The sequence below is a fragment of the Cantharellus anzutake genome, assembly GCF_015039405.1.
Source record: "Cantharellus anzutake strain C23 chromosome Unknown EI90scaffold_34, whole genome shotgun sequence".
Taxonomy (NCBI): domain Eukaryota; kingdom Fungi; phylum Basidiomycota; class Agaricomycetes; order Cantharellales; family Hydnaceae; genus Cantharellus; species Cantharellus anzutake.
This window is the reverse complement of record NW_024066984.1, coordinates 219424-289724: the sequence shown is the minus strand read 5'-3', so window position 1 is coordinate 289724 and position 70301 is coordinate 219424. Positions and strand designations below refer to the sequence as shown.

At 49.0% G+C, this 70301-nt stretch overlaps 8 protein-coding genes across 8 annotated transcripts; 4 read left to right on the top strand and 4 right to left on the bottom strand.

Moving 5' to 3' along the window:
• Window positions 1–17938: 17938 nt before the first annotated feature.
• Window positions 17939–18613, top strand: EI90DRAFT_3125779 (uncharacterized protein; the record flags this gene model as incomplete). The annotated part of the gene is made up of 1 exon (XM_039063867.1): window positions 17939–18613. The coding sequence occupies one exon, from the start codon at window positions 17939–17941 to the stop codon at window positions 18611–18613; it is 675 nt and encodes a 224-aa protein (XP_038914402.1).
• Window positions 18614–31206: 12593 nt separating this feature from the next.
• On the bottom strand, window positions 31207–31545 carry EI90DRAFT_3017535 (uncharacterized protein; the record flags this gene model as incomplete). The annotated part of the gene is made up of 1 exon (XM_039057115.1): window positions 31207–31545. One exon carries the CDS (start codon window positions 31543–31545, stop codon window positions 31207–31209), a length of 339 nt encoding a protein of 112 aa, XP_038914401.1.
• A 3274-nt stretch (window positions 31546–34819) lies between these two features.
• On the bottom strand, window positions 34820–36438 carry EI90DRAFT_3064189 (peptidase S8/S53 domain-containing protein). The gene is made up of 4 exons (XM_039060781.1): window positions 36191–36438; window positions 36037–36140; window positions 35708–35988; window positions 34820–35642 (listed from the first exon to the last, which is right to left on the bottom strand). The coding sequence occupies exons 1-4, from the start codon at window positions 36298–36300 to the stop codon at window positions 34953–34955; spliced, it is 1185 nt and encodes a 394-aa protein (XP_038914400.1). The 5' UTR covers window positions 36301–36438; the 3' UTR covers window positions 34820–34952.
• A 2160-nt stretch (window positions 36439–38598) lies between these two features.
• EI90DRAFT_3125774 (uncharacterized protein) lies at window positions 38599–39424 on the top strand (the record flags this gene model as incomplete). Its single annotated transcript, XM_039063866.1, has 3 exons — window positions 38599–38747; window positions 38789–39257; window positions 39329–39424. 3 exons carry the CDS (start codon window positions 38599–38601, stop codon window positions 39422–39424), a joined length of 714 nt encoding a protein of 237 aa, XP_038914399.1.
• Window positions 39425–40767: 1343 nt separating this feature from the next.
• On the top strand, window positions 40768–41431 carry EI90DRAFT_1511356 (uncharacterized protein). The gene is made up of 2 exons (XM_039051857.1): window positions 40768–41122; window positions 41180–41431. Exons 1-2 carry the CDS (start codon window positions 40866–40868, stop codon window positions 41247–41249), a joined length of 327 nt encoding a protein of 108 aa, XP_038914398.1. The 5' UTR covers window positions 40768–40865; the 3' UTR covers window positions 41250–41431.
• A 144-nt stretch (window positions 41432–41575) lies between these two features.
• EI90DRAFT_3017532 (uncharacterized protein) lies at window positions 41576–43511 on the bottom strand (the record flags this gene model as incomplete). The annotated part of the gene is made up of 2 exons (XM_039057114.1): window positions 41576–43081; window positions 43164–43511. 2 exons carry the CDS (start codon window positions 43509–43511, stop codon window positions 41576–41578), a joined length of 1854 nt encoding a protein of 617 aa, XP_038914397.1.
• A 1919-nt stretch (window positions 43512–45430) lies between these two features.
• Window positions 45431–47864, bottom strand: EI90DRAFT_2925155 (mannosyltransferase putative-domain-containing protein; the record flags this gene model as incomplete). Its single annotated transcript, XM_039054886.1, has 8 exons — window positions 45431–45793; window positions 46061–46177; window positions 46429–46553; window positions 46814–46879; window positions 46997–47153; window positions 47212–47253; window positions 47321–47470; window positions 47553–47864. 8 exons carry the CDS (start codon window positions 47862–47864, stop codon window positions 45431–45433), a joined length of 1332 nt encoding a protein of 443 aa, XP_038914396.1.
• Window positions 47865–48492: 628 nt separating this feature from the next.
• On the top strand, window positions 48493–49815 carry EI90DRAFT_2925472 (uncharacterized protein; the record flags this gene model as incomplete). Its single annotated transcript, XM_039054890.1, has 3 exons — window positions 48493–49419; window positions 49493–49594; window positions 49657–49815. 3 exons carry the CDS (start codon window positions 48493–48495, stop codon window positions 49813–49815), a joined length of 1188 nt encoding a protein of 395 aa, XP_038914395.1.
• Window positions 49816–70301: the final 20486 nt, after the last annotated feature.

Below are 70301 nucleotides of genomic sequence, written 5' to 3'. Positions count from 1 at the left end.
AGATCCATCGGCTGGGGGCCCGTCCCTGGTGTAGGACGGGCTGCTGGGGTGGGGGGTGGAGGTGCGGGAGCAGGTCGTGGGGGGGTCTGCGTGGGTTGGGTCTGGGATGGGGTTGCGGTCAGCGGAGGTCGAGCTGGCGGGAATGGGGGTCTAGGTGGGGGTGCACGTGGTTGGGTGGCTTGGAAACGTCGCCACTGGTTGTCCAGAAGCGTGGCTTCGCGCTTCCACTCAGTCCAAGTGGTGGGCATGGGGCGGAGGCGGTATATACTCTCTCTGAGCCGCGAGTTAATCGCTTGCTCAAACCGGTCGACCAGCCCGACATCGCCTAGCCTCGAGGTGGGCCCCAATATCTCGAACTCCTGGATGACCTTATCCACGGAGTCAGTCCCTTGGCGGATGACTGCCAACTTCTGCCGAGCTGTGGCCTCCCGGTTCGGGTCTTGAAACATGGTGTCGAGTTCCGTGTTGAACTCGTCCATGGTTATGGTGGGGGAGGTGGCTGTCAGCAGGGTGATCGTCCGTTGTGTCGCCCATGCCCCTGCGGGTCCTCCCTTCATGTAGGAGAGGACGAAGAGGATCTGGGATAGTTCGGTAGGGAACTCGGCTGCATGGACGTGGAAGTAGATCCCGCACTCGGCTTTGAAACGATCGAGGTCTTCACTGGCTCCCGAGAAGGGAGTGGGGGCAGCGACCTTCGGTGGTTTGGGTCTGGGCGCGAGTGTGGGTACGGGCGCGGGTGCAGGGGCGGGTGCGGGTGCAGGTGCGGGTGGGGGGTGGTTGCGGGTTTGGCTCTCCACAATGGCTTGGAGCTCCTGGAAGCGGGCCAGCAGGTCGTCATACTGTTCTTCTGACACCATGGCTGGGGAGGTGGGGGAGGCGGGGGAGATAAGGTTAAAACCTTCTTCTGCTGTCAGGGACGCGTCCGGGGTCGAGAGGGCCCCAGGGTAATATCCGGCACTGAGGCCGTCGCGGGGTGTGGAGCGGGCGTGCGTACTGGCGGGCCCGATCCGGGACAGTGGTCCCTGGCCACTCAGACTGAAGTGGAGAATGTGAGAAGGTTACTTCTTCGGTTCCCACTTCAGGTACATTTATGTACATGCGGCTTGAGTCACATGACAGGTGCCACGTCATCCTCGGAGGCAGCCGCAGGCATCTGGGTGTCCCCATGGGGGATCCCGAGAGCGTCCGCTACATGCGCGCGTGCTGGGCACAGCGGGAAGCCATCCGGGGTGTGTGGGCCGGACGGGTCAATAGTACATTGATACAAAGGAAGGTGGTCCATGTAGATAGAAAGAAATAAACAAGAAGAGGAAGATGAGAAGAATGAAATAAAGAAAGGGGAAAGAAGAGGGAAAGGAAAGGGGAGGAGAGGGAGGAAGGAGGGGGGAGGGGATAGACAGCAGGGGGCGGGTGTGGTGTGGCCGGGTGGGCCCGGGTGGGCCCGGGTCAGGCGGGTGTGCCCTGACACTGACATTGGGCCCATCCTTATGGTCCCAACATTGACTTCCTCACCCTCTGAGTCAGGTGAGTATTGAGGTCCTTCGTATGGGTCCTCTACTTCGAAGCTTGATGCTCCAGAGTTACCAGAGTTGTTCTCTGGTTTTTTGTTTGATGAGTCTTCCGACTCTTCTTCTGTTGTGTTCGCAATCTCCATGGCGGCTATGCACCTTGGTTTTTCATCGCTCATTGCGTTGTGTTTTGGGCAATCTTTCGTTTTCCCTATTTTGATGCATTTGCTGCAAATTGGAACTGACTTTTGGTCAGTTTTCCTCGAGTTTTTTGAGGATGTATTCTCTTTCCATCTGGATTTCAGCTCTTCAGCCTTCTTTCCTGATGGGAGAGCTCTACTGCAGCTCGTGGTTGCCATGGTGGTTGTTCAGGTATAATATCCCGATTTGTAGGCTGAAGACATCTTCACCCCATCGATTATCTTGTCTACGTGAGATATTGCTTTCAACATCTCTGTTAGAATTGGGCAGATTCGGACGACTCCGGAGCGGAATCGGAGACTTAGCGTGGAAGGACCTTGGCCTCAGCGACTCAGGTGGAGCGCTGTGCCATTGCTGGTTGTCCTGGGGGTCCCTAATTTCGGATCTAGCAGAGGGAAAGTCTCTTGGGGGAATTCAAGTCGATTTCGGACTGAGGTTACAAGTTACTAGGTACATTGTATATAAGGAGGGGTCCGGAATCAAAAGGGACAAGGGTAGGACAAAAGGAGACAAAGGGAGATGGAAAGAGGAACAACACCGAGGGTCAAGTGTTTGACTCAATGGTGTTTCCCAAAGGAGGAATGAAGGGCCAAGGCCCAAGGAGGAAGGAAGGAGGATGGGAGTCGGGAATGGCTAGCTGACTGAATAGAAGGAAGCAGCAGCCCAAATAGGAATGAGGGAGAATAGCGGAATTGAAATGGACAATGCAATAGTTGCAAGGTCCAGAGTAAGTCCGGAAAGTCCGAACTCGGAGGTTAAACTCCGGAATATTGGCAAACATAATTAAATGGAATGAGCTAACCAATACAATGGGTATAAGCGGAGGTGGGGTCAAAGTCCGAGGTCGGAGCTAAGACCGGAGGTTCCGGAGACAGAGACGCAAACGGGATTCCGGAGTGGAGGTCCGGAGTCGGGAGCATAGGTGTTGCATACTCGTCTGGAAGGTGTCGAGGTTGGGGTCAGACCCGGAATGTTCCGGAGTCGGACCAAAGGTGGTGTCCGAGCCGGAGGTGGGGTAACCTCTTGGGAGTCAGCAAGGAGAAGGTGACGGAAGGGAAGTAGGGCTCCGGAAGTCGGAGTTCGGAGTTCCGGGAGCCCGGAGTGGAGGTCGGGATTGTATGGATATGACAATCTCCTCATTTGAGGAGAAGTCTGCTCTGATTCTGTCATGAGCGATCATTTCCCTCTTCCATTCGAGGGGAATGTAGTTTAGGAACCTGGTGTTGAAGGATGCCTGGTCTGGCGGCGTCACCATCTGGGATGCTGCTTTAGACAGTTCTAAGTAGAACTGTTTTAGGCCTTTTTCCGCTTCGTATTTAACGTTGCAGTACTTCTTTGTCACATTCAACGTGGCAGAGGCTTTAATGAATGTTCTCATCAATATGTTGAGAACTTTGAGGAACATGCCCTCATCTCCTCTGAGGAGAGTTTCGTCTTGGAGTCTTATTCCGAGGTCGAACATGGGTCCCCCTAATCTGTGAATCAAGCAGTCCAGATGGACTTCATCAAATTGGGGGCCTTTGCATCCTCATGAGGCAAGGAATCCCAGTAGTTCTGTGATCCACTGCCAGAACGATTCCATGTTGTTCTCCCCTGACCATTTCTTGTCAGGAAAAGCCAGCCCATTTTTTAGAGCTTCTGGCTTCACTCCCTCTGGGTAGGGAGTGAGTATTCTCACTTCGGCCATTCTTATGGCCTTTTCGTACCATTTCTCCAGGTACTCCTCTTGCTCCCCTGCCTTCGCAGGGTCGCTATCCAATGGAGTAACATCTGAAAGTGTAATATCTCCCATGGGCTCCATGGATATCCATGGGTTTTCATGGGTTTCCATGGGCTTCCATGGATTTTCATGGGGGGCCATGAACACCCATGAACACCCATGGAAGCCCATGAAAGCCCATGTACAACATTATCTTCCAATTTCCATGAAATTCCATGGGTACCATGAATGCCCATGGATACCCATGAATACCCATGGGAGCATTATTAGAAGGGTCCATGAATGTCCATGAATGTTCATGGACGTTTATGGAGGTCCACAGAAGTCCATGACAGTGCATGAACAACAACATACTTGTCAGGACTCAGCCCTCATTCAGGGGCAGCCTGACCTTGGAGTTGGGTGTGTGCAGTGTTCTGGGCAGTGGGGCACTAGATCCTGCCTGTAGTTCCTCAAACTCACTGAGGGGGCTAAGTGGGGAGTGAGTTGAGAAGAAGGGTGAGTTTCCTTATCCCTGCTAAGCTACTATAAAAGGAAGTGGACTGTGCCAGTTTATAGTGTGACTGCAGGCAGAAGCCAGGTGCATTCCCACAGCTTGGAAAGGGTGTCACATGGGTCTGTATGTGGGCTCCTGGTTGTAAATACACTTGGAAAAATAGGGAAAAATGGGGGGGACTGGGGGAGGGGTTTCAGGGTTGTATGTTCAGGTGAGGTGCCCTGACAATACTATAGCAAGTGAATGAAATCAGAGACCCATGGGGACCCAACCAAAAGCCTTTATACATATGTCTTCACAGGTGTCATATTCATCCTCCACCACCACCTTCTGTCACCTCCAGCCATCCCTGATTACCTCTGCTCCACTCATACCAACCTCAGAGCCCCCCAATGGTCACCACCCCCCCATTTCCATATATTACTTACACCTCCCTAAGTATGGAACCCCAAAGGCCTTCAGACAGCTCCAATGTCCACAAGCACACCCCTGACTCTGTTGGGCCATTTAGTCGCCTGCCCTGCAAGTCTGCCTTTGGACCACCCTCTCCATTCTCCTTTTGGGTTGTTGTCTGTTAAACCTGTAACCCAAGTTGCCAGTAATATTCAGTTGACTAACCCTTGACCCTGTTATGTCAGCTCCACCTGGTTCCTGCCATTTATGGGCCCTCCACCTAGACTTCCCATGTATCTGCAAATTAGGGCCCCAACATGCTACTGGGCACAGTGCTCCTGGCTTGAGTTGCTGAGGCCAAAGCCCTCTGAACACTGAGTCATACCTCCCTTTCGAATCCAGTCTTTGACAACAGGTGTCTGTATAAATGTTAGAACTGTGGGGCTGAATTGGTCCATTTCCATAGGTTTTGGGTGCAGTATAGGGGGTCAGCATAGGGATGATTCTACAGATAATGTGGCAGAGGTTGTGAGAGCTGAGTTTACAATAACATGGTTGGGTCAGGTTTTGTGTGATGATAGTTGTTGGATACTAACTATTTACATGGCATGGGATACTGTACTCCACAGAGCCCGTAAGAGGCTAAAAATGGGAAAATCCCATTTCTATAATAATAAATATGAACTTTGATTTTTGTGCCACAACTGCGAGTGTCCACTGAATATGTTGGTGTGCTTGTTTAAGCACAGGTGCAGCCTCACACTCCCAGTCCATCAGTACATGCCATAATGAGGCTACATATATGGTTAAGGGTGGGAAATACAATCCTTACAACTGATCACAGGTGCATCATACATGTGAGGAGCCCAGGGAAAAACATGCATACATCTCCATCAGTTTTGATCACAGCAAAATTTATATAGTATTGGTGAATATAGACATGTCAGTGCTGCCTATCTTCAGTAACTTTCATCATTAATTATGCTTCACACTTGATTGAACAATGGAAACCCCCCCTCTGCTCTGACCATCTGCACATCACTGTGGCAGCATTGAGTGTCAAATCCTTGTAACAGAGCAAAATAACAGCACATAGAAGCTGTTACATAAATGGCCTTTGGGAGTTCATGAGCATCCATGGGTGTCCATGAGCACTCATGGGCACCCATGACCACTCATGGGAGGCTGTAAAAGTCATGTAATTTGTCAGAAAATCCATGGAACTCCATGAAAATCCATGAAAATCCATGAAATCCCATGGAGCCCGTGGAGCATCTATCACTTTTCATGAGTTACTGCTCATTCCCCCCATTCCCCCCTCCCAATTTCCCCCTTCAAATTTCCCCTCATTCCCCCCCCATTCCCCCTTCAAATTTCCCCTCATTTCCCCCCATTCCCCCTCAAATTTCCCTTCATTCCCCCCCTCATTCCCCCTCCAAATTTCCCCCCATCCCCCCCTTCAAATTTCCCTTCATTCCCCTCCTCATTCCCCCCCTCATTCCCCCCCTCATTCCCCCCTCATTCCCCCCTCATTCCCCCCCCCCCCAATTCCCTCCTCAATTTCCCCTCATTTTCCCCCCATTTCTCCACTCATTTTCCTGCATTTTCCTTAAGTAATTTCAGATTAACTGTATATGTATATCCCTAAATTTGGTCTATATGTTAATTTGGCTATATACCCTTGGTGTGTAGTGCCGCATTGGGGGCTGAAAGTTAAGCTTAGTTTGTTCAGTTTCCTGCATGGTAGGGACTTGGCTGTGACTGATCACATGATGCCAGAGTCAATGCTCTTAACTTTTAATTTTGATATCAGATAAATTAAACACTCAGGGAGCTCATATAGATAATAGTCCCCTGTGTGCAAATATAGCTCTATGAGCTTTGACTACTTTGGGGAGCTCTGAGAGATCAGGCCTCCACATCCAGGTTTGCTGATGTTCAAAGCTTGCTACTGGTTAACATTTAACCTTTGCACATGGCACGCACACATCTCTACTCCACTTACTCTCTTGCCTTCGGGCTCACCTCCGAGAGCTCTCTGGACGATCGTTATCACAATCCTCACCCTTCCACTTCTCCTTGGAAGTATTCCGGAACCCTCCGGTTACTCCATACACCTCTCTTCCACTCCCTATGATGTTCAGCTTCCACTTCTGGATGATCTGACTCTAGCCTGTTGTGTCGATCAGATGCTGGGACGTCTAATCCTAAGAAGGGGATGGACCCCGCTTCTATCTACCTCAGTGCTATACACCGGTCTCCACCAAAAGTATTTTCACATCTTCCCCACAGACAACCCTAGCTGTCAGAGACCAGGTTTGAGACGAAGGAAAGTCTCCGTTGAAGGAGGAGAACAGAAATCCTATAAAAGGCTGTTCTTTCTTCTGATACTTATATGTTAGTATTGGTACTTTAACTCAACCACTGTAGCGTTTTGGTTGCTTTGTGTATTGATATTTGTATGTGTTACTAATTGTTTGTGTGTGTATGAAATTCTCAGGGTTCAATTCACTTGTCTACCTGATTGTTCCACATGAAAATCGCGCTATAGACCTACTATTTTCAGTCGTTTCACCTCTGTCTTGTCACTTTTAACTCGGAGTGACTCCAACCGACTTGACTCAACATCACTATTTCTTAACTTCTTCTTAACTTTTTACTGAGGGTTGATCACTTTTACTCAGATGTGATCTGAACTGCACACTTATACTAATAAAACTTAATTTTTATTAGGATGCCTTATGACCTATGAGCCAGAGCATGTAGGGGAGAGGAGTAAAGAAGGAAGAGGGGTCAGACCAGAAAATGTGGTCTTTTATACCTTTCCTAAGGGCTCTGTTTTCACATGTCACTTTACTATTTACATTGCTGAGTAATCTTATATTGAGCTTAGCAATCCTCTTATGTAAGCGATCAGCATCCCATTCTGCTTCTAGAACTTTCTGGAAGTTTTGGTGTGGGAATTAGCCAATTGCATTGCCTAACACCCATCATGACCTTGTTTACCCTTGTTTACTCACTTTATTCTAAGTCACATGTCATGGGGTTATTTGTTAGCTTAAGGGTGTAGCTTTCCGTCGGTATAAACAACAGTAAACTATGAGGATTATTTATGAAGATATGAATTTTTCAAGATTTAATTTTGAGGTTCTCCAGATTGCTTTGGCATTAGCTCATCCATTTTCTTACAATTAATTCTGGATAAATTATGCCTCGTTCCTGGACTCGAACTCTTTAGTTTCGCATTTCTAGCTCATCCGTTTTAACCACAAACTCAGGATGTTTGAGCCAGTCTTCTCTGCAAGTGTGTTTTAATCTTGTTAAATTCGTTTCTCCCTCAATTCTTCAGATTTTAACATGAAATCTTTTCGTACACAGACCTGTACTTCAACTCTTTAAGACCGACAAAGATTCATATTTTTCCCTATTTTCCTCATATAAATATTTCCAATTCTTTCATCTTTTCCTCGTACCCGACCATTTTTCATTATATGAATGCCTTGATTTCCTTCCGATTTCTCTTTGTCATTCGTTTCGTACGTTCGTAAAACTATTTTCCCACGTTACCACGAATTTCTAATATTTTATTTGATACAGGAAACCTTGTTTTTGTTTTCATGTGAGTTTATTTGCTGTTTTTCTTCATTTTCTGAACCATCTTTTAATCCCTAGACTTGAAAGTTCGCGTAGATACTCAATCCATCGACTCTGTTCTTCATTATTTTTCCGATATTTTATTTCAATTCATTTTGTTGAGTTATGATTTTATTCCTATTTTTATTTCTGGTCCGTGGAGGTTGTATGATTTTTATCCAATTTTTTTGTGATGGTTTCTGGTTGTTTTAGTGTTGTAACTTTTATATTCCTACACCGTGGCGGAGGGCTTCGGCCTCAGCGACTTATGCCAAGAGCACTGTGCCTAGTAACACGTCCATGCCCTAACTTACTAACTGGCAACCAGAACTGAAGGGGGTTAACTCTAGTCGATTTTATTACTGAAGTGTAACCTATGTACAAGTTGGGTATATATAGTTACAGCAAAGATGGGTCTGCAAATGGCAGAGCCAAGCGGATCGGAGCTAACGGGGTTAAACATTAGCCGACTGAATATTACCAATGAGTCGGGTTACGGGGTTAACAGATAGGCAGGCGATAACCCAGAAATGGAAAAGAGGGATAGGCCCGAAGGTGTACTCTGCAGGGCAGGCAAGTGTATTGCCCAACGGAGGCAGGAGTGCGCTAGCGGATGTCGGAGCTGTCCGGAAGTCTTTGGGGCTCCGTACTTAGGGAGGCATAGGTAAATTGAAAGGAGGGGGTGACCATCGAGGGGTACCGAGGGGATTGCGGAATACGGAATCTCCAAGGTTAGTGAAGAAGGAGTGGGGGTAGACCGGAGGGATCGGAGGGACCGGAAGTCGATGGCTGGGGATGGATATGACACTAGCTGCTCAAAGACCCTAGGGTCAGCTCCATCTTCGATGCCGAAAACACACTCAACATCATACCCAACCTCCACCTTCGTCACCCTGTGCCTTGCACACCCTTGGACCTCCATCACCTCCGACAATCGAGATTCCACTGATGCATAAGACCCATTCAGGTGGGCAACCGACCTCTCCTCCCTGACATCGACTACCCCTTGACCCTGTATCTATGATACACTCCCTTCCTTCGACAAACCTTACCTGGACGGTACCCCAAGTGTCTACTCCGGACCTTCAGACCTCTCTTACCAGTCCATGATACTCCTTCTCAAGCCTTTGGCTTGTACCCCAAACAACTCCGACTCCCTTACAACCATGGAACTCCACTCTTGTGTTGTCAAACCTTGAGTTCCTGTTAGAACTGGGCGAGGGTGGACGATTCTGGAGGGGAACCGGAGACTTAGCAAGGAGGGACCTTGGCCTCAGTGACTCAAGTGGAGCGCTGTGCCATTGCTGTTTGTCCATTTGGTCCTTAATTTCATAGGAGGCGAGCAGGAAGTCTCTAGGGGGCATTTCACGTCGATTTTAGACTAAGGACTAAAATGAGTATGTACAAGCGCCAATATATATAATGGAGAAGGTGAAAGCACAGGGAAACAAAGGGGGTCCAAATCGGAACGAAGGTGTCCGAACGGGAACAAAGGGGTGACAGAAGCGGAGCGGTACCAAAGGTCATAGGGCAGAACCTGTGGTATGTCCGAAAGGAGGTAAGGAGGGCAAAGCCCAGAGGGGCAGGAGGATGAGGGGAAGTGGGGATGATGACTAACTGGCTAGAATGGGAAGAAGCAGCAGTCCAAATAGGGATGAGGGGAAAATGCGAGAGATACATTACAAGCGGTGAAAGAGCTGAAGATGATCTGTGGAGCTCGGAGGTTATGGAGGTTACAGAGGTTACGGAGGTGGGGTTGAAAGTCCAAGGAATATTGGCAATGGTGTTTACGTAGTATGAGGTCACCAATGCAATGGACTAAGGCCGAGGTGGAGTCAAAGTCCAAGGTAGGAACTATGACGGAGGCTCGGAGCAAAGGTACGAGCGGTGTCCGAGTATGAAGTACGGGACAGCGGTGGAAGGTCATAACTTGGCAGGAGGTTGGCGGAAGAGGGCCAGAGGGAAGAGAGAGGAAAGAGGAAGGAGGAAAGGTGTCAGGTCCAAAGGTGAGTATTGGAGTGGACGGGAGAAGAGTAGGAGGATGACGGAAGGGTGGAGGTGTTGTGGGGAGGAAGTGGAGGAGTGGTAGGAGGGTGGCAAGAGGGGTGGTGTTCAGTCCGAGGTGGGTATTGGAGCGGACAGAGATAGGACAGGAGAGGGACGGAGGAGTGGAGGTGGCATGGGAGGTGAGAGGAGGTGTGGTGCCAGGACTGAAGGTGAATATTGGAACGGACGGCGGTAGGGCAGGACTCTGGAGGTGGTGAAGGAGGAGGTCCGGGAGTCGGGTTGGGATCGGGTATGCATGGATATGATGGCCCCCTGCCCTAGTAAGTGAGACTTTGCCAACAATCAGACCCTAGACCCTGCTGGCATTCCGACTTCACTTCCAGTTCCCGAGCCTTTGGGCTCCCGGCATCCAGTCCCTCTGGTTCCTCCTAGGCCTATAGCACAACTCAGTCTCACATCCCTGCCTCCGCATCCTCCGCATATTTTGCATCTTCCATATTCCACGCATCTTCCACATCCGGACCTCTGCCCACCTTGGCACCCTCTGCACCCCTGCCACTCCTGGTTGACCTCCACACCCTGTAGTCAGGTCAACACTCCCCTCTGTACCTTTGCTGGCCATCATGCTGTCCTCATTTGTGACAGCACTGATGGACCACCCTCTGTTGCGGACTTATCAGGGCCGTGCTGATTCCCCCATCCCATTTCGCAGACTTGTGTCGGTGCTGTGCGCCGACCCCGCTTTTCCTTTGGCTTTTTGCCACTTGGCAGCATTCATTCATTCCTTGCCAAGTGCCTATTATGTTCACCCATTTCATTCGCTTAACTTGCCAATATTGGCACTTGATCCATGGGCTATTGCACTTTCCCATTCATTCATTTAATCTGTCAATATTGGCACTTGATCCACTTTGACCTTATTCATTCCTTGCCTCCCATTTCCCAGGTTCTCATCCTTGGTTTAGTTTGACAAGTCCCCACTCATTTACGCTTATTTCCGCACCAGACTGACCGGTCCCTCTTTTGATTTCTTACTTACTTATACCTTGTAAATACTTTCAGGGACCTCAGTCTGAAGTCAACTAGAGTACCCCCCCTGTTCTGGTCTGAGTCCCTCCTTCTGCAAAGGGGGCTTCCCCCCCTCTGAGTCCGTGCTCGCAGAGTCCGCACTCCTCCTACAGGTCCACTCTGCCCACAAGTCTTGTTTGAAGTCCACTGTAGGTGGCAATCTGTAAATACGGGATCTCCCCCAAACATCAAGCTCAGAGCACAGCGCTCCACCTGAGTCGCTGAGGCCGCGATCCCACTCTGTTAACCTTGAACAGCGCTTCCAGATGTGCCGCACATTTCTGCCTGCATATCCACACATGCGCTGAAGGAGAGAACAAAGGAAAGTCAGTTGGGAGGTTCAAACGAGACCACCACCAAGCTGTTCCCTGGTTCTTTAGTTAGGATGGGGAAGTGTACTAGTGTTATTTATTGTAAATAAAGTACCAATCCGAGTGTTTTGGCTAATTCTATTTTTATGGGTTAGTTTTAAAGTTCCTGGGAATTGACTTACAGATAAACCGAGCCCTGCGGAGCTGTTTCTTTATTGAAATTTATTAATTTGTCTAGGTGTAATTCTGTGTAGCATTGTTTAATTTGGATTTAAACTTGAATTTAATCTTCTACTTGGTGAAGTTTCAAAGATTCTATTCAGTTAATGAATTTGGATGGTGTCTGGAGTGTCCCTTGAGTTCGTTTTTATTTTTGTCTTATTTTATTGCTTGTTTTAACAGTAGCAAAATAACTGTTTTGTGTTTACACTTTGAAATCTGGAGTGTTAACCAGCTCTCCTGTTGAAATATCTACTTAATATTTCTCTCCTTATTTGCTGCCTTTTACTACAGTGGCAATCTTAACTGTATATCACTTTTTCGCACTGGAGTGACAACCAGAAATGCTTGAGAAAAATAATACTCTATTTTCTTACTTCTCTAAGGGGGGCGAAAAGTCGCAGAAAGGGTCTCCCTTTTATACTCCTTGGGTCGCCTTCCTTTTTCATGCTCTACCTTCTATTTACAGGATTTATTTACAGTGTATTTTTCTTAAACTGAATAAAAATGAAATTTTCATGCTATAGTTCTACTGTGCTTTTGCTGCGCTGAACTGCGGTTCTACTGCGGTCAGACTGCGCCTAGAATTCTTATTGTCCTCCCTCGCCTAAGCTATTTTAATGGTTAATTAGAACTTGGCCGCGCTGCATTTGCCGCAGTTACCTATTTCAAATTCTATTTAAATTTGCTATGACTCGATGACTCTGAATTCAAACTTCGCATTACTATGCGTACGGCTGTGTTGAGACCTCCAGCTGATTTATTCCATTTTTATTTAGTGACATTTGGTTAAAATGAGACTGAAATGGTAAATGAGTGAATTATTCAGGTTTGAAACTGAAAGAAAAAGTTGGTAGTAGTCAAGAATTACTCAAACGAATGTGTTATAGCTCTCCACCTCATTAGAATATCGTTCCCTAAAATTCCCGCCATGGTCCGTCGTAGTTTAGTGGTTTTCGTGAATTTTGTTCATATTCTCTGATTTCCTTTTGTATTATCGCATCCTAATCCTCCATATGTATCGTTGGTTGTTATAGTAGGTTGTCCTTGAAGATATCATATTTTTATCTATTTTATTTAGGACTCTGGACCTCTTGAAGCTGTTTTCCCGCGCATTTTCAGGTTTCTAACTTCATGTCCTTGTATCTCATTCATTTCTGGATGTTTTCTCACGTTCTTAGTATCATAATTTTTCATTTATTCCCACCTTTCCAATGGTACTAATATTGTGTCCTATTTCCTGGTATTCGTTGAGTTAGCAAAGATTCGCACACACATTCGGTAATCACGTGCGTCGTTCGTATGCGGGAGCCGTTTTCGTTTATTTGTTCGGGATTTATGATATGCGTGGGTGTTTATTTCTTTCATATGGGCTTCTGTGATTTATTTCAGATTTTTCCCTCATGATCTAAGGTTGTTTTGCACTTTCCATGCTTTGTTTTGACCGGGCTCTTCCTTATTTGGACGTAAATTGGTCTTCGCGATCTGCCGAAGTGCGGATCTCGGTTCCGACGGCCGGTTCCCTGCGCATCGCCACCCTCACGTGTCATTACACATGATGCGGATTCCTATATTCCCGTCATGGGTATAACTTCACAACGGCTGGACCGTTTGGGCTGAGAATTTGCATAGCTATAGTTTCCTATTTTTCATACTTTCCGTGTAAATTTCGTTGTATGTTTTAATTATGGATCCTACGCAATCATCGTCTTGTCCCTGAGCTCGGACTTTTGATGTCACTATTTCCGTTATTGGATTTCTCATTAACGCATGATCCTTTTATTATGGAAATTTGGGAGGATTAAGAGTAGATCCCTTCCTTTCTAATGGGCTATCAAGCTTGTCTCGGTCGTTACTAGTTAATCTTCGCGCTTGCTTTTTAGACATTGACCTCGTTTTGCAGGAGTTTTAGTCATATCTCCGTCGTTTATGGGTAGTTTCCCCTGTAATTACTCTCATTGGTTCCGTTTGGGAAACATCTACATTTCCTATTATAAACACGACTTTGACTTTTGCATTAGTTCCTGAGGAATCTTTGTTCTGTGGTACTTCCATCCTTGCTACGTGTGCGGACGTGGGAAAGTAGTTTCCGTGGAGGTTCTCTGATTATTTTTATAGTCAAATCTTGGTCGATTGTCCTAATTCTTGGTTTAATATTTGCTATAAATTCCCCCGAGAATTCCGTCTCGTTGATGGTAAGCTTGAAGTATTTTTGTTATTTTTCTTTCTTTCGATTTATCGTGTATAGTCATAATAATTCGTAAAAATTCGTAAAATTCGTTAAAATTCAGGTTCTTCTATGTTCTCATATCTACTTGTCGTATGAGGTTTTGTGATCTATCTGGCATATTTCCATAATGGGTTTCCATAGTGTGGCCGTTATTTCTCCTACAGCGCGCTCCAACAGGCTTCTGCCACAATCTCCAACCCCGACTCAGACAGAAACCATCCATCTTCAGTCCATCTCCTGACAGTAGTTCCGACTCTGACAGTCTTCCTGACTCTGACAATATTCCAGTCTCTGACAGTAAGCTCTGCAACCTCTGAGCTCCACGGATCATACTTGGCACTTTCTGTCATATCCATCCCTGGCCATCGACTTCTGGTCCCTCCGATCCCTCCGGTCTACCCCCGCTCCTTCTTCACTAACCTCGGAGCTCCCGTATTCCACAATCCCCTCGGTACCCCTCGATGGTCACCACCCCCTCCTTTCAATTTATTACCTACGCCTCCCTAAGTACGGAGCCCCGAGGACTTCCGGACAGCTCCGATGTCCGCTAGCGCACTCCTGCCTCCGCTGGGCAATACACTTGCCTGCCCTGCAGAGCCCACCTTCGGGCCTATCCCTCCTTTCCGTTAACCCCGTGACCCGACTTGTCGGTAATATTCAGTCGGCTAATGTTTAACCCCGTTAGCTCCGCTCCATTCAGCTCCGCCATTTGCGGACCCGTCTTCGCTGTAACCATATATATATCCAACTTGTACATAGGTTACACTCCAGTAATAAAATCAACTAGAGTTACCCCCCTTTGGTTCTGATTGCCAGTCAGTAAGTTAGGGCACGGACGTGTCACTAGGCACAGCGCTCTTGGCATAAGTTGCTGAGGCCAAAGCCCTCCGTCACGGAGACTCTCCCTCATCTCGAATCTGGTCTCTGACACCCTAGAGACTTCCTGCTCACTGCCTCTGAAATTAAGGACCAAATGGACAAACAGCAATGGCACAGCGCTCCACATGAGTCACTGAGGCCAAGGTCCCTCCTTGCTAAGTCTCCGGTTCCCCTCTGGAAATGTCCACCCTTGCCCAGTTCTAACACTTGTGGGGGAAACTCTCCACAACAACTCCTTTCTCCACTGACCTCGATCCTATAACTCCAGGAAATTCTCTGGAAATTCTGCAAGGTCCGGGCTCAGTGTCCACTTGTTAGACACAGGTCCGGGGTTGGCACCGAGGGTCACCGTTGTGGGCCGCTATAGGCCGTGATGGCTGTGATGCTGTGAACAAGGCCCAAGGGTAGGGCATTTGGCCTCAGCGACTCTAAAGGAGCACTGTGCCCCCTAGCTGTCTCTTGGCCCTCATTTCAGACTCACTGGGGTTGCCTTGCTGGGGTCAGGACTTGGGGAGTCATGGTCAAATTGATATTAGAGCTAAAGTACTATAATGTATCATACAGGATATATATAGGAAGGGGAAATGAATAGAAGCGGACCCGGGCCGAAGGCCGAAGGGTCCGGAAGCAAAAGGGAACAAAGAGCGGGGTTGGCCACACAGCGGCCAGCAATGGCCGAGGGTCAAAACAAACAATAACAGATAAATAAACGAAGGGGTGTAGGGCTGCAGTAGCGGTGTAGGAGGGACGAGCCAGTAGTACCCAAACAGCACTATATAATGGTCTACAGATGTTACCTGGGACCCGACACACAATCCCCTAGCCCCACAAAGCCCGTTGCACTTCTCCCATTATCTCTGTATTTTTTTGATATTTTTCCAGACCAGGTTACGACCACTTAGTTTCCATATCGGGCCGCTTTGACAGTATTTTCACTATAACTCCCCCAGTTCTTCTTCGATCCAGACACATTTCATATCGTTAGAAAGCTGCCGTCGAGATGAGTCGAACAAGTCCAGTATCGGGAGATTTGGTGCAGCCGTTGTGGAGATCGTCGAAGTCTATCGATTGTGTGGCCACACCCATATATTTTTTATGTTTTCTGTTGTTTTCTTTGTTCTATGTTGTTCTGTCCGTTTCTATCCGTCCCTAACACCGTCGGATTGCTCGGACATTAGCTTCGGTTATATACAAGCATGTATCTAGTATGAAAAGAGATCTTCTCCTCCTTCCCTGCTTAAGTGCCAGTCCAACAGTACTGCATCTGGGAGCGTGTGAACGAGTTCAGTTAGGTTTAGGGCGACGTTGAGAAGGCAGGACGCCTTGCTTGGCCCTAGGGAAGGTCCACCAGTTGGTTTAGTTGGTTTTTCACGGAAGTTAAGTTTTCCGGACCTAGTGTCAGAGACTGGATTGAGACGAAGGATTGTCTCTGTGGCAGAGGGCTTCGGCCTCAGCGACTCAAGCCAGGAGCACTGTGCCAAGTTACACATCTGTGCCCTAATTTACTTACTGGCAACGAGAACTAAGGGGGATCAACTCTAGTCGATTTTATTCCCGCTACTCTGTAGTGGGTCCTATGAATCTTTGCAACACGAAAAGCCTATAGCCGTGCAAGAGGTCCTTTATCATTGCCAATACCTCAGGTTTCCAATTCATTTTCCCTAGGTTACCAGGGTCCTCATTCGCAGCCTCCACTCTCGTGTCCCGCCTCCCAAACCTACAGTACTATCACGTTCAACTTTTCCTTTCTTGGTTCGTATCCCCCTCAATTCCATCGCCTCTGACTTTCGCCCCCAAATCTTCAAATCCCCAAATCCCCAATGACCGCGTCTTCTGTTCGTTGGCCCTTTTCCTTCTTATCTACCTGTCATGGCCATGCATTCCGGCCCGTTAGCCGCCCGTCCCGATGCCGCCCGAGCCCGTTCTCGCTATGCGAGCGTGAGCGCAAGCCCCAACCTCAGCCCTATCCTCCCTGAGGACTCCCTGCTCACTCCCTTGCTTTCCCCTAGGCTCCCCTACACTTGGCCGACTCCCCCACAGCCACACCGACCTCCCTGCCCCAAGTCCGCCTCTGGTACCGACCTAGCGTGACTCCGCAACATCGCCTACTCCGCTATGATACCATCGCCGCTACTGCGGCCCTACACCCCTTCGTTTATTTATCTGTTATTGTTTGTTTTGACCCTCGGTCATTGCCGGCCGCGGTGCGGCCAACCCCGCTCTTTGTTCCTATTTGCTTCCGGACCCTTCGGCCTTCGGCCCGGGTCCGCTTCTATTCATTCCACCTTCATATATATATCCTGTATACTACATTATAGTACCTTAGCTCTAATATCGACTTGACCACGACCCCAAGCCCTGACCCCAACAAGGCAGCCCCAGTAAGTTCGAAATGAGGGCCAAGAGACAACTAGGGGGCACAGCACTCCCTTTAGAGTTGCTGAGGCCAAATGCCCTACCCTCGGGCCTTGTCTGAGGCATCGGCGACCTTCGGTGCCCGACCCCGGACCAGTGTCTAACACTACCGATCCTCCATTTTCTGAGTCCACTGTTGTGATCGATGCTATCGAACATGGAATATATGATGACTCTTTACCGATCAACGACGCTATTTTACAACTTCTACGTCACATTGTCAATGGGGAATGCTACCACAGTCCCGTCTCCGCTTGCATCAATGTGTCATCCCAATGGGCTGACTGCGATGTTTATTTAGGGCGCGTGTTTGATTTTTTGCATTCCAACTCTGTGTCATACAATGTTTTGAAGCTTGTATGTAGCGCTTTGGGCGTTGTACCTGGCAATCAATATCGTGGGGCTCAAGTGGACTGCCTACAAATTATACAACATTTCATTTCCATACAGTCTCGATTCCCTGATCGATTGAGTGTACTGCGCTCATTTGAATGATTGTCCCGTGTTGATCTACTTGCCCTGTGTTGCTTCCATCGTGTAACGTATGATCACAATTTACAATCATTGACTCGAGAACAGTTGCAAACTGGTTTGTTTGCTCATTTAATCTGTGACATTACTTGCGACTTTGGAGTAACTGAATTTCGCTACCTTTGCTATTCAGAACCTGCCAGCGCTGATGTACAACTGGTTAATCGTGCAGCCCTAATTCACTGGATCGCGAGTGTTGATGTCCGGGATTGTATTCTCCGCCGACTCCTGAACCATTGGAAGTTGCCTTTCAATTCATCTGCAAACATGTCCTCCATGCGCAGATTGTTACTCCAACATGCAGCCAACTGTGTGGCCCCTTCAACTATGACAGCCAAGGCTCAGTATGCTGAGTGGAAACATTCATGCGCTACACAATGGCCTGAAAAGCTGTCACCCATTGCAAAGAAGCGCTTGTTGACGGATTTTTATTCTACACTGGGCCCCAACCGCCTTTCCTCCTTGGTGTGTGCCATATGTAGTGCAGCAAAGCTTAAAGTGGCTATGCTTACGGACCCTGTGGATTTGCACTCATATGATATCTCTCCCCTTCGACGTGAATATCCACCCACTGCCCCTCACCCTTTTCCCAACATTCCATTTCTGCGTGACATTATGCTATCCCCAGAAGGTGTAGTCCTCATATCGGACTCTTCAGTAATGATTCACATTTGCAAAGATTGTCATCGAAGTTTACAGCGAAAGCGACTGCCTAACACTGCGATAGCCAATGATTTATTTTTCGGGCCAATTCCATCCCAACTTGCCGATCTCACTTTGATCAAGGAAGCTCTGATAGCCAGGCGTCGTGCAAAAAGCTGGATAATTCACTTGCGTGATGACTCTTCTTCTTCCCATACCACTGGAGCTGCCTTCTCATCTGTGAGCCCAGTCTCTCAACGTGCACTGAAAGGACACATCATTGTATTTCCTGCTACACCTGAAGCACTTGCACCCTTTTTGCCACCACCATTGGAAGATGTGGTGGGGCGCTCCCCCTAGAGCTTCCTCTAGGGTATTTCTCGCATGTATCGCTGCAAGTCTCTTTCTCTCTGAGTTTTTACTCAGGGTACTGCTTAGTAGCAGTTCTTCATATTCCTTGATTCTGTCGGGGATAATATCTTCTGCATTTTTGTCCAGATGGATGTCCGCCGACACATAGTCGTCGAAATGCAGATCCTCATCCGTTGACAAGTCGTAGTACTGTGAGAGTGCATCTGCCACTTTGTTCTTGTGGCCTTCCACATATTTTATTTCGCAATTGAAGCTTGCGAAAAGGCTTGCCATCTCAGGTGTCTACCTGAGTTGTGGTTTTTTGCTTTGAAATATTCCAAAGCTTTGTGGTCCGTGATTACTGTGAATTCATGGCCTCCCATGAGATCGTCTTGCCATCTCATGAGTGCCTCAAGGACACCCAGTGCCTCGAGCTCGTAGGTGAAGTACCTATGTTGTGTGTTGGTGAACTTTTTGGACATGAATGCGGCCGGGTGGCAAGTCTGCCACTTTTCGCCTTGTCCAATTAATGTGCCCATGCCTGCTGGGCATGCGTCTGTTATGACCCAGATGTGGAGTTTGGTCCTCTCTTCTTCTGGGAGGCTTTCCAGTGGATTCCACTGGACGGGCTTCAGGATCGGAGCCCTGCATGCTAGACATTTAATCTCATCAAAGCATTTCTGGTGGAGTGGTGTCCACCTGAATGTCTGCTTGTTTGTCAGGGATCGGCCCCTGGCCCTGCTGTCAGGGCACCCAACCACACCCCAGAACCACCTTCCCAGACTTCCCCCACTTCCCAGACCTCCCCATCACTACATATCTCTCACAACTTCAGCCCGCATGTGAGCCCGCAGGAAAAATCACGTGGGTCAAGGCGAGCAACTCGCCTTAACCCATGTGACACCCTTTCCGAGTTGCTGGAACATGCTCGGCTTCTACCTGGAGTCACGTTATGAACTGTACAGTACACTTCCCTTTTATAGTAGCCAAGCGGGGAATAGGGAAACTTACCCTTCTTCTCAACTCAATCCCCGCTTAGTCCCTTCAGTGAGTTTGAGGAGCTGAGGACAGGGTCTAGCGCCCAACCACCCGGAACACCGCACACACCCAGGCCTGAGGTCGGGCTGTCCCTGATCGAGGACTGAGCCCTGACATTGTTTGAGCAGATTGTTTGCAGTGGTCCTGTGTAGCCACTGACGTTTGGCATGAATATCGATAGATATTCTACCATTCCCAGGAATCTTAGGACTCCTGTGTGGTCTACTGGCTCTCGCCAGTTGCGGATTTTTTCTATTTTATCCGCTTGAGCGTGGATGCCCTGTTCGTCCACACGGCTTCCTAGAACGTCTAGGATTGGGGCAAATGGCTGGAATTTTTTCCGGCTTATGTAGAATTTCGCCCCCTTTAGGCGAGTGAACAACCACAATAATGCTTTATTGTGGTTCTCCACAGAGCTTGTGCTGGTGAATATATCGTCGAACCAGACGTGTAGGCGTCTGCCTACTTCTCCTCATAGTTCCCAGGTCAGTGCACGCTGGAAGGTGCTGTCAAAAACCCGGGATCATAGGGGTAAATGCGTGAGTCCGGATGCAGGCGGGGCTCAACTAGAGGGGGATCCGAGAGCTCCAGTAGTGGGCCAAAGCTTCTCCAGGAAGCCCAGTTCTGCTGGATGGTACAAGAGGCTCTAAGAAGGATGCGGCCTCAGCAACTCGGAGGGAGCGCTGTGCCTCCGTTATGTCTCAGTTAGTCCTTGTATTTCTTATGTCTGAGGTATCTTGTAGAACGGGAATGGGATTCACTCAGAGGGACTTTGGGTAACATTTTAGTCAAGATTAGAACTGAGGGACTACAGGTTCTAATCTACAGGTATTTATAAAGGGGAATGGAAAGGACTTAGTCAAAGTCCGAATGACAATGGGACAACACTGAAAGGTGCCAAATGATACTGAGAGGTACCAAAAGGTCCCGAACGATATCTTTAACGGGGAACTGAGGTGTCGGAACAAGGAAGGCAGAGTAAGTGGCCGGAAAATGAATGGGAACGAGAAATGGGTAAGGGGGGTTAGCCGACTGAATGATAAGAAGAAGATAGTCGTGCTAAGAATGGAAGGTGACTAATAAGTGATGATGTGAGTGAGATCACCGAAGGATGTGGGTAACTCCGAAAGCGGAGTTGCATATCCGAAGGATGTTGGGTGACTCAAATAAATGAAATGGGTGGAGAAATGGTTTAAGGGTATGTCATGGGATGTCGGAGGTCCGTCGGGGTCTCGGAGCAAATCCGGAGTCTCCAAATGTTCTGACTCGGGACCGAGCTTCCGGGATGGGAGTGGCCAAGGTTCGGTGTGCCACAACCAGACCGGAGCTGAGACAGTCAGGAGGGAAGGTGACTTGGGGAGTGGGGAGGCATGGTGTAGGGGATGGTGAAGTTGTTAGGAAGGTGTGGTGTGGTGGGAGTGCACGGGGTCGGGATTCTGGGATATGACAGGTGCAGGGTGTGTTGCAGTCTCCTTGCTGCATCGTGTTCGAGTTGTATGTCCCGTGGGGTGTAGAGAATGTCATCCTATGGACGTCGTCTGGATCCACACATATTTGTTTGTATGCGTCCGACATATCGATCTTGGATCGGTATGTTGCTCTGGCGACTGATTCTTGGATCAGTTGCATGTCTGGCATTGGTGTGACGTCGAGGATCGTGTTTGAGTTATGATTCCTTGCATCTATTACCGTGCACAAAGATCCATCTGCTTTGCAGATACACAGTAGCGGGCATGCTCGCTTGCTGTTCGCGGGATACCACCATCCTGCTTTTACATAGCGATCTATTTTGGTCACTAGTGCTTCCTGCAGTGCTGCAGGACATCTCAGGGTGTTTCCCCGAAATTTCTTGTTCAGATCCTTCAACGGGATTCTGTCATATCCATACAATCCCGACCTCCGCCCCGGGCTCCCGGAACTCCGAATTCCGACTTCCGGAGCCCTACTTCCCTTCCATCACCTTCTCCCTGCCGACTCCCAAGAGGTTATCCCACCTCCGGCTCCAGCACCACCTTCAGTCCGACTCTGGAACATTCCAGGTCTGACCCCAACCTCGACACCTTCCAGACGAGTATGCAAAACCTATGCTCCCGACTCCAGACCTCCGCTCCGGAATCCCATTTGCGTCTCCATCTCCGGAACCTCCGGTCTTAGCTCCGACCTCGGACTTTGACCCCACCTCCGCTTATACCCATTGTATTGGTTAGCTCATTCCATTTAATTATGTTTGCCAATATTCCGGAGTTTAACTTCCGAGTTCGGACTTTCCGGACTTATGTCGGACCTTGCAACTATTGCATTGCTCCATTCAGTTCCGCTATTCTCCCTCATTCCTATTTGGGCTACTGCTTCCTTTCTATTCAGTCAGCTAGCCATTCCCCACTCCCAACCTCCTTCCTTCCTCCTTGGGCCTTGGCCCTTCACTCCTCCTTTGGGAGACACCATTGAGTCAAACCCTTGACCCTCGGTGTTGTTCCTCTTTCCAGCTCCCTTTGTCTCCTTTCGGAGTACCCTCGCTCCTTTTGATTCCGGACCCCTCCTTATATACAATGTACATAGTAACTTGTAACCTCAGTCCGAAATCGACCAGAATTCCCCCCAAGAGACTTTCCCTCTGCTAGATCCGAAATTAGGGACCCCTAGGACAACCAGCAATGGCACAGCACTCCGCCTGAGTCGCTGAGGCCAAGGTCCTTCCGCACTAAGTCTCCGATTCCACTCCGGAGTTGTCTGAATCCGCCCAGTTCTAACAGATTCAATGGTTCACCTCCCTCAAGGGAGGCATTTCTAATGGCGCTGGCACCATTACAGTTTCGAATTTCTCTCTCCACCACTCCCTGAGTATTTCGAACTCGGGGTTGTTCATGGAGAGGCCTTCCAGATGTGGTACGTCTGGAAGTTCTAGTCCTTCCGGACTAGGATTGGGCCAACCTTCAGGGTACTTTCTTTTGATTACCCTGAGGTGTGTTTCAATCCTGCCTCCCTGTCAGGGGGGCTTCTTTTTTGGTTGTTCTCGAGCTCTTGCTTGAGTTTTCCATCCATGTGATCTCATCACACGGTCTTCGCTTATTCCAAGGGTGTCTATGTTGCCCTTGTTCACCGTTCTCACTTTGTGGGACCGGAAGTCTAAGCTTGCCTGGTTTTTGTTTAACCAGGGGGCGCCGAATATGGCGTCATATCTATCGATGTTAATTACATCGAAGTAGTGTTTTTCTATGTGGCCATTAATCTCAACGTCCACGTTTGTTCCGAACAGGATCTGTGATCTTGTTCCTTTCGTCCCATTTGAAGGACGACTGGGTTCTCCAATTGGAGAATTGGGATGTGGACCGCGTGGACAAAGTCCGGCAATAAAGCGTCCGTTTCAGCTCCACTATCGAATAGCGCATAGGCTTTTATGCCTGCTATTTTTATGTGAGCCGTCAGCGTTCTCTTTGTTGAGAGCGGTGAAGGAGCGGAGCTGGATCACCTTATGTAACCAGTTTCCTATGTCCAATAACGATATTAGAGTTTGTGCTGATTTGCGTACTGACCGTGTTTTGGTTGCCAAATATATGATTGTTCACTGTCTAAACAACAATAAACACCCCCCAACGATCTCACCTGACGTATAGATCGTCTATGGATAAAATTCTATATTGACTTTACTATGATTTCTAGTCAATATTACACCTATATTTACCACTTTTCAGTAGGACGTGATTTTCCTGATAATTTACTGAAGGAAAACTGCTAATAAAATAATTCCGCAATAAATGTTACTCAATACAGGAGTGACCAAACTGCTCTTTCTATCGCTTAGAGTGCGTGCTAGTTATCTAGCAGGTTCAGGATCGCTCACTTTTCTCCTGTGGTGTGATAACCAAAAATTGCTGAGAGATTATTCAATTAAGAAGTCCCTCCACCAAATTCTCACTAATTCTCACTATGACACTTTTGTTCAGCTGTGTCTAACTGACCCTAACTCACGCTTAGAGTGACATGTTAGTTTTATATTAGCTAACAACTAATATTTGCTTTTATCTTTTGGAGCAAACGAACCAACCACTGGTGAGGAGAATTAAACTTTTATTTCTACCTGAGGTTTGAGAGGGGGCAGAAGCGGTGGCCTTTTATGCTTTTCAGAGGCCTCTCTACTCCCACGCCTCGCACTAGTTACATGTGCTACATTTGTATTATAGATAGTTCTAGAATGATATAGGGGCTTGGGCTGTGTAAGCTTAATAATGGACTTAGGACATGCCTCAGCAATAAGTAATTCATTTCTTTGTCTTTTGGGCCGATCTCAGCGGGATCTTGTAGCGCTGAAGCTATGCTCTACACCGCCTTAATTACGAACGGTTATCTTTAGAAATGACTCGGCTATAAAGGAACTTTCTAGACTGTTCTCTAATTGACCCCTTTTTGTGAAGCCACATCATTACTAATGTTCTAGAGCCTTCCCAATTAACTAACTGATCCGCGGACTTCTGAATCACTTCATGCTTATGATCCGAGATCCAGATCATCAATCATTCCTTTGTTCCGATTTATTTGAGCTTAAAATCAAAAAGTTTTGATGAATCATGGGAAAATATACAAGATCCGGTTTTTTAGCATTTTCTCCTCTTCTGATGCGATCAAAAACTGTCCGCCCGCGCCGGGGAATACTCTATCATATGGTATTCGGTCCGCCAGACTTCCGGGCGCCAATATATTTCCCTTGAGTCACATTACTTTTTGTAAGAATTAGCAAATAAATATATATGAATTATAAGGTGTTTCGCCGTTTGAGCGATATCTCCGTCAGTTTTGAAGCTTTTAGAATGAAACAAAATTGTGGATAAAGTTAAGAAACAGTCCTTTCAGATGGTAAAAAGATTACAGTCAAAAGTTTACTGGTTCCCGAGATATTCACATTTCTTTCCCAATGTTCCTTCTTATTCTGCTGTCTATGTGCTATTTTCTTGTTGTAGGGTTATATTCTTTGAATATTACACCTATGCCAAGTTCTAGGCATGATTGTAGTAGATTAAATCTCATACTACATGGGTGTAGATAATTTATAATGATCTAATGTTTGTCCAGTCTCATAAAGATCATGAGATCTGTTAAACATCTGAACTTGTCACCTGTTCGTTGACTATTCTGATAGATCATTGTTTTATTCTTTGAATATTATTTCTCCTACAGCGGTCTGTTTGCAGGGTATTTTTCTGCATCTTTTGAGATGCGGAATTTTGCATCAAACAAGGGGGACTGGGTTTTGATGGACTTTTGGTCCTTCTTCCCTTTGTCCTTGTTTTCCTTGGGTACTTTGGTGTATTTCCCCAAGGCATCTTTTCTTGGTGCTTCTACCAAGGCTTCGGCAACTTTTTTGTCTGCCATGTTTTCTAACTGGTGTGCTACAGCCAGTTTGATTTCGTAATTTATGTCATCATGATCGCTGATGAGTCGTCTGACTCTTCTTCTGTTGTGTTTGTGATCTCCATGGTGGCTATGCACCTTGGTTTTTCATCGCTCGTTGCATTGTGTCTTGGGTAATCTTTTGTTTGCCCTATTTTGACGCATTTGCCACAAATTGGAACTGACTTTTGGTCAGTTTTCCTCGAGTTTTTCGAGGATGTATCCTCTTTCCATCTGGGTTTCAGCTCTTCAGCCTTCTTTCCTGATGGGAGGGCTCTACCGTGGCTTGTGGTTGCCATGGTAGTTGTTCGGGTATAGTAACCTGATTTGTAGGCTGAAGACATCTTCAGCCCGTCGATTATCTCGTCTACACGAGATATTGCTTTTAACATCTCCTCGTTTGAGGAGAAGTCTGCTCTGATTCTATCATGAGCAATCATTTCCCTCTTCCATTCGAGGGGAATGTAGTTTAGGAACCTGGCGTTGAAGGACGCCTGGTCTGGCGGCGTCACCATCTGGGACGCTGCTTTGGACAGTTCTAGGTAGAACTGTTTTAGGCCTTTCTCCGCTTCGTATTTGATGTTGTGGTACTTCTTTGTCACGTTCAACGTGGCAGAGGCTTTAATGAAAGTTCTCATCAATATGTTGAGAACTTCGAGGAACATGCCCTCATCTCCTCTGAGGAGAGTTTCATCTCGGAGTCTTATTCCGAGGTCAAACACGGGTCCCCCTAATCCACGAATCAAGCAGTCCAGATGGACTTCATCGAATTGGGGACCTTTGCATCCTCGCGAAGTGAGGAATCCCAGTAGTTCTGTGAACCACTGCCAGAACGATTCCATGTCATTCTCCCCTGACCATTTCTTGTCAGGGAATGCCGGCCCATTTTTTAGGGCTTCAGGCTTCACTCCTTCTGGGTAGGGAGTGAGTATTCTCACTTCGGCCATTCTTATGGCCTTTTCGTACCATTTCTCCAGGTACTCCTCTTGCTCCCCTGCCTTTGCGGGGTCGCTATCCAATGGAGATCTCTCCTTTGGGGGGGTTTTTGCTGGGGGAAATCTTCCTCGCAGCGTTTCTTTGGTTTCAGGCGAATTCGCCTGAAGTTGTATTTGGATTCTCTCATTGTTTTGAGAGAGTGTGTTTGAGTTACCTCTCTATTCGAGAGGTCCGTTGTAAGTGGACATTTGGCCGAACCTTTGGTATGTGCCAATTCTTCTCCTAATCTCTGAACGATGCCTTCTTTCAGCATTGTCTTCTCCTATCCTTGGGAGAAGGATCTCCTTCGCGTCTCTGTCGAGTCGCTGATGGTATTCCAGTGTGCTTTCACTGGTGGTTCTTTTTGTGAATTTTTCACGAGTTCTATTTATGTCCCGGACCATGGTCCAGGGGTGTTTATTTGTTTCCTCACTTTTTTGTGAGAAGTTTATTTCCTTCAGCAAGTCCATCTGTTTGCTGATTTTTTCAGTCAACACGTCAATTGCGTTGGCCATTCTTTCTAGAGTTATCTCTAGACAAGCCGTACTATTATGGTTCGTTTCCTCGATCTTTTTTTGGATCAAGTTTATCGCATTTATTATGTGTGATTCCTGGTTTTCCAGGAGGAAGTTTGGTTGGGCGAGCAGAGACTCTCCCCAGTTGACATTACCGCTTCTGGGGGTTCCAGAATGGGTTCTTGGAGTGAACACTCCACACTCGCTTTGTTTAGGCGAGGCCATTGCGGAGGGTGCTTCCCTTTCATAGAGGGGTCTGTTTGCTAGTTTTTCCTTACTTTTCCGTAAGGCTTCCTCAGCGAACTCCCTCATTTCAGTTCACCTCCTCTTCATTATCTCAGAGACCTCCTCTGAGGTTGGCGACCTTGCCTTGTCTGGCATGGTGTGTGGGAGTGTAAACAGCGGAAGTTCTTTTGGAGCTTCCACACTCTGGGAGATCCTGCTCTCAGGGCTTATCTTCGCACCTTCTCGGGCTTTCAGCCTGAGAAGAAGTTGGTCTTCGCTTTCTGTCCTCCATTCGGACGGAACCTGGAACAAGTCCAGTAGTTTTTCGGATAGCCGACGCGGGGGCTCTTCCCATTGTTTCCCTTTGTCTGCCTTTGGGGCTTGACTTGGGGACATGAGGGGGGACTCCAGGGGATAGTTGGACCCTGGAGTTTCCTGCGACTCTATCTGATCAGCTTTTTGGGCTGATCGTTCAGCGCTTACGCATTTATCGCACAAGTCGATCACCTTGTGAGGAGGTGAGGGATCTTCCCCAGCTTGGGTTAGATCGGTATGTCATGGAGTTCTGGGGGTATTAGGCCCCGCACTTACTCCACGTAAGTTTCTAAAACCTTCAGGGGCCAGCCCTGAGGTGGTTGCTAATGCCGGATCGTGTTGATCCTCGTCATCGTCTGACAACGGCTTTTGGTTTGAATCTCCCATGATGGGAGATTGCGGTTTCTTAATGAACCGCTTGTTTCTTTTTAGCATCGCTGCAGATGCAACCTTGCCCTTGCGGGCATGTTTAGGCGCCATGGGCGCTACCGAGTCAGATGTTAAGATTTGATAGTTGTTGTGGGTTGTGTTGTAAAACACACCTCATACACTTAAAAAAGTGTGAGGTCTTTGGGTAGCTCAGCACACAAGGCTGTAAGTGATACAAGTATGTGTATTTTATGGTGGTGTGTAAGCAGTTACCCGGAGGTTCCCGCTTACCCATGTGACTATATGTATCTAATTACATGTGGCTCAGGGTTTGGGGCTATTGCCCTGACAATCACTGAACACCCATGCACTGTATTTAGGTGTACGACCCTTTGCCTTTGGTACGGAGTCTTTGTGGTCAGCATGTTCGTGAAATGCATAATAGCCTATCATCAGAAAAGTGAGGTTATGAGAGTATAACTTGATAACTTAAGGTAACGTCGCACTGGCCACAATTCAGTAAATCGGTTCAAAAGGATCAACCATGACCCCCAGCGTGTGTTCCCATACATCACAAGTTCCAGTGGTTTAATGGATACCTTGGCACAACATTCTCTCAAATAAAGTTTTTGTCAGGGACTCGTCCGGGGTCGTGGGGGCCTGGGTGTAGCGTCCGGGGCTGAGAGCCTGGCAGGGGGCAGATCGGGTGTGCGTACTGACAGGCCCAATGCAGGACAGTGGTCCCTGGCCACTTAGACTGAAGTGGAAAGTTGAGAAGAAGGCTACTTCGGTTCCCACTTCAGGTCCGTTTATATACATGCGGCTTAGATCACATGACGGGTGCCACGTCACCCTCGCACACAGCCATAACCACCCAGGTATCTCCATGGGAGATCCTGAGGGCATCCAGTGCAGGCACGTGTACTGGGCACAGCGGGAAGTCGCCTGAGGTGCCTGGGCTGGGTACATGGTGGGCACGCTGCAGATGGGTCAATGGTACATTGATACAAAGAAGGTCGTCCATGTAGAATAAAGAGAGAATAAAGAAGAAGTAAGATAGGGAGAAAGTGAGGAGGGAAGAATGAGGAGGGAGGAAGGGAAAGGGGGAGGAGGTAAGGAAGGGTGGACAGCGGGGTACCGGGTCAGGTTGGGCCAGGTGGAGCCGGGTCAGGTGGGTGTGCCCTGACAGTTTTGTGCCACGTGACTTTCGGATCTGTTGCAATTGTATGTCAGATTGGGATATTGTCGCAGTAGAATCATACTCACACAAACAATTAGGGCCCGGATGTGGGACAACAATGGCCCAATCAAAGTGCCCCCATCCATAGGAATCTCAAGTCCACTTGTGGCCAGCTCAATCTCATCATCATCACCAGTATTGCCACCGAGAGTTTCTACAAAATCATCAGTATTGCCAGTGAGAGCACGAATAAATGCTTGTTGTGCTAAGTTGACAATATGGGCCGTGCATCTAGATGATGCACTACTATGTAAGCTGAGAGTTCAGCATGACAAACATGATGAACCTAACACGGTAACGGCTTGCATCCCATCGTGTGTTGTGTTCCTCACTAAGAATCTCACTCATGACATGCATTGCTGCATCATTTGTTGATGCATTGACGGATGTAATGTACCCAATCTATGAGGTAATTATGTTGAATGATTAGTATCAAACTTGGATGAGTAGAGAATTAGTTGAACACTTGCCTTCATCGTTGGTACCATTTTAGTGATCTCTGCCAACAATTTATTTGCAATATTTTCGCCCATGTGAGGTCCATCAAGCTTGTGGAAGGACATTAGCTCAGAGTGGACATTCCATTCACTGTCCAAGAAGTGACATGTTGTACCAAGAAAACCCCTCATAGTTGCAGAGGTCCATGCATCGAAGGTGAAGTGAACAAGGCCAGGTGCTTCCTATAATCATATAGTAAATACATATCTATGAGTGACTCCCATGCGATGATGACATACCTGAAGTTTACTGTTCAAGTTTTTTGTGACAGTTTCTGCATGTGCAAGAACAAGTTGTGTCATTTTTGTTCTGTGAGGAAGGTCCTTGTCCTTGTAGCGAGATGTAGTGCTGAGGCCCCCATGTGCCTGGAACTTCATTAGCCCACGAAATGATGCTGAGTCAACCAAATCAAAGCCCTGTATGTAGTTGATGTCAGTGCCATATAGCCAAAAAGCACACTTGCCAGATCATGCTTGATGTCCTCGACCCAATGCAGCAGGCCTTTCACAGACCATGGTTCCTCATCGTCAGCTGGGCAATAGAAATGTGTGATTCTTTGTTGGCTTTTCCTATGATACATGAGGGATTAGTGCCGAAATGAATTGGAATTCAAACACTCACTCGCTTGCAACGAGAGCTTGCTTTTGCTCCAATCTTACAGCATTGGGAATTGCTCTATCATCAGGTGGGATCCCAAGGGAGTTGCACTGCTTCAGATAGAGCTCCCAGTGCTCTCCCCCACTACGGGAAATGTGCCTGTGAAGTGTGCTGGAGCCAGAACTGGCAGAAAAGTGTGGCATCAACTGTTTTGATCGTCTCCCTTTGTCATAAGCCAATCTTTTGTGTGTATGTTAGAACTGGGCGAGGGTGGACGATTCCAGAGGGGAACCGGAGACTTAGCAAGGAGGGACCTTGGCCTCAGCGACTCAAGCGGAGCGCTGTGCCATTGCTGTTTGTCCATTTGGTCCTCAATTTCAGAGGCAGTGAGCAGGAAGTCTCTAGGGGGCATTTCAGGTCAATTTTAGACTAAGGGCCTAAAACGAGTATGTACAAGCGCTGGTATATAATGGAGAGGGCGAAAGCATGAGGAAACAAGGAGGATCCAAATTGGAACCAAGGCGTCTGAATGGGACAAAGGGAAGACAAAAGCGGAGCGGTACTGAAGGTCATAGGTCAGAACCTGTGGTACATCCGAAAGGAGATAGGGAGGGCAAAGCCCAGAGGGGCAGGAGGATGAGGTGAAGTGGGATGATGACTAACTGGCTAGAATGGGAAGAAGCAGCAGTACAAATAAGGATGAGGGGAAAATGCGAAAGATACATTACAAGCAGCAAAAGTGCTGAGTGTGATCTGTGGAGCTCAGAGGTTATGGAGGCGGGGTTGGAAGTCCGAGGAATATTGGCAATGGTGTTTACGTAGTATGAGGTCACCAATGCAATGGACTTAAGCTGAGGTGGAGTCAAAGTCCGAGGTCGGAACTATGACAGAATCTCAGAGCGAAGGTATGAGTGGTGTTGTTATGGAAATGGGAAATTTCCCAATTTAGACTCTTATGGGCCCTGCACACACCCAAATCACATGATATGTAAATAATTAGAGTTTATCCAATTATTAACCACCTAAACTACCACTTGTGAAAACATCTGTTAAACCACATGTTAAAATATCTGTAAAATCGCATGAGCTCAACCTCTACCCCCTTCCCTCTTCCTGTGCCTTGAATGGATGAAAATGGGTGCCTCCGGCCCCATTTTTGTAACAGGTGTCCAAGTACAGGGTAAGGGACAGCGGTGGAAGGTCGTAACTTGGCGGAGGGTTAGCAGGAGAGGGTCAGAGGAAGGAGAGGAACAGGGAGAGGAGTGGAGGAGAGGAAAGGTGTCAGGTCCGAAGGTGAGTATTGGAGCGGATGGAGATAGGGTAGGACTCTGGAGGTGGTGAAGATGGGGGTCTGGGAGTCGGATCGGGATCGGGTATGTACAGATATGACAGTGTAAGTGATCATTTATTAGTGGATTGATAGATATTGAGACTTACTGGCATACTCAACATACCTGATAGCTCTCTTGCCCATCCTGGATGACCTCAGTAAACACAGTTTCGAGGTCTTGCAGCCCCCATGCTTTCCGAGATAACTTAATGGCTTCGGCAGCACATGCATCTCCATGGGCAAACTCTTCTGGATCTTCATTGGCCCCAGGTGCAATCTCGTCATCACTGTCCCGATCCACCTCATTTTCAAACCCAGACATGGGTGCTGGAATCTTTGCTGCATCATCAGTTTGAGCTCGTTTTTTCCTCCCCTGGCCATGCTTGTTGTGCTTCTTTAAAATGACTTGTTCTTTGGCTACTTCTCCATCTGATACTGAGGATTCCCTGGACATTTCAGTAGGAGGTTGCCCTTTTATTTTTGTTCCTTGCGGTGAGTTTTTGCCGTTCCAATGCCTCAATTGGATTTTTGCGCATGATTTGCTTCACAATCCGCTTGGGCCTAGGAGTGTGATGAATAGTCAGCAAATCATCATTTGGGTTGTAGCCTTCAGAATTGGGGGGGCAATGGGGTCAGATGTTCGAAGGGCTATAAACAAATTGATCCGGTTTATCAGCAGCATCACGCAAATTACCATCCGGACCCAGCATTGGGTTTTCAGTGTCCGTGTGCCACCCACTTTCACCACCAGAGAGTGTCTCCATTAGTAGGATTTAACAAGTTGTGACGGCAAAGTTGTATAGCGATTTCTCAGCCAACCCCGAATGTAAACTCAACACTGTAAAATTGCAAATGAAATATTTTATTAATGCTTCTGCAGCTTATATGTACATGGTATAAGATTGAAATCTTCAGCGGTCCTGCAGTCCGGTTCGGTTTGGGACCGGTTTGGATTTTCCTCTCAACCTAGAGGACCAGAACTGAACCGCCACAGGACCAAGCCTGAACTGAACCGTGGTTCGGTCCTTGGTCCGGGTCCGGTTTGAACCCGTCCTTTATGAACTTCAGCACCCCTACTTACTTATGAGGCACAATACCGCGATCGCAAAAGCGATATTTGGGCATTTGGTTGTACATCTGGACAGGTTCGAGTGCTCAATGTTACTATGCAACGACTCACTACTGACCTTGGGGGGGGTGCCTCTTGTTGCTTTCAGATACTTTTTGATCAAAAACCGTATCATGGATCAGAAACCCACCCTGTGATTCTGCATGCAATAATGAATGGGCGTGCCCATTTGAATGGAACAATCCTGACGACTTTCTCGCCAATATCAATAGTTGCCTCGAACGAAATCGCAGTGAATGTCCAACCGTTGAAGAACTGGTCCTGCGATTAATACGGGTACCTGCCACTGAATGATACCCTATTGGAAACATTGTGGATCACCGTTGGATCTTCATTTTAATATTGCTCATGTAACTTCTGTATATGTGTATGAAACATTGTACTAGGCTGGTATGTGTAGCTTCATTCTGTTCAAACTAACCATGGCACCTAAGGCTCTACTGGGTAGCGCAAAACTCCTGTCAACGTCAGCCCTTGAGTGAACAACTTCGCAGGTACTGTTTCTCTGGGTGCCACTATAAGTATGTCGTATATGTGTTAAAGGACACCCACCCATGAAATGCGACAACGTTTGGATGTTGTAATGTTGTCCAGACTTTCACTTCACGCTTCATCCTCTGGGGGATTAAATAATAAGCTCTCCTTGTGGTAGGAAGAGCGAAAATGAAAGGACCGAACCCAACAGAATTTTGGTATGACTTCCTCGTTCGCAGAAGTGCAGACTTCCTTCAAGACCTTGACACACACAGTTTCCTGGTGATAAAATGCACCGCAATCAGTTTACGAATCCAAGGGAAAATGGAACTGATCCCTAGGCTGCCCCATTGTAAACACCTTGGTAAACCTTCCCAAAGCTGCCTTGGCCTTGTAAAACGTCACGTTGACTTATTTGTCCAGTGAGATTATGGCTGTCAACTCCCAAAAGTTCTGAAAGAAGTTGTGGTAACCAGGGAGGGTGCTGTGGTAATGGGGCAAAAACGTATGTTGCCAAAGTAGGGGTCCGGGTGGATCGGATAGGATTGGATTAGGATCAGAAATCCCAGATTGGGACAACCTCCCAATGGCCAATCCGGATCTGCCGGATGAAAATCCCGGATGATCCTGGATAATCACATCTTAAGATTTCTTTGTATTTTAACATGTATTCCGATCATACAATAAATTTGGAAGCTATTCAAATGGGCTATTCATCAATGTAAAGTGTGTTGACACTGTGGGAAACAGTCCTGACACCCCTTTACATGGTGGTCAGCATGAGTACAGACATTGAGTCACCCCAAAAGACTCGTGTCCAAAAAAGTATTTTGCATTTTTCTCGATAATTTACTGGTCAATTTAGTCTCAAATTGTATATTCTGGAAGCTATTCAAATGGGCTATCCATTGGTGTAAAGTGTGTTGACACCGTGGGAAACAGCCCTGACACCCCTCTGGACAGTGGCCAGCATTGTGCACAGACAGTGAGTTTGGACAGCCACAAGTATTTGCAGACTCGCATCCAAAAAAGTATTTTGCATTTTTTGATTGGTCAATTCACTCTCAAATTGTATATTCTGGAAGCTATTCAATAGGGCTATCCAACTATGTAAAGTGTGTGTGGACCGTGGGAAACAGTCTTGACACCCTTCTGGACAGCAGCCAGCAATGTGCACGGACAATGAGTCAGGAGTTAAAATATCTGCTACAATACAATAATTTCGGAGGCCCCCAAACCAATAAGGGGGCTGTTAGTTGCATGCTAGCAATGGGACTCCATCCCAGATCATCTGGGATCATCCCGGATGCCAATCCCGGATCAAGAATACATCCTGACCCCCAATCCTAATCCGGCATCCGGGATCGAAAATTCCGGATCATCCGGGATAATCCGATCCACCCGGAGCCCTATGCCAAAGTGTTAGGACGAATTTGAGACCGAGATTGGGAAGGATATGACACTGAGTTTTGTTCTTGCGAGATCTTACCCCCGTTGATTGATTGCTGATCAGTGGAGTTCTTGACTCAGACAATAAGGTACTAGAGTCATGGAGCATTTGAAAATCTTCACACATCATACCTTGAAATTTTCAATCTCCAAAGTTTCAGGTCCGGAACCAAGATCCTGGAAAACAACTGGCCCAGAACCCGACGGGGGCTCTACCCGGGGTCCTTGAGGAGCGTTAGTTTGATTGGAATGCGCAACAAGATGTGTGCCAGACTGAAATGCATTGATCAGCGAGGTAGGGGTAAGAAACGGCATCGGCACACTCAATTAGCCTCCCGGCCCTTTCCACTATGCAGGAGATGCCAGTCATACACGCCATCCTGATATGCTTGAGACTCTTCGTGAAAAGTAGGCGCAGGAAATCGTAATCAGGAGTTTCATCAAATTCTAGTTTTTGCACATAGTGCAGGTAAACAGCAAACTTGTTTGCATTTGATGGTTAGACAGGGACACCAATAGACTCCATGCTACCTGGGAACCCCTCGCAAAGTGCATTGATGGGAGTTCATTGCTTCTTCTCTCGCATCTTTGCCTTTCATTTGCTGCTTTCCCAATTTTAGAACTCTTTTACGCATCTGAGATCCTGCGTGCCAACGCCTTTATCTTTAAAAGGAATTCCATTATCCAACATATCTTTCATTTCATCCATGCATTCGGGACATCGACAATTTCTCATATGAGTACTAGAAATGGGCTGAGAAAAAGACTGTGAAGGTAGGACGTGTAGCATGTATGTCTTCCTCAAATCACTACCAATATTTTGCCAACAAGGTTGTGGTCGGTATGCCCGGTGGCTGGCCCTCAACTACCCCTTCGGCATGCCACTGCATTCCCTCCTTTCCCTCGGCAGGAGACATCCAACCATATTGATATAAAGCGCAGGCTAACATGGACGCAGCGGACGCAGCTGCTGGTGCAGTGCCACTCAGTGTCCTCGTTCCCTGCAAGCCAGGGCCTTTCCAAGCACTTATAACGTTCATACCCAGGACGAAAACAGTGATGACCTTTCCATAGTTGGAGTGGGAGATTACGTAATGGTTTGTTGCTGTACAGTAGACAGCCCCAACGGTGATAGCTCCATCCGCAGACGCAGGACCGAACTCTCCCGCGTCCAGGTAGTCATTCCCTGCAGAAGCTACAACGTGCAACCCAGAATTGATGACTTTGTGGACGGCTTCATTAATGGCAAGACGGTCACGAAGTGAGCAGGTTATCAGAATGATGGTAGAACCCCTCTGTTCCGGAGGGGACTCGGTACTATCGGCGTAAACCCACTCAATGCCGGCGATTAGGTTGGAGGCAAGTACAGTAGTGCTCTCAGCGATCTTCACAACTTTAAGGTGGGCGAAAGTCGCCAAGCTAAAACCCTGTCCCACTGCCTTCGCCGCGACATATGTGCCATGGCCTGAAGTGTCCACCTGGTGAGTACCAGTTACGGTCTGCACATACAAGCAGGTATGAGTGAACGTATACGGTGGAGAGTGCGTGAAGAGATACTACGCACATGACCCCACTTATGCAGTTCTTCATCAAAGCATGCGTGCTTTAGCAAAGCTCCAGTTTCCAGTGAATAAATAGTCACTCTACGCCCATCGGCGCGTGCTTCGAGTTCAACCGGATCATCCTCCATTTCAATCCCATCATTGTCACGCTCTGTCGCATCCCTCTCATGGAGGTCATAGTCAATGGAAGTTGTGCCATCAGCTTCGACATAGTTAACTTCGGGGCAAGTGAGGATGCGAACAAGGGATGTTCCAGTTGCGTGTGCGGAGTAGCCATTCAGCACTACGAAAGTCAGCATATTGTGGGGGAAATTCTCTGATATCAACTTACTCTCATACCGGTGAGTAATTGAAAATTCTGACCCAGGGCTCCGGGCGGATATCCGAGTAATACTCTCGATATGGTCCTCCATATTTGTAGCGGATTTCAGCATACTATGTAGTGAGTCAGCCAGTGTTATGCCATGCCTGTGTGTGGGACATACACGATGTACGAGTCGGGCTTTACTGGACCCTTCGGCGTCCTGATACGAACAGAGGCAGCGAGAGCCATTGTCGTAGTGGAAGTGAATATAACCGCAGTTGAGAACTTCATTGCTGTAGCCAACGGGTGGGTTGAGAAGAATAGGGGAATAAGAACCGATGGCAAGCTGGAAGGATCTCCAAAGAGCCATACAAATAGTTTCTCAGCTCAATATACAACCAGATGGCTAACAGGCTGGTTCTGAGAAGACTGGTGCGGGTGTGAGGAATATTGATATTGCGATCAGAAGATAATAAAGACGAAATCGGAACGTGGGACAACCTTTACTTCAGCTTCTTTCTCGCCTATACCATGCAATCATAGCAGATATTATCTCTCACTTGCATGCCGGACGCCGCCATGGGAGTTCTCGCATGCACGGATCGATCATTCATACTTGAAATGGTTACGATCGATCTCACTCCCTCGCGATAGGTTTCTAGTTGAGCCTATAAAGTCTCGAGCATTCGTTCACCGTCCGCAAGCTAGGAACGGGCCCATTCACCATTCAAGGCGGCAGCCACCCCAGATTCAGCCGGCCCAAGGGCCATTCCTATTGCAGGGCCCCTTGTACCATCCCGTCTAAGGCCCTAGTTTTTGGTGGAGCGTGGTCGAGAACTCCGGCACCCTCCACCCTTGGTGCCCAACCCGGATCATGGACAGCAACAGGCCAGATCTGTAGCTGCCTGCAGGAATTTCGACGCGTCCAATTGCCGTAAGTCAATTCTTCTTGGACTGACGAACAATTGCGCTGGCCAGGCCAAAGAACCAAGTCTGGCTGTCAGCGGTCAACAACCAAATCCCTTTAGTGCCATAGGCACCCCTTTCAGACGAGCAGGGTGGCGGCACGTTAGGCTGTCAACCACGATGCAACCGCCTGGCCTTCCTGACTAACGAATGCCCGGGACTGTTTGTGCACCTCTGTTTAATTTATTTCAATGTGATAACTTCGCACTAGTACCTGATCTCGCCAGCCCGTCGCGCTCAGCATAGCGTATCATGAACGCAGTTTTTTTGGTTGTATGGGTTGGAACCTTGTTTGACGATGTATGTTGCTTGCGCTCTTGCTTCTCAGGATCCACGCATTAGTACAGTGTGTGGCGAGGGGTCGCCTATGTATACTTGCGAGGAAGGTTATCTTTACCTGATCCTGCGCTATCTGAGATCGTCGTCGTAGTGTTTCATACAATCCTCGGGTTATACCGGACGCCGCCATGGATTTTTTATTGGATTCCGTGCTACAGGTGTACAGTACTGCTCAGTTCTATCGATTTTTCAATGTTGGCTTCATTAATGTGGATATGCTAATAAATGTTCAATTTCGCATGGTTGCCTGAAGCGTTGCGCTCTGATTGAGGTCCGTCGACGTCAACATATACATAACTGCATCGTGATGCATGTTGCTACATTCCTTGACCAGTGAGGAACCGCCTCTCCTTAGACAACGAATACTGTCCTTCGCCTTCGCAACTTGGCGGTATACATCATCCACCCAGTCGATCGTCCCGATGGTTCGATGAGTCGGTGTGATGACGCACGTGTCCGCCGCGCTAAGCCTTGTAGGCGGAGTTTTCGTGCTTGCATGTGGTTTGAACTCCTGTCCAAATGTGTTTGTTTGCTCACGATCTTCATCGAATGTGTGATGAAGAGTTGAAGAACCCGCTGGACCCTTTGCATATCTGATGCCCAAAGATTCCCAACCGCTGCATCATTGAGGACATTGTGCCGAAACTTAGTTGAGACGAAGCACGTTCATCACAAATTTTTGTGGCCACTTATACTGCAAATTGGTGACCCTAACGGCACGAAATCCGTCCTCCTCCCTCATCAAACTTTGTTTCCACACGCCTGTCCATGACTTTCATAGTACTGAGTCGACCAGACCTTCGCCGCGTGCAAATTCAACTGGTTTCCATGTAACTTTACCCAGAACAGTGACCGATAGGAGCTACAGCTAGCCATAAGCCTTCACCTTATATCCCTTGTGTGACGTCATTTTCTCGAGTTGGCAAGACGGTTTGGCCCTGCGCCAAATGAGATTTCTGTATCCAGGAATGTAGATGGGGATTGACGGATTGACCGTTCTTGCATTATGTTCCCACAGCTGGACTCCCGAAGACCCGAGGCGACATTGAGCCGAGGCACTAGTGGCTGGGCCGAATTTTTCCTGGCTCGTTTCAAATGCATCGCCGCTGCAATCCGTCTCGCCGGGATGGGCAGAACAACCAGTAAAAGATTTAGACCCCTCAAGGTAATATGGCAAAATCTCCCGCGGTATCAACACACGGCAGAACGCGTCTGGTAACGGTACCGACTGCTGTTTCCCACGCCCCTTTCACTCACCCATCATCGGGAATTCACGTTGCAGACATGCCGACACCCTCCATAGATAGCGGGACCTTACTAAAATACCTCGGATTATCATCAGACCATTCGCCGTCACCATCAATTGAGCCCCTTCGTTTCCTCTCAGAGAAATATCTTCACTTCCTCCCGACCTCCAAGCGCAGTTTTCGACTGTGCTGACGCCCCGTCAACGTTCTAATATCTCCCTGATAAGGAACCGACGGACTATCTACGCGCTTACGAATCCACCTGAGCTGGGTTGGGAGGTGGGCAAGGTTCTGGAGCCGTCTCTCTGGGAGTGTCCCAGAGAGGAAAACCCCTCTCCCCCAGGGAAGGGCGCCGCAGAAGAAGAGAAATCATGGGTGGAGGAACACTTTTTGGAGTCCAATCACATTTCAAGTACCCAGGATATTAACTCGAGCTCGAGGTTGACCAATAAAGGCTACGTGGGCAGACTCGCTGGTCTTCTAGCGGAGTATGAAGAAGAACGCGCAGCAGAGCGGGCACGAGAGCTCAGGAAGGAAAGAGCTGCTGAGGCAGCCAGGGAAAGAGAGACAGAAGAAGAATTTGACTCCGAAAGCGATGAGGCTGACTTGCCTCCTGAGGAGCCCTTGAGCCTAGGGCAAGCACAGTGTTCGTTTGAACGCATGCTCCGTGAACGGTTTATTGATGGACTTCTTGATGTGAGTCTTCTTAAGTTCCCATGTAGTCCTTTCATTCAGCCCTCTCGAATCTTGTTACATCTCTTGTTTAGGCATCGCTCTACGAGTCCGTGGACTATAACGAAAAGTGGGATCCTAACACCCAGGATGAAGAAGACCGATGGTTTGATGACGACGGTGGGAACTGATGTGAGCTAGTCACATACCTGGACGCTCCGTACTTTGGTATTGCTCTTCCCACAATCAGGGTGACATTAGGCGTTGTAGCACAGGCGCCCCCTGCCGTCATGCCTATGATCTTTCAGGATCACTTGGAGGTTTGAGAATTTCCAATCACCCAGCTTTTGGGGCTGGGGCGTACGCCAGGGTCACGTAAGCGTTCTGCTGAGTGCAATCAATGAGCGCCGAAATCCATCACCGGTGACATGACCTTGTCATTGGCAGGGTCTACTCCGGTTTCCCAGTTGCAATATAGGGAACGCCAGCCCCCCATTTCGTCCGTGAACCGTCAACGTGAAGGGCCTGCTTTGTGGAGTTACTGTAAATCCAAACGCAACCCAAATCCATGATTCTGCTCCGGAATACCCTCAATTAAATATTCTGCAGCCTTTCCCCCTGCGCACTTATATACGCAATGACTTCCTCTTTCAAGGTATTGGCTGACCTGCCCTGTCTCATGAGCAGTTCTTTATTTGCGAGAGTTCTGTCCTCCGTTACCCAGCGGGCGATCTCGGGAGGGGTGTGCAATATTCTACTTACAGCCTTACGCTTCAAGGTCTTGGACTTAATTTCGGCATCTCTTTTTAGGCGAAACATCATATCCACCTCGTCGGGAGTGTGCAATATTCACCTACGGTCTCTTTCGTTTGGCCTTGGACTCCGTCCGTTCTGCCGGGAAAACCTCCTTTTGGTCCATTATCACCTCACCAGACGCGGGGGTGTCAATCATATTGTATAGTACATACATCGGTTCGCCACCGAATCAAACTCGCATTATCGCTTCAATACAAACGTCACGGCGCAACGGACGCCCTCCCTACGTTCAAGAGTCGAGTGATTGTAATGCATGCCTAGTCGACGTGATGCTGGTCCGTCCCACCATAAGCCCCTCGGACCAGTCCGCACCTTGCCTTGTCGATATTCAATCCGTCATTTTCCCATCTCCCAGTTTCTTCCAGTCACCGAATTCGTTTCTCACTCTCGTAAGGTCCCTCGCCGATTCCGCCGACTTCTACACACACCCATCTCTGTGATAAGGAACAATCAAGAATCTCCTTCCCAATTCTTTCACTCATTTCTACTTGTAATACGTACATCAGGCGAATCGGGTTCATTCGGTTACAAGTACAACTGCACAGGTTTTGCGTGTCTATTCTTCGTATTATCTCTCAGCCCATCACGGTTGCTAGTCTGCCTGGAAGCATTGCCATGAATCTTGATCAACGACTTCTTTCCCTTCACCCTATATGTAAGTCCCCATCATGCACCTGGTACTTCTTCGGCTTGCTAGCCGCTGCGGGGTGGTACTTCCCCCCTCCCCCTTTTCAGTTATGAGCACGCACGAACACTTTCCGTCAGCAGCAAAGTTCTGTTGGGCTGTCGGCCTGAGTTCCGCTTATCAGGAGAAACATGTTGGTGTTTCCTCACGTATCATGTGCGGTGCGTACCTCTTTTTTACAATTGCAAGGCACAGGAAGACCACCAACATCTTATTTTGTCAGACACTATGTATACAATAATAAGTACTGTGGGGATCAAAAAAGGAGGGAGAAGAGCAGAGCCACACGAAAAAAGTATAGGACACTGAGCACACAGCAAAAAGAAACAGCACAATGCACGCATGGCCAGGAAAGAGTAGCACACTTTTTTTTCCCCTACCAAGGTAGGTGAGTGTGCAACATAGAGCAAGTAAGGCTGGTACTGTCTCCCAATGTTCAACATAGCCAATGCCAAAAAAGAAAAAAAGAAAAACAGGCAACTGCCAGGAGGAAACACCGAGAGCCAACAAGATGATTGTCGAAAGGGAAATGAGAGGGGGCGGCTAGGGCCAAAGGTGAGTCGAGTCACTTGTTAAAAGGACAAGGAAGGGGAAAAAGAAAAGTCAAATGAGTGTGAAGTCTCGAAGTGGGTATGAGGTCCAAGAAAATGAGACTTAGGGAACGAGAGTAAGAGGGGGTGTTCGAGAATCGGGTGACGTCGATATGTAGCAGTGTTAGTCGAGAAAGAGGTGAAAGCACGACAGGTAGCTGGAGGGATTAGATGACTCAAGGGGCTATGTAAATTTGTGCTTAAAGGACGATTAGAACGGTGCGATAAACTCCCGTCGAACAGACCACAAATCAGATGAACATGCTCATCACAGCATACGACATCTGTCCTCCACCGCCACCGCCAACAGGAATAGGCGCCATTGACATGGCACCACCGCCACATAAAGCACCAGTCGCAGGTCCATGGGCAGCGGGACCTACAGGAAGCCCGGCTCCCCAAGCAGAGGGAGTGCCCCCGTACGTAGCGGCACCTCCAAACAGATCAGACATCACCGATGTACCACCACCGTCAGCATCATTAGCACTCGCATCTCCAAGGTTCAGCAGATGTGACGAACTCATCATATGACTCGCAGGTGTCCCAACCCCAGCGCTCAGCGACAACGTTAGGTTCGGAACAGAAGTCGAAGTTTTCATCATCGAGTTAGGAGCGGCATTCGGATTGCCATGGCCGCTGTTCGCGCTACCGTTCCCGCCAGAGACGTTAATGGCGCCTGCGTCACTCGCAACAGGACTATTAAACGACGAAGGGGGGCCCGGTTCGGAGCGGAAAGGGTGAACCTGGAAACCGCTCTTTTCCAAGTGCTCATCGCCGTTAAACGATCGATGTAATTGAGGTCGATAAAGGACTTCCTGATTTTGACCAAAAGGGCCTGTAGGTCCCTGAGACGAGTTAGGCGGAGTCTGGAAAGCTGAAGTCCATTGTTGCTGCTGCTGAGGTTGTTGGTGCTGTTGGTGCTGAGGCTGGCCCAAAGCAGAAGCATAAAACTGAGGATTCCATGCAGCGACCTGTTCCGCATCCGTATGGGGGGTAGCAGGGGTAGCAGTAGCAAGACCCAGATTGGGGAACCTCGCAGTATTTGAAATCTGGTCGAAGGTAGGTACAAAGTTAGCAGGGAAACTGGCAGCGGCGGCGGCGGCAGCTACAGCTTGTTGTTGAGCATGCAGGTGCTGTTGCTGCTGTAACGCAAGTTGTTGTTGGAGGTAGATATTGGGAAGGAGTGATACAGGGGAATTGTGCTGCTGTTGTGGTTGAGAATGAACCCCGTTGATATTCGGTGGGCGCGGAGGAACATTCACTCCAGTGGGGCCGTGAAGGCTTGCACTGCGAACGGGTTGCGTGCTACTCGTTTCAGTCGGAACTCCTTGGCTTCCTCGGGGCTCAACATTGAGCTCCTCATCTCCGTAATCGTTATCATCCTCATCCGCAAACCCATTCATCCCACCGTTCTCGCCACCTCTCATCTCAAATGCGATCCTTTCCGCCTCATTCATAGCCATCACTTCTTCGGGGACGTTCTCAAGTTCCAAGAGCGCGATAAACTCTGCACTTCTCGCGGGCTCCTCAACGGGGCCTTCAAGGGCACCTGCAATTGAGGCATGCGGATAGGCTGCACGCCATTCATTAACTTGACGACGAAGTGCATCGGCCTCAGCAACGAGTTGCCGGAGTTCACGGGCAGCGAGGGCACGCTGCCGGCGTTGAGTGTGAATGAGAGCAATGCTCGAGTTGACGATAGCCGACTTGGATGGACGGCGAACTGCGATGAGGTTAGGAAGGAGAGCAGCTAGATCCTGGAATATGTTAAGAAAACCAAATGATATGCCAATGTCAGTTGTCATTGGCATTGGACAAACGAAGGCGGGACGGACGTACGAGGAATCGACTATTCAGCGTTTCGCGGCGCTGTCGCTCAACAGCATTATGAGTCGCGCGACGTTCAGCAGTATTTGCGCGGCGAGCGGGCTTGCGCCTCACAACACCCCCCGTCCCAATGAAGGCAGTGGAAGATGCTGCGCCATTTGGATTGGCGTTACTACTGTTGGTGGGACTCGTTGTCCGAGGTGTGAGTAGAGCTTCACCGGTAAGCGGCGAAGTATTATTCGGTCCTGCCGTTGTCTGGTGTGGGGGGGAAATAGGGTCGGCAATCGGTGAGTCGGCGCCCGATGAAGCGCCTCCCAGGCTGACAGGAGAAGCGGGTAAAGTGTGAATAATGGTGGACATCATACAAGGGTGAGAAAATGTGAGTGAGAAGGGAAGAGCGCTTGGAGCAATGAGTGAGGGTTACTTCGAAGGAAAATGCAGTAGTGCAATGTGGTGTTGAAGAGGTAGGAGAAAGTGAAAATGATAATTTGCGTGGAGCAAATGGGGGAGGGTCTATGCACGGACCAAAGGGGTCGGAATGAGGTTGGGTAACAGTGCGGGATAATCCCAACAGGGTTGTCGAGGAAAGTCAAGTGAAAGCTAAAGTTGTAAGAGTCGGAGGATATAAACGGCCTCAACAGCAGCAGGGGTGGTTGGGGCGGCTAGAAATAAAGTGCTTGGATCTCAGGTTACGCGATTGCTCAGCGGACACCTTTCGATCAAGGATAGGGATTCTTTCTCTCTGGTAATGAGCAGAGCGGCCGAGGGTGGTTCGTATTGGCGGAGTAAGATTCGGGAGTTAATGAATGCTGTAAAGGGTCGCGAGAACTATTGGGAAGTGAACATGGCGGACGTCGTGAGCACGGGTGTTCAAGTCGGCACAGCCGATAAGGAAAGAGTACTCACTCCAGGCGTTATCCTTTAACAACGGGGGAAACGGGATTGGGAGAGGTGGACAGAGGGAAGCTCGAAGCCGCTCGGAGTCCGTCGCTGAAGATGGAGTCTAGCGTTCAGCGAGGAATGCTCATTCCAGGATGGGGGAGGTGAAGGAGGTGAGGGAAAGGAAGATGACCGCAACCAACCAGAAATATTATGAAATGGGCAACAGAGTTGGAGAATTTGCTTCCGGATTGATGGCAAGTAGTAACATTGATTATCTAAGCTTCGCACCTCCATTTCTTATCGCTACGGAAGGAAATGGTAGATCGATTTTTATGGACAAACTACCCATAAAAGAACAAATTTCAATAACGAATGACCAGTACTCTCATCCCCTTCCCACCTCAGCGGCACCCAACCCCCCAACCCCAAGAGCATCAACGGATCCGATCATCATCCGGAGACGGCCCTCCTCGTAATGAGGCGGTGCAAGCCTCAGGCGCGCAAGCTATGAGTGCTAACTTCGAAGAGCCACGGCGCCAATCACAATCGCTGCGACATCTTGAGCCTCCCCTCAAGGCCTTACAAAAAAAACTTGCGCACCCGATTTGAATAAATGACCAGGCCAGTCTCGTGATCATCCGAAAACGGCAGCGAATGAATGATGAGCGCTAAACATTTCCTAAATAGTCAATCGGAGAGCTGCTCATCCAAATAAATTATTTTGTTTTGCTGGGAGCCAACTCAGGACCGGCAAGTCCCACTCAAGGAAAAGTCCGATTCCCATTTATGGTTAGGGTCACACCATCGTGACCCTTCTCCTTTCTTGGCAATTACCCCTCAATTCAATTGAGTGATGTCAAATGATAACATATTGAATCGATTAAATGGATGAATGAATTACGATTCAAATTACTCCGGAAGCACCCGACCATGCGCCAAAGCTTGAGAGGTTCAACTATCCGTACCATCCCCCGTTTGGTTGTGCCCCTCACATCGAGTCCTAGCCTCCATGACTTCGTGATATTATATACAGACCGAGTCTTACTTCCATATTATCTCCCAGCCGTAACCAACTAGGAGCTATCTGCGTCGATTAAATGGCTACCGATATTATCGCTTTTGACTCTCAAGCGACCAACGAAACCGGAGGCACAATAATGACGATATGAACAATTAATTTGTATCTGAGTCCCGCGCACAATCAGCAAAGATCAAGGCTGCATTTCTGGCATACTAAGGATCGCTTGCCACGCTCTCACAAGAATATTACTGATAACCCCCCAGTATCAAGCTCTCCTGCAACCTGTATAATTATAACGAAAAATTCTGAAGACCTGCGATGAGGGGGGTTATAGAACCAATAACCCCATTAACAACACTCACAACCCGCCCACGCCTCATCGCCACCCACCGCCTTTCCCGCCATGCTTATAATAGATCTCCGAGAATCTTTTCAACAGCCCTCCATAAACCTCCTCAAATGCCTCCTCAACAATCTTCAATCCCTTCCCGCCTTTCTCCACCGCAGCCTCACCCAACAATTCCAAATCTATACACATGCCATGAACATTATACACATACATCTTCGCTCCATCTAACTCTCTCGATTTCGCCACATCCGTGGAGAATCGTTTGATGACACTGAACGGGCTACCGCCACCTGACGGCAAAAGGTTCATATGTTTGAGAAGGTTTCCATGGACGAAGAGCGGAGTTGGATGAGAGGTAGCTTGAGCTTCTGGCGGATCGATGAGGTCATACTGTTATTCCAGGAGATGTAGTTTTCAGTGCGTTGTGCCGGACGTCGTTGCACAAAATTTGGATCCGATGAATATGGTGTGTACCCCAATTCAGAACGGCGAATCAACCAGCCCGTGATCAAATTCAGCCGAGCAGGAGCCGTCATCCAGCCAAGTTCATGGACGTGCGCGTTCCCGAAGACGATTCACCAAAAGTAGGGGAAAGAGAATGCGTTAAATTTGATCAGCATGCCCCGCGCACCCTTCACTTCCACTTCTTTAGCGTACCTGCAGCATAGCAATCCCACAGAAGCGACCGTTGTCATACTGGCTTTTAAATCCCAAAGCAGACAGATATCGGGGCGAGACGCCAAACGGTAATCTCAACGCCCAGAATGCGTATCGCTGCGCACAAGTTCAACCAACCAGGCAAAGCAAGTTAATTGTATCCGGGTTCGGGTCAGTGAGAGCCGGTTCGACATCCATTATGCAAGTCGCCAGGTGATAGCATACCCACAAATTGAGTGCGCCCATGATGTGTGCAATGCCCACAGCGGCATAGCCAAGACGAGTGGCATGTAACGCAAAGTCAGTAACCAACCGATCGAGCGGGTGCTGGTGTTGCAAAAGCCAGAGAAAAGGCAAAGATCACGTACGAATGTGTCCTTATCACCTCCACTAAGACGGAAGTAAAACTCATGCTGTTCTTGCATATGCGACGCGAGATGCAACGCAGCAAGGTTCAACCCGTCATTTCCGGATTTACTGATAATGATTTGACCTTCGCGTGTGGGCGGTCAAGTTTCAGGAGTAGCAAAGCAACGTTAACACCGCAACGAGCACATAAAGCAAAAAAGATGTCTGAATCAGTGATCGGCGTTGTAATTGAAATTATTGCTTTAAACGCTAGGCTTGCACAGGGAACAAGGGAACAGGGGTTGGGGTTGGGAAAATGGCGCACAGAGGTAAACGTGCAAAGCGCAAGAATAAGTTGTGGCCCAGTTGGGGTGACGAAACCTGAAGAATCATAGCCACACATACCTGATTCGATCTCCCATTGTGAATAGTCGCATGGTTTTCCCAATAAACGCCAGATCGGATTATCCGCTAATCGCCAAACACATCGTAATGCGTGTATGAAAAGACGAGAGTACAAGTTATCGCGAGTGCAGAATCAAGGGGAAGTTAGCCAAAAAAGAGTCAGCACGCGATGCAATCACTCACGGTGGTCTTTATTTAGGTCTGGCCAGAAAACTGCTTTCCCATTCTTCTTATAGATATCAGCGTTGAAGAGGTATGTGGGGTCGCGGGTAGGGACATTGTCGCTGTCTAAGTATAAGACCTCTTCAAATGAGGATGACACAATCGCGTCCGCTTTGATCTGGACAACCAGGTAAGCTGTAAGTATGGGGCTTCCAATGGGGTAAACGTGAACACACTTGGAAGTTCTTCCATATGTTAAGCTTCGTTCTTCCTGGCAGCTTATTGTGCAAAGAGAGTTTCCGGGTTAGCAGACGGTACTTTTGGCAGCCAGGTGAGCGTCCCTACCTCCTTGACGACAGCATTCAATTCTTCAAGTTCCTTCAGCAGAGCCTCGTCCTGTATCTCACCAGGGAAAGAGAAGATCTCCACAGGCAACGAAGTCTTATATTCCTTTCGCAAAATCCGCAGTGTGACCAACAACCGAGCTGTCGTATCCTGTACAGAAAGGCATGTCGGGGGCATGTCAGTATGCCCCTGTCTTTATCCTTATCAAATATGTAGAGTGTGAACTGCTCACTTGATTGCCACCCGTCATAACAATCCCTCTACCCTTCCCTTTCCCGTCCCAAACCACAGCTTGTCCACTTTCCTCTAATTTTTCAAGATATTTGACCATCCCCACCCTCCTTTTGACAAGCTCAGGATTAACAATCGTCGTCCAAAACTCTTCATTGCCCACGAGCTGATCAGGATTGACTTGTTCATCTGCAACCTCCCGAGGACATGCTTTGGCAAATGCATCCACTGTTTCACGAAATCCCCACAAAGGTGCGCTTAGAAGCGCGTAAAGTCGTTTCTTTAGCTCTTCCGACTTGATTTCGATCTTCATCATTTCCGTATCAATCGAAACGGGTAAAGGTTGAACTTCGTGTTCAACGTCATGAGTAGGATGGCCATCCGATGGTAATATGTGAACTTCATCACTAGGCTTAGTCGGCTTTCCTCCTTTCGTCTTCTCATCTGGTTCATGGGCTGAAGTAGGCCTAATGGGAAGTGGGATGTCGGAGTTTTCCTTCGAATCTAAGCCTGTCCAATCTCGCCATTTAGATGGAATGACTTTGTGAACATATTCTGGGCGTGTCCAGGCGACCAAAGATGAGCCAATGATGAAAGTGAGGGCGGCAATGCTGACGAAAGAGAGTGTAGATCGTCGGATAAGCATTTTGCAGCGGCTGACACTAAGGAGGTCGGAGTCCACAGTTGACGCTCGCAAACCTTAATCAATGAGTGACACGTAAAAGCAAAGCCACCGCCTGATGGGAATGCAACACTAGTCTGTGCCGAGGTCGGGTCCCTCTGTTTTCTAAGATCAAGAATGACCAATAACGTTGAGCGGGAATTGGCTTCGGAAAAGGTGATACGAAGAGGCAAGCTTTGAGACAACGACAAATGCGCGATTGTGAGAAGTACACGATTGAGTTGAGTGGCGGTGCAAAGCCTGTCTCTATGCAAGAACAATGCTCAGTTCTTATCCCCCCCGTTCCGTCCTTCCTACGCATCGAACAACATATTCGGGAAGGTCACGTCTGAGGCTAAGATTCCTTCTCCTCATCGGCATTTCCAGTTTCTTTTTCTTCATTTGGCTCATCCACGCCGCAGCAAAGGATAAATGGTTCCGTGACTTAGGCTACATTACACGTCCCATATGGGACACATCGAACAAAAAGTCGACACCTCAAAGAATCGTCCCTCATTACGACGTGTCAGACTATAATGCAACCGCACCAACAGAACTGTGCTCCATCCACGGTTGGGAATATTCTTCCGGCCCATCGACTGCAAAAGTCTATGACGCTGTCCTCTACAGCATCGAAATTGACCTGCTTGAGATCCGTCTGCACGAACTTTGGGATGTCGTAGATACCTTCGTCATCGCCGAAGCGTCCCGTGCGTTCTCAGGCGAACTTCGAGAAAACTTGATACCTCTGTCGTCCATCCTATCCCCTTCTTCCCGCTTACATTGGGCCTCTTCAAAAATAAAATACGAACTAGTCCAAGACCTCGATCCATCACCCAAAGACCCTTTCGACAATGAAAGACAACTCCGTCACCGAATGGATTCATTGCTATACTCGGCGGGCGTCAAGGCGAATGATATTGTCATCATGTCAGATGTAGACGAGATACCCACTCCACATACAATATCCCTCCTGAAGCAGTGTTCCACCTGGCCATCGCCCATTCACCTTCAAATGAAGAATTACCGGTATAGCTTTGAATATCCCATTCCGGATGATGGGTATTGGCGTCCGAAGGCTGTTCGGTGGGGCGGACCCGGTTCGAATTATAATCATGCGAAAGGGGGAGATGTCATGCTTGCTAATGCGGGATGGCACTGTAGTTGGTGCTTCAGGTATATCGAGGATATTCAATTCAAAATGACGGTAGGCAGCATTCATCATACAACCTCGGTTCATTTGGTTGGACTGATCAAATCTGCGTCCCTTCATAACGTAGGGATACAGTCATAATGATCGTTTAAAAGGGAAACACCAGATTGATCCAAAACGAATCAATAAACACACGTGTGAAGGAAGTGATATTTTTGACATGTATCCTGTTCGTCCTTCGCCCTTCTCCGGTTCCATCCTCCCACTAAGAAGGGACCAATCTCATAATAGGAGGCTTTCTCGTTCTACGACCTGATCGCCCAATCTGGTCCACTGAAGAAGACAAGCTCATTTACAGATATACCCAATTGGCTCGTTCGCCATCCCAAGGACTACGAGTTTCTCCTGCCAGGAGGGTGTGAACGAGAACATCGTCCCACTGCCGAATAGGGAAGAACCATGAGTGTTGGTTTTAAATGCGTTTACTGGGAAAGCCGGCCATCTCAGCCTCTGCAAATGAAAGGATAAGCCAACACCCCACTGTTATTTGCTTGATTGAGATATGTCATCGACAGCGACAACCAATAGCATCGTACCCTGCTTCAACTACCAATGGGGGGTTATCATCTATTGAAGAACCAGATTTCCCGCCTACCGCGGTCTGCACTCCCTAGCTCTTCTCTTTGACTTCGCAGTCATTTATTGTAGGGAATGTAGTAACTCTTACTGCATATGCTATGCACAGCAGAGTGGCGACCATCATGGACAGGCACAACTTGTTTAAATGCGGGGCAGCTGGATGATATTCGAGTACGATATCGCAATGTTGGATCAGATATAAGCACTATGCACATGCAGTAACGATGAATGAGAAACTTGCCTGAGTATGATATCGCAATGTTGGACACCGTACTCCGTCTATCCTTATAGTGACTGTGTTGGCAATGCGAGTCACCGGAGATATCCGGGGGCATGTGGAGGATAATGTGGAGGATTTTACTAAGCGCGCAGCCTGCACAGGAGTTGCCTTACGTAGATTTTCCTCTTTATTCATTCTTTTGTATATATATACGCACGGACATCATCCCCAAATCACTAGTTATATTCCCGCTTCTATCTTACATCTGTGCTACGAGTGAGCCGCTGGGAACCGGGTTGCCTTATCCGGAACGCCGTTTACAACAGACTGCAATGTTGTTAAACTAGTGAGTGAGAGATGACACCTAAATACAACAAATTAACACCATAGGGAGAAACAGAAGAAGCCCTCATCCTGAGCTCATCACAAAAGAACAGCTAAAACCACTACATATTGACCTGTTTTGACCACACTCATCCCTGTTAGATGATGTGTGGTTCAAATGGTTCCGGGAGTGGAACAGGAGACTTAATACGGGAGAACCTTGGCCTCAGTGACTCAGAAAGGAGTGCTGTGCCACTACTGTTTGTGTGAGGTCTCAGGGGTTGCTCAGCACACCAGAACCGTAAGTGATATGAAGATGTGTATAGTACAGTAGTGTCATATCCGTACAATCCTGACCTCCACTCCAGGCTCCCAGAACTCCAAAACTGACTCTGGAGCCCCACTTCCCTTCCATCACCTTCTCCTTGCCGACTCCCAAGAGGTTATCCCACCTCTGGCTCTGACACCACCTTTGGTCCGACTCCGGACCATTCCGGGTCCGACCTCAACCTCGACACCTTCCAGATGAGTATGCAACAACTATGCTCCTGACTCCGGACCTCTGCTCCGGAATCCTGTTCGCATCTCTGTCTTGGACCTCTGGTCTTAGCTCCAACCTTGGACTTTGACCCCACCTCCACTTATACTCATTGTATTGGTTAGCCAATTCCATTTATTTACCTTTGCCAATATTCCAGAGTTTGACTTCCAAGTTCGGACTTTCTGGACTTACTTTGGACCTTGCAACTATTGCATTGTCCCATTCATTTCTGCGATTCTCCCTCATTCCTATTTGGGCTGCTGCTTCCTTCTATTCAGTCAGCTAGCCATTCCTGACTCCCATCCTCCTTCCTCCTTGGGCCTTGGCCCTTCACTCCTCCTTTGGGAAACACCATTGAGTCAAACCCTTGACCCTTGGTGTTGTTCCTCCTTCCAGCTCCCTTTGTCCCCTTTCAGACTACCCTTGCTCCTTTTGATTCCAGACCCCTCCTTATATACAATGTACCTGTTAACTTGTAACCTCAGTCCAAAATCAACTTGATTCCCCCTAAGAGACTTCCCCTTCACTAGATCCAAAATTAGGGACCCCCAGGACAACCAGCAATGGCACAGCACTCTGCCTGAGTTGCTGAGGCCAAGGTCCTTCCACAATAAGTCTCTGATTCCATTCCAGAATTGTCTGAACTTGCCATATCTAACAAATTTAGTGTTTACACACAGGCAGTGATGAAGGTGGGTTGGGTGGAGTAGAAGTTTCTGCAATTGTTACTTGCAGTTCTGTTATAGAGTGCATAATTGTACGGAAGCAGGGAAAGGACTCAGTAAGGAGGGACCTTGGCCTCAGCGACTCAGGTGGAGCGCTGTGCCATTGGTTTGTTGTCTAAGGTGGTCCTTAATTTCAGGTTAGCAGGGGGAGTCTCTTGGGGGGACAATCCAGTTGATTCTGGTTCTCTAGTTGTCGATTTCAGACTAGGGGTACAGGAAACTATGTACAGAGTGTATATAATAATACAGGAGTGGAGTCAGAGGACAAATAGAACCCAAAGGGAACAAAGGGAACTGGAAGGAGACAAAGGGGGACTGGATGAGGGAACAACCCCAAGGGTCAAGGGTTGGAACTCTATGGTGCTTCCCAAAAGGGCAAGGCCAAGAGGGGAAGGAGTGGAGTGGGTTGTGGGGAATGACAGCTGACTATTATGGAAAGGAAGCAGCCATCTAAATAAGGAAGAAGCAACAAGAGGATTAAATGACACCATACAGTAGAGACTGCAGGGTCTGGAGTAAGTTCCAGAGGTCTGGAGTCAGAAGTCAAAGTCTGGAATATTGGCTAGATGTAATAAATGAAATGCAATAAAGAATACAAGGAGATAAGATGGAGGAGGAGGTCAAAGTCCAGGGGCGGAGATGTGACTGGAGTTCCAGAGGTGGAGGTGTGATGGGGTTCTGGTACAGGAGTCTGGAGCCAGAGGTGTGGAGCATCACAAGCTCTGGTCTGGAAGGTACGAGGTTGGGATTGGACCTGGAGTAAACCGGAGTTGGACTGGAGGTAGTGTTGGACATTGTGTTGGAGCCAGAGGTAGAGTGGGCTCTCAACAACCAACAGGGGGAGGAGGAGGTGGAGGATGTGGAGTTCTGGAGGAGGAGATGGAGGTCCAGAAACAGGAGTGGAGGTCTGGAGTTGTATGGATATGACAAGTTCCTTGCATACAATTCTGTGTGAGGCCTCAAGTTGGAGGAATGTGTTTTCACAGGTGCCCTGATGGCATATTACCATGTCACTTTCTGTCAGGGCACGCCGTGCCTGTCATATCCTGGAATCCTGACCCCGTGCACTCCCACCACACCACACCTTCCTAACAACTCCACCATCCCCTACACCATGCCTCCCCACTCCCCAAGTCACCTTCCCTCCTGATTGTCTCAGCTCCGGTCTGGTTGCGGCACACCGAACCTTGGTCACTCCCATCCCAGAAGCTCGGTCCCGAGTCGGAACATTCGGAGACTCCGGATTTGCTCCGATATCCTGACGGACCTCCGACATCCTGTGACATACCCTTAAACCATTCCTCCACCCATTTCATTTATTTGAGTCACCCAACATCCTTCAGATATGCAACTCCGCTTTCGGAGTTACCTGCATCCTTCAGTGATCTCACCCATGTCATCACTTATTAGTCACCTTCCACTCTTAGCATGACTATCTTCTTCTTATCATTCAGTCGGCTAACCCCCCCTTACCCATTTCTCGTTCCCATTCATTTTCCGGCCTCTTACTCCGCCCTCCTTGGTCTGACACCTCGGTTCCCTGTTAAAGATATCGTTTGGTACCTCTCGGTATCATTCGGCACCTTTCGGTGTTGTCCCATTTGTCATTCAGACTTTGACTAAGTCCTTTCCATTTCCCTTTATAAATACCCATAGATTAGAACCTGTAGTTCCTCAGTTCTAATCTCGACTAAAATGCTACCCAAAGTCCCTCTGAGTGAATCCCGTTCCGTTCTACAAGATACCTCAGACATAAGAAATACAAGGACTAACTGAGACGTAACGGAGGCACAGCGCTCCCTCCGAGTCGTTGAGGCTGCATCCTTCTTAGAGCCTCTTGTACGGGCTTCCTGGAGAAGCTTCGGTCCACCACTGGAGCTCTCGGATCCCCCCTCTAGTTGAGCCCTGCCTGCATTCGGACTCACGCATTTACCCCTACAATCCAGGTTTTTGACAGTGCCACAGCGTGCCACACCCCTCTCTGCCCTCTCTTTCTCCTTCCTCCTTTCCTTCTTTCTCTCCTTTCTCTTCTTCCTTTCTATCCTTATATGGATGACTTCTCTCTTTTCCACATTTGTAGCACAGACGCATCCAACGCCGAGCACCCTGCATGGGTACCACAATGTTGTCAGGGCACAGCCCCCGACCCCACACACCCTCAGGTACCCTTCCCCCATTTTCTCCTATTTTTCCCTTCACTGTTCCACATTCCCGCATGCATGCAGACCTGTGGGAACGTTCTGGGTGAGTTACTTGCCCAGAAACCATCACAGCCACAACTGTGGGAACTTTCTGGGCAAGCAGCTCGCCCAGAATCTTCCCACGGGGGGGGGGGGTGCCAAAGTTGGCAAAGAGCTGAAAACTGTATAGTTCCCAACTCCCATTTGTAGCGGCTTCACAGGAGGTTGAGAAGGTTACCCTTCTTCTCAACTCATTTCCTGTGAAGGCTGGGGCTAGCCCCCTCAGTGAGTTTGAGGATCTCGGACTGGGACTAGACACCCCAGCAACTAGGAGGATCTCCCTGGCCCTGTCATGGAATGAGGGCTGGATGTCAGAGTCCGCGCGTCTATTCGCAGCACAAGAGTATCCCCAGGAAACTAGTCGATATCAAAGCTGGGGGGCTAGCCCAGCTGGCATAGTAGCCTTATGTACATGAGTTCTGCTAACTCACGAGAGCGCAGTTACATTGGGAAGATGGTAACTAATAGAAACACGACATCAAATAGGAAGATAGAAGATGCAGGAAATGAGGGAATATCGGGTAAGGGGTGATGTGATAGCGAATATAGCGCAATGAGTTATATCTGCGTTCTAACTATGTAATTATTTCACGCAATCTCGGCTAACAATTACCTCATTGATATCGCTTAGAGTAAAGGGGGGCCGGATAACCGGGCGTCCCCTGACACTGGACCCTGACAAATGTGCACATCCCTACTTGTGTTTCTCTTCTCTTACACCCGGGATCAACCACAGAGTTGCCTGCGACAACCTGGCTTCATCTGAGGTTGATGTGGCACCTCCATGTGATCTGTTTTCACATGTATATAAACTTAGCTGAAGCAGGACTGAAGAAGCAGCCTTCTTCTCATTCCTGCTTCAGGCAAGTGGTTCAACATAGTTTAGCTTTTCATCTTAATAACAATACATTCCTGCTTCAGCCTAAGAAGCCACACAGGGACATCAGCCCAAGTGAGGGCTACCCACCATATGGTCTCACCGCCTGTAAGGGGTTGGTGTAGGTTCCAACCCCAGTTCTCCTCAATCCTCAGGTTGTCAATAAAGTTGAGCTGTATGGAGCTTTAATTATCAACGATGGGGAGAAAAAGGAGTTCTCTTCCTTTTCCCAAATTCCCACGTTATTGTATATACATTGTTTATACATGTTTAAATCGAGACAAATATACAATAAGATAATGAATAAAGGGTGGGGTTACCACTCCTTACACCGCCCCACTGTCATATCCATCCACAGCCATCACCCTCCACTACCTCTGGTCCTTCTGGATTACCTCCGCTCCCTTGTCACTAACCTTGGAGCCTCTGGATTCCACAACCACCTCCAACTCCCCCAATGGTCACCACCCCCTCAATTCAATATATTGCCTACACCTCCCTGAGTATGGAGCCCCGAAGGCCTCTGGACAGCTCCAACGTCTGCTAGCACACCCCCACCTCCACTGGGCAACTTAGTTGCTTGCCCTGCAAGTCTACCTTTGGGCTGATCCCTCCTTTCCATTTCTGGGTTATAGCCCATCACTCCGCTAAACCCGTAACCTGACTCGTAATATTCAGTCAGCTAACATGTAACTCCATTAGCTCCACTCTGCTTGGTCCCGCTGTTAGATCAGGTGGATTCGGATGACTCTGGAGTGGAATTGGAGACTTAGCATGGAAGGACCTTGGCCTCAGTGACTCATGCGGAGTGCTGTGCCATTGCTGGTTGTCCTAGGGGTCCCTAATTTCGGATCTAGCAGAGGGGAAGTCTCTTGGGGGGAAATCAAGTCAATTTCGGACTGAGGTTACAAGTTACTATGTACATTGTATATAAGGAGGGGTCTGGAATCAAAAGGAGCAAGGGTACTCCGAAAGCAGACAAAGGGAGCTGGAAGGAGGAACAACACCGAGGGTCAAGGGTTTGACTCAATGGTGTTTCCCAAAGGAGGAGTGAAGGGCCAAGGCCCAAGGAGGAAGGAAGGAGGATGGGAGTGGGGGATGGCCAGCTGACTGAATAGAACAGAAGCAGCAGCCCAAATAGGAATGAGGGAGTATAGTGGAATTGAATGGAGCAATGCAATAGTTGCAAGGTCCGAAATAAGTCCAGAAAGTCTGAACTCGGAAGTTAAACTCCGGAATATTGGCAAACGTAATTAAATGGAATGAGCTAACCAATACAATGGGTATAAGCAGAGGTGGGGTCAAAGTCCGAGGTTGGAGCTAAGACCAGAGGTTCTGGAGATGGAGACGCAAATGGGATTCCGGTGTGGAGGTCCGGAGTCGGGAGCATAGGTGTTGTGTGCTCATCTGGAAGGTGTCAAGGTTGAGGTCGGACCCGGAATGTTCCGGAGTCGGACTGAAGGTGGTGTCAGAGCTGGAGGTGGGATAACCTCTTGGAAGTCAGCAAGGAGAAGGTGGTGGAAGGGAAGTAGGGCTCTGGAGTCAGTTTTGGAGTTCTGGGAGCCCAGAGTGGAGGTCAGGATTGTATGGATATGACACCCACCATCCATGGGCCTGCCCCCTATGTAACTATATATACATAACTTGTAGATAGGTTACACCCTAGTGATAAAATCAACTAGAGTTTCCCTCTTCTAATTCTCTTTTCCAGTTAGTAAATTAGGGCACAGACATGTAACTAGGCACAGCGCTCCTGGTCTAGTTGCTGAGGCCAAAGCCCTCTGCCATGGTGTAGGAGAAATAACGGTCACCCTATGAAAACTCATTGTGGAAATATGCCAGAAAAATCACAAAACCCCCATATGACAAGTAGAAATGAGAAAATAGAAGAACCTGAATTTTAACGAATTTTCATGAATTATTACGACTACATACGACAAATAGGAAGAAAGAAAATTAATAAAAATACTTCAAGCTCAGCATCAACAAGATGGAATACTTGGGAGAATTTATAGCAAATATCAAACAAAAAACTAGGTCAATTGAGTAAGATTTGACTATAAAATCAACCAGAAAACCTCCACAGAAACTACTTTCCCATGCCCACACACATAGCTGAGGTTGGAAGTACCACAGAACAAGGATTCCATAGGAACCAATGCAAAATTCAAAGTTGTGTTTATAATAGGGAATGTAAATGCCTCCCAAATAGACTCAATGAAAGTAATTTCAGGGAAAACTACTGATAAATGACAGAGAAATGACTGAAATTGACAGGAAATGAGGACAATGTTCAAAAGGAAAGCACGAAGAACAACCAGTAACGACTGAGACGAGTTTGATAGCCCATTAGAAAGGAAGGGATCTATTCTTAATCCACGCAAATTTTTATAATAAAAGGTTCATGCATCAATGAGATATTCATTAATGGGATGAGCGACATTAAAGTCATGGCTCAGGGAAAAGTCAACGTTCACGCGAAATCCATATTTAAAACACATAACGAAATTTACATGGAAAATATGATAAATTAGAAACTACCACTATGCAAAGTTTCAGGCCAAACGGTCCAGTCGTTGTGAAGTTACACCAGTGTGTCAGGGCACACCCACCTGACCCGGTTCCACCCGGGCCCACCTGGGCCCACCTCACCCGCTCACCCGCTCACCCGCTCACCCGCTCACCCGCTCCCCGCTACCCATCCTTCCTTCCTCTCCCCCTTCCTCCCTTTCCTCCCTCTTCCCTCTTTCCTCTTTCTCCTTTATTTCACTCTCCCTTTCTGTTTATTCTTTCTATTTACACGGACCACCTTCCCTTGTATCATTGTACTGTTGACCCATCCGGCTCGGACACCCTGGATGACTTCCCGCTACGCCCAGCATGTGCACCCGCAGCGGATGCCCTCGGGATCCCCCCGGGGATACCCAGATGGCTGCGGCCCTCTCCGTAGATGACGTGGCACCCATCATGTGACCCAAGCCGCATGTACATAAATGTACCTGAAGTGGGAACTGAAGAAGTAACCTTCTTCTCACGTTTTCCACTTCAGGTAAGTAGTGTAGTTCTTCCTTTTAATAACAATTCACGTTTTCCACTTCAGTCTAAGAGGCCAGGGACTACAGTCCCAGATCGGGCCCGTCAGTACGTGGGCCCGCTTCGTCCCCCGAGAGGGTCCCTCCGTCGGGCGCTACAGCCGGGCCCCCTCCACCCTGGACGCATCCCTGACAGCAGAAGAAGGTTTCAACCTCGTCTCCCCTGCCTCCCCAGCCATGGTGTCAGAAGAGCAGTATGAGGAGCTGCTAGCTCGCTTCCAAGAGCTCCAAGCCATTGTGGAGAGCCAGGCCCGCAACCATCCCCCACCCCCACCTGCTCCAACACCCGCTCCCGCGCCAGCCCCTGCACCCGCTCCCGCGCCCAGACCCAAACCACCCAAGGTCGCCCCCCCCACTCCCTTCTCAGGAGCCAGCGAGGACCTGGACCGCTTCAAGGCCGAGTGCGGGATTTACTTCCACGTTCGTGCGGCTGAATTCCCCACCGCCCTCTCCCAAATTCTTTTCGTGCTGTCCTACATGAAAGGAGGACCTGCAGGGGCATGGGCAATGCAACGCACGATCACGTTGCTGACAGCCAGATCCCCCTCCCTCACCATGGACGAGTTCAACACTGAACTTGACGCCATGTTCCAGGACCCGAACTGGGAGGCCACGGCCAGACAGAAGCTGGCAGCCATCCAACAGGGAAGCGACTCTGTGGACAAGGTCATCCAAGAGTTTGAGATACTGGGGCCCGCCTCGAGGCTAGGCGACGTGGGACTGGTTGACCGTTTCGAGCAGGCCATCAACCCCCGCCTCCGGGAGAGCATATACCGGCTCCGCCCCATGCCCACTACTTGGGCAGAGTGGAAACGCGAGGCCACCCTCCTAGACAACCAGTGGCAACGCTTCCAAGCCACCCAACCGTGTGCGTTTCCACCCAAACCCCCGCTCCCGTCAACCCGACCCCTGTCGACTGTGACCCCACCTCACGCACGACCCACACCCACGCCCCCTCGACTCGCACCCGCTCCTCCACCTCCTACCCCAGCAGCCCGCCCCACAATGGGAGCGGGCCCACAGCCAATGGATCTCGACCGCTCGAGAACCGACCAGAGGCGGTGCTACAACTGTAACACCCTGGGGCACATCCAACGAGACTGCCCACACCCCAAGGTCCGCCGGGCACGACGCCTCCACCCTGAAGACCTTCGGGCGCTGATGGAAGGGCTGAAAAGGCAGTTGACTGAAGGACCAGAGGCAGAGGAAGCAGAGCTGGAAACAGAGACTCAGGGGGATTTTCAGGAAGGCGACCGGTGAGGGATGCGTCCCAGCCACCCGTAGAGGATAGCTCGTGTAAATACCGCAGCATGCGTAAGTCAGCGCCAATGCCAAAACTTCACCGAGTTATCGCAAAGAAAAAGAGGAAAACCGCATCCTCAACCTGTGAGAGTAGAAGGACCGCAGAGGGAATGCCTGAAGTGGCAGTATCCCCACCCGCTATCTACGTTCTTTCCAAGCAATCCCCCCAGTCCCTTAGCCTCACGGTCAAACTGACCACCCTAACCTCACTCGCGTCCATGTCTGTATCGGCCCTCCTGGACTCAGGAGCCACCGGGAACTTCGTGAGCCCTGAATTCGTCGGAAGCACAAGCTTGAGACAACCCCACTCCTGCAACCTATCCCCGTCCGTAACGTTGACGGGACCCCAAACGAGAATGGAGCCATAACTGAGGAGCTGGAAGCCCTCCTGACGTTCGGGCGCACACAGAGCGAGCCCGCTTTGCGGTCGCAAACCTCGGGCGGCAATCCCTCATCATTGGTCACTCATGGCTGCTACACCACAACCCAGAGGTGGACTGGGCATGGCAGAAGGTCATCATGTCTCGCTGCCCGTCCTCCTGCAGACAGCCACAAGCACGAGAGGACCAAGACCCTGCCCTAGAGCCTGGGGACGGGATCTACGCTGCAATCATCCCCCCAGGCTGGGGACACGACCTAAGAGCCACCACGACCCCCTCTCAGCGGATGGCCCAGGAGGCCCATGACCCAGGCGCAGAACCCGCGTCGTTTGAGACGCTAGTGCCAGAGCACTACCAAGACTTCCGGGACGTGTTCTCGAAGGAAGCTTTCGACCAGCTTCCCCCCCGGAAGCCCTGGGACCACACCATAGACCTGGTACCAGATGCCAAGCTGCCCAGGGGAAAGACCTTCCCCCTCTCACGGCCGGAACAGAAAGAGCTGGACGAGTTCCTGGGCAAGAACTTGCAGAACGGGCGCATACGACCATCCAAGTCCCCAATGGGGGCACCAGTCTTCTTTGTCAAAAAGAAAGACAGGTCACTACGCCTAGTACAGGACTACCGGAAGCTGAATGAGATTACCGTAAAGAACTCGTACCCACTCCTGCTGATCTCAGATGTCCTCGCCCGCCTCCGGAGCGCTAAGTACTTCTCCGCCCTGGACCTACGCTGGGGGTTCAACAACGTCCGGATCAAGGATGGGGATGAGTGGAAGGCAGCGTTTGCAACCAACCGAGGGTTGTTCGAGCCCATGGTAATGTTCTTCGGGCTGTGTAACTCCCCCGCGACCTTCCAAACGATGATGAACGATATCCTCAGGGACTTCATCGACCGGGAGGTTGTCATTTGCTACATGGACGATATCCTCATCTTCACGGCTACCCTAGAGGAGCACCGGAAGGTCGTCCGGGAGGTCCTGGAAACGCTACGGAAGAGGAGGCTGTTCCTGAAGCCGGAGAAGTGCAAATTCGAGCGGACCCGGATCGAGTACCTTGGCCTCGTCATCTCAGAGGGTAGCGTTGCGATGGACCCCGTAAAGATCTGTGGAGTCCTTGACTGGCCCACCCCAACCAAGGTGAAGGAGGTGCAGTCCTTCCTGGGGTTCGTAAATTTCTACCGCCGGTTCATCAAGGACTTCTCTGAAAAGGCATGCCCGCTCCACAAGCTGACCCGGAAGACCCAGGCTTGGAACTGGGGCACGGACGAAGACAATGCCTTCTGCGCCCTTAAGGAAGCTGTCACCACTGCCCCAGTCCTCTCCTTCCCCACTGACTCGGGCCGCTTCAGGCTCGAGTGTGACGCCTCCAACTTCGCAACCGGTGCAGTCCTCTCCCAGCTCCAACCCGATGGGGAGTTCCACCTGGTGGCGTTCATGTCCAAGAGCTTCACGGACGTGGAGCGTAACTACGAGGTGTACGACAAGGAGATGCTCGCGATTGTCCGGGCTCTCGAAGAGTGGCGACACTTCCTAGAAGGTGCGGAGGAGAAAGTCAAGGTCTATACCGACCACCGTAACCTGGGGTACTTCCGGATGGCCCAGAGGCTGAATCGACGCCAGGCTAGGTGGTCCCTCTTCCTCTCTCGCTTCCACTTTACCCTTGTCCACCATCCCGGGAAGCTCATGGGAAAACCGGACGCACCCTCCCGCCGCGCTGACCACCCGAAAGGGAAGGACGACAACGAAGGGCTAACCCTCCTCCAACCAGCCTGGTTTGAGGCTCGAGCAACAGAGGGAATCTCGGTAGAAGGAGAGGAGGTAGGAATTCTAGAGCGGATACGCAAAGCAAAGGACCACGACGAGAAGGTGGTAAAGGCAATGCGAGAGCTGGGAGAAGGGACGCTAAGGTTGGACGAATGGGAGAGGCAGGGTGAACTAGTTCTGTACCGGGGGAGGGTGTACGTCCCTAAAGACCCCCAACTCCACCATGATCTTGTGCGGCTACACCATGATGCGCGGGCGATGGGACACCCAGGGCGATGGAAAACCCTGGAACTTGTCTCCCGCGACTACTGGTGGCCCCGGATGGCAGAGTATGTCGGGCGGTACGTACGCGGGTGCGACACCTGCAACCACGTCAAATCTTTCCCCTCACGAAAAGTTGGGAAGCTCACCCCAAACAAGGTCCCCACCCGCCGCTGGCAAGTGATCTCAGTAGATATGGTGGGAGAGCTCCCAGAGTCCAAAGGCTATAATGCCATCTTGGTGGTAGTAGACCGCCTGTCCAAGCGTATCCACGCGGTCCCCACTGTGACGACCGTAGACTCGGAGGTATCGCACGGCTCTTTCTAGAGCACGTCTGGAGGCACCACGGGCTCCCAGAGGAGATCCTCAGCGACAGAGGGAGCACCTTTGTCTCCCGCTTCTCGAAAGAGCTCACGGACCTTCTAGGCATCAAACTGACCCCTTCGACGCCCTACCACCCCCAGACGGACAGACAGACTGAGTGGGTCAACCAAGAGATCGAAGCTTATCTCCGGGTGTTCGTCAACCACCGACAAGACAACTGGGCCGACTGGCTTCCGCTGGCGGAATTCTCCTACAACAACCGCATCCACTCATCCACCCACCAAACCCCTTTCGAACTCGACACCGGCCAACACCCTAGGATGGGGACAGAGCCCACATGCACGTCCGAGGTGGAAGCTGCTGACGCGTTCTCATCGAGGATGATGAAAATGCAAGAGGAGGCGAAGGCCGCACTGGAACACGCAGCGGACGAGATGGCCCGTTACTACGACCGAGACCGCGAGACAGCCCCAAAGTACCAAGAAGGCGACCGAGTCTGGCTCAGCACGCAAAACTACACGACTGACCGCCCAACCAAAAAGTTAGACCACAAATGGCTCGGCCCCTTCAAAATCGTCAAAGTCGTCTCCCCTGCTGCCGTCAAACTCCAACTTACCGCACGCCAGAAAGGAATCCACCCGGTTGTATCCGTAACGAACGTCAGACCACACCGCCCGGACGATATCCCAGAACGACCCACTGACCCCCGCCCAGGTCCGGAACTTGTAGACGGAGAAGAAGAGTACGAGGTCGAGAAGGTATTGGACTCTAAGTGGCTACGCCAGAAACTCTGGTATCTGGTAAAGTTCGTTGGTTGGCCAAGCTCAGAGAACCAATGGCTCCAACGGGACCACTTAGCCCATGCCCCCGACCAGATTGAGGAATTCCACAGGACGCACCCCCAAGCCCCAGGGAGAGAAAGAGAGAACCATCTGGCCGCTTCGAGGCGAAGCGGCTTAAGGAGGGGGTGATGTCAGGGCACACCCGCCTGACCTGGTTCCACCTGGGCCCACCTGGGCCCACCTCACCCGCTCACCCGCTCACCCGCTCCCCGCTACCCATCCTTCCTCCCTCTCCCCCTTCCTCCCTTTCCTCCCTCTTCCCTCTTTCCTCTTTCTCCTTTATTTCACTCTCCCTTTCTGTTTATTCTTTCTATTTACACGGACCACCTTCCCTTGTATCATTGTACTGTTGACCCGTCCGGCTCGGACACCCCGGACGACTTCCCGCTACGCCCAGCATGCGCACCCGCAGTGGACGCCCTCGGGATCCCCTGCGGGGATACCCAGATGGCTGCGGCCCTCTCCATAGATGACGTGGCACCCGTCATGTGACCCAAGCCGCATGTACATAAATGTACCTGAAGTGGGAACTGAAGAAGTAACCTTCTTCTCACGTTTTCCACTTCAGGTAAGTAGTGTAGTTCTTCCTTTTAATAACAATTCACGTTTTCCACTTCAGTCTAAGAGGCCAGGGACTACAGTCCCAGATCGGGCCCGTCAGTACGCGGGCCCGCTTCGTCCCCCGAGAGGGTCCCTCCGTTGGGCACTACAGCCGGGCCCCCTCCACCCTGGACGCGTCCCTGACACAGTGACAGGAATAGAGAATTCTGCACTATGCTTAAAGACATGTGAGGGTGGTGATGCGAAGGGAACTGGCCATCGGGACTGAGATCCGCACTTTGGCAGATTGTGAAGACCAATTTCTGTCCAAATAAGGAAGACTCCGGTCAAAACAAAGCATGGAAAACACAAAAACACCTTAGATCATGAGGGAAAAATCTGAAATAAATCATGGAAGCCTGTAATGAGGATACAAACACCCATGCATACAATAAATCCCGACTAATTAAGCAGAAACGGCACCCGCATATGAATGAGTATGGGGACAACACATGTGATTACTGATTGTGCACGTGAACTTTTGCTAACTCAACAAATACCGAGAGTTAGAGTACAACTTTAGTACCATTAGAAAGGTTGGAATAAATGAAAATTTAGATGCTGAGAATGTGAAAAACCATTCAGTAATGAGTGAGATATAAGGACATGGAGTTAGTAACCTGAATACACACGGGAAGACAACTTCTAGAGATCTCAAGCCTCAAATAAAATACATAAAAAATGATATCTTTGAGGATGACCTATTATAATAACAAACAATACATACAAAGGACTAGGATGCAACAATACAAGCAGGAACCAGGGGAAATGGATGAAAAACATGAAAAACCACAAAACTATGACAGACCATGGCAGGAATTTTAGGGAATGATATACTAATAAGGCAGAGAGCTCTATGTCAGGGCACACCCACCTGACCCGGCTCCACCCGGCCCAACCTGACCTGGTACCCCGCCGGTCCACCCTCCCTTACCTCCTCCCCCTTTCCCTTCTTCCCCCCTCATCCTCCCCTCCTCAGTTTCTCCTTATCTTACTTCTTCTTTATTCTCCCTTTATTCTGCATGGACGACTTTCTCTGTATCAATGTACAATTGACCCATCTGCAGCGCGCCCACCATGTACCCGGCCCGGGCACCTCGGGCGACCTCCCACTGTGCCCAGCACGCGCGCCTGCACCGGATACCCTCGGGATCTCCCACAGAGACACCCGGGTGGTTACGGCTGTGTGCGAGGGTGACGTGGCACCCGTCATGTGATCCAAGCCGCATGTATATAAACAAACCTGAAGTGGGAACCGAAGAAGTAGCCTTCTTCTCAACTTTCCACTTCAGTCTAAGTGGCCAGGGACCACCGTCCCACATCAGGCCTGTCAGTACGCACGCCCGATCCGCCCCCCCACCAGGCTCTCGGTCCCGGACGTTATACCCGGACCCCCTCGACCCCGGATGAGTCCCTGACACTCTAACACATTTGTTTGATCAATTCTAAACCACTAGCAACTTTTTCTTTTGGTTCTAAACCTGAACAATTCACTCATTTATCATTTCAAGTCTCACTTTAACTAAATGTCACTGGATAAAAATAGAATAAATCAGCTGAAAGTCTTAGCACAGCCGTATGCATAGCAACGTGAAGTTTGAATTCAGAATCACCGAGTTATAGTGAACTTAATGGTAAATAAGAGGAATTTGAAATAAGGAACTGTGACAAATGCAGCGCAGTCAAGTTCTAATTAAATCATTAAAATAGCTTAGGTGAGGAAGGACAATAAGGATTCCAGGTGCAGTCTGACTGCAGCAGAGCCGCAGTTCAGCGCAGCTGAGTGCAGTAGAACTATAGCATGAAAAATTCATTTTTATTCAGTTTGAGGAAAATACACTGTAAATAAATCCTGTAAATATGAGGTAGAGCATGAAAAAGGAAGGCAACCCAAGGAGTATAAAAGGGAGACCCTTTCTGTGACTTTTCACCCTCCCTCAGAGAAGTAAGAAAATAGAGTATTATTTTTCTCAAGCATTTCTGGTTATCACTCCAGTGCAAAAAAGTGAAATACAGTTAAGATTGCCACTGTAGTAAGAGGCAGCAATTAGGGAGAGAAATACTAAGTAAATATTTCAACAGGAGAGCTGGTTAACACTCCAGATTTCAAAGTGTAAACACAAAACAGTTATTTTGCTACTGTTAAAACAAGCAATAAAAATAAGATAAGAATAAGACAAGGCCAAGGGACACTTCAGACATCACCTAAACCCATTAACTGAGTGGAATCTTTGAAAATTCACCAAGTAGAAGATTTAATTCAGGTTAAAATCCAAATTTAATGATCCTACACAGAATTAAACCCAGATAAATTGAGAAATTACAATAGAGGAGCAGCTCTGCAGGGCTTTGTTTATCTGTAAGTCATTTCTCAGAGATTTTAGACTAACCCATAAAATAGAATTAGCCAAAACACTTGGATTGGTACTATAATTACAACAATTTTACTAGTACACTTCCCCATCCTAACTAAAGAACCAGGGAACAGCTTGGTGGTGGTCTCGTTTGAACCTCCCAACTGATATTCCTTCGTTCTCTCCTTCAATGGGGATGTCTCCTTCATCCCATATCCGGTCTCTGACACCTGCCACCATCCAGGCCACTAGTGCTGAGCATTATGCCGCTACCCCCACCTCTTCAGAGCTATCCCTGACACTTTCCCCTTCTTTGAGAGTAGAGTTATTGCCCTGGAGGATTTTCCTCCAGGTTGTTCATCTGGACATCCACTTGCTGCATCAGATGTGATGATGTAGTCTGAGCTACATTGCCGAGTGTTGAACTCCACGAAGTAGGTGCTCCCTGGGTGGGAGTGTGTTACAAAAATGGGGCCAGAGGTGCCCATTTTTGTCCATCCTTAGTGCAGGAAGAGGGAAAGGTTGGGAAATGGGGTTCATATGGTTATACAGGTACCTAGTTTCACAGATGGTTAGACATGAGGTTTAACAGGTGTTAGCACAGTGGGTGTTACAGATATAGAGTCTCCAACGACCATATCCACCACTCAGTCAAAGACCCCCTTTCTCTCTCTCTCTCTCTCCTGCTACCCTTCACATTCTTTCCTGTTCAACCCCTTTCCCCTCATGCAAAGCTTTCCCCATCAGGGTTTTGGTGCTGGCTGAGGATTGTTTATATTTCATGGGATTTCCCATGACCATTTTACTTTGTAGGTAGTCACACGTTGTAGGAGGGTAGGACGGGCATACTTTGAAACATGGAATTTTTCGTGATAAACACATCAAAAATGGGCGCTTGCCCTTGTACATTATTAAGGATTGAGAATGAGAGAAGAAAACAATAAAAGAGAAAAGAGAGGACTTTCATACGAACTGAATAAACGCATCCACGAAGGAATTGGTTGAGAATTGGTGGAGAAATTGTGCAGAGGAATCCTCTTGCATTTAATCTCAATTGGAAAAAGGCCAAAAGTCGACAGTGGAGGATGATCTAGGGGTCATTAATTGTGGAATAATACCCATAGACCCAGCACAGAATCTGATCCAGAATGGAACAGTAGTTGTGGAGAAACCATGGGGATTATCTGACTCCTGGACTTGCTGCGTGTCATGGGACTACACAAGAAACATTGGATGGTCATGTTTGGGTCAGCCTCAGTGAAATTCCAGAGGAATTCAAGCTAGGAATATGCAAGCAATGCAGGGATATTGTCAAGGAACTTTCGGAATTTTAGGAGATAATTTAGTCCAAGTTTCCGTCATATCCATACAATTCTGGACCTCCGCTCCTGATTCTGGACCTCCATCTCCTCCAGAACTCCAGAACCTCCAGAACCTCCTCCCCCTGTTGGTTGTTGAGAGCTGTCATATCCATCCCGGCCATTGACTTCCACTCCCTCCGATCCCTCCGGTCTACCTCCGCTCCTTCTTCACTAACCTCGGAGCTCCCATATTCCATAATCACCTCAGTACCTCTCGATGGTCACCACCCCCTCTTTTCAATTTATTACCTACGCCTCCCTAAGTACGGAGCCCCAAAGGCTTCCGGACAGCTCTGACGTCCGCTAGTGCACTCCTGCCTCTGCTGGGCAATACACTCACTTGCCCTGCAAGCCCACCTTCGGGCCTATCCCTCCTTTCTGTTTCTGGGTTATCGCCTGCCATTCCGTTAACCCTGTAACCCGACTCGTCGGTAATATTCAATCGGCTAATGTCTAACCCCGTTAGCTCTGCTCCACTCGGCTCCACCATTTGTGGGCCCACTCTCGTTGTAACCATATATATACTCAACTTGTACATAGGTTACACCTCAGTAATAAAATCGACTAGAGTTTACCCCTTTCAGTTCTGGTTGCCAGTTTAGTAAGTTAGGGCATGGACATGTTACTTGGCACAGCGCTCCTGGCACAAGTCGCTGAGGCCGAAGCCCTCCATCACAGAGACACTCCCTCATCTCAACCTGGTCTCTGACAGTATTTTATTACTCCCTGACTAGTACACGTCTTGTATGGCACCAAAAGCCCCTCGCACTCATTTGAAACTACATACATTAGTTCCCAACTCTGCCTCACCTTCCCCAGAACCTTCACAGCCTGGTCCTAGTCGATTGGCGAGAAACCCAGTTGAGTTTCGTAGCTTTTCTAATCTGGAAACCCCGCTCCCATCGACTCCGATCATGCATCCCGTTAGGAATCGATCACCAGTTGCAGATTCCGATTTCGGAGACACCATGGAACAACCCATAGACCCCATTCACTTCTTTGGACTCGGTTCCGAGGTCCCTGACTTCATTGACCCTCCTCCTGCTGATCCTCCCATCCCCACTGTCCCAACCGCTGACGATGCCGAACCCATCCCCAACATGGCTATTGCACAATTAGCCCAAGCCATTGCCAGCTTGGCTCATCACACCGGACATCCACCATGTCCACCATCCTCCGCTCTCCGGACTAAGGTCCGTGAGCCCGAACAGTTCGACAGGAAAGATCCCTGAGAACTCCGAGTATTTCTGGTCCAATGCGGACTTAATTTCCAGGACCGTCCCCTCGCTTTTGCTAGCGACCGCGCTAAGGTCATCTTCGCGCAGTCCTATCTCAAGGGAGTGGCCCTCGATTGGTTTGAGCCAGATCTATTATTCGATCAAAATTCTACGCTTCGTCCGCAATGGATGAATAACTATCAAGAGTTTGTCAATGAACTTCAAACCAACTTCGGTCCTCATGATCCTGTGGGCGACACCGAAGTTCAATTAATGACCCTGGAAATGAAGGATGGGCACCACATCAATAAGTACGTCGTCGAGTTCAACCAACACGCCTCTCAACTTCATGGATACGGAGAAGCCGCGCTTTGTTGTTTTTTCTATAACGGATTGCCGGAACGTATCAAGGATGATATTGCTAGAGTAGGTAAACCTTCTACTCTTTCTGAACTTCGCACCTTGTCGCAAACTTTCAATGCGCGCTATTGGGAGCGTAAATCTGAAGTTACACGTCACACGAAACCCTCCTCCTCTAACGTTTTTGACAAGTCCACTGCCACTTCTCGTTCCGACCCCGTCCCTTCCTCCTCCTCTTTCAACTCCACTTCCGGTAGCAAGCCTCCGAAGGACAATAAGAAGTCCGAGGCCAGCTCTGCTAAACCGGACCTTTCATCAAAACTCGGAGACAACAGCAAGCTCACTGTCATATCTGTGCATACCCGATCCTGACCCGACTTCTGGACCTCCTCCTTCCCCACCTCCGGAATCCTACCCTACCGCTGTCCATTCCGATATTCACCTTCGGTCCTGGCACCACACCACCCTTCACCTCCCATGCCACCTCCACTCCTCCGTCACTCTCCTGTCCTATCTCTGTCCGCTCCGATAACCACCTCGGACCGAACACCACCCCCCCTCCTACACCTCCTCCTACTCCTCACAACACCTCCACCCTTCCATCATCCTCCTACTCTTCTCCCATCCGCTCCGATACCCACCTTCGGACCTGACACCTCTCCTCTCTTCCTTCCCCTCTCTTCCCTCTGGTCCTCTTCCACCGACCTCCCGCCAAGTTACGACCTTCCGCTGCTGACCTGTACTTCGTACTCGGGCACTGTGTCAGAGACTGGAATTATTGTCGGAGTTGGAAGTACTGTCAGAGTCGGAACACTGTCAGGAGGCAGATGGAAGATGGATGGGTCTCTGTCTGAGTCGAGGTCGGAGGTGATGCAGAGGTCTGTTGGAGCGTGCGCGCGGATATGCGGGTGGAAATATGCGGCGCGTCCGGAAGCGCTGTTCAAGGTTAGCAGAGTGGGATCGCGGCCTCAGCGACTCAGGTGGAGCACTGTGCCCTGAGCTTGACGTTTGGGGGAGATCCCATATTTACGGATTGACACTCACAGCGGACTTCAAACAAGACTTGCAGGCGGAGCGGACCTGTAGGAGGAGCGCGGACTCCGCGAGCACGGACTCAGAGGGGGGGAAGCCCCCTTTGCAGAAGGAGGGACTCAGACCAGACAGGGGGGTACTCTAGTTGATTTCAGACTAAGGTCCCCGAAAGTATTTACAGGATACAAATAGGCAGGAGGGAAACACAGAAGGACTGGTCAGTCCGGCGCGGTCCGGCGCGGAAATAAGCGGGGATTGTCAAACTGAATGAAGGACAAGAGCCCGGGAAATGGGAGGCAATGAACTAAACAAAAGCAGATCAAGTGCCAATATTGGCAAGTTAAGCGAATGAATGGATGAACAATATAGGCACTCGGCAAGGAATGAATGGTATGCTGCCGAGTGACAAGATGGCCAGAGAAAAGCAGAGGTCAGCGGGCGGTGCCGATACAAGTCCACAAATAAGCGGGGTCGGTGCGGTGC

Bases quoted from the DNA above. Each gene is read 5' to 3' on its own strand.
- EI90DRAFT_3064189 (XM_039060781.1), bottom strand. From the start codon at position 36,300: ATGAAGTTCTCAACTGCGGTTATATTCACTTCCACTACGACAATGGCT. The intron at 36,141-36,190 runs GTATGTCCCACA...CTCACTACATAG, and splicing joins AAGCCCGACTCGTACATCGT to TATGCTGAAATCCGCTACAA. The intron at 35,989-36,036 runs GTAAGTTGATAT...TGACTTTCGTAG, and splicing joins AATTACTCACCGGTATGAGA to TGCTGAATGGCTACTCCGCA.
- EI90DRAFT_1511356 (XM_039051857.1), top strand. From the start codon at position 40,866: ATGTTGGTGTTTCCTCACGTATCATGTGCGGTGCGTACCTCTTTTTTA. The intron at 41,123-41,179 runs GTGAGTGTGCAA...TGTTCAACATAG, and splicing joins TTTTTCCCCTACCAAGGTAG to CCAATGCCAAAAAAGAAAAA.